Genomic DNA, 71,076 nt, shown 5'->3' on the forward strand with positions numbered 1-71,076 from the left:
CCATAGTAAGTGCTATGTTAGTGTTACCTGTAATTATTTAATCACACCAGACTGAATGTGAACTCCATGAGAGCAGGGGCTTTGTTTACTGCTATATCTGCAGCATGTAGAAGCAGGCCTGGTTTACAATACATGCTCAGGAAGAGGGCCTGGCTTGTAATATGTAGCCATTAATATTTATTGAATTAAAATTAATTTAGTCCTCAGCATATACCTGAAAGTTTGGGATTATAATTCCCCTTTATGGATAAGGAAACTAAGGTTTAGAGACATACAGTGAGTTCCCCAATGTTAAGGAGGTAGCAGATCTGGGATTCAAATCCAGATTTGTTAGGCCCCAAAGGCTTTTCTTCTGAAAACTCAATTCACTTCAACAGCTAAGGTGCTACCTTGGGAGCAAGGAATAAGGAGAGCTCTGGATTTAGAAGAAATTCTCATCCACTTTGATTTTTTAAAGTCCTAATCTGTTCTTGACTTGCTGTGTAACTTTGGGTAAGTCATTTCATCTTTCTGAGGCTGTTTTATGATTTGTCAACTACGTGGTGGTGGGGTTCAAGGAAATCACAAGTTGGTGGAGGCTAGTTCACAGGCCTTTTTTTTTTTTTTTTTTTTTTTTTAAGATTTTAAATTTATTTTTAGAGAGAGAGGGAGACCTAGAGAGAAAAACATTGATGGGCTTGCCTCCTGCACGCCCCCTACCGAGATCAGGCTGGCAACCGGGCATGTGAGCTAACCGGGAATAGAACAGGGAAAATTTCTCCTACATAAGAAGATGCCCAACCAACTGAGCCACACCAGTCAGGGCCACAGAATGCTTTTGATAAACAATCCTTTCCATCCCCCTGCCTTAGAACAACTTTGCAAATAAATGGTCATTTTTCTCCACCCATGAGCCTGCAAGCTCGTCCCTCCACTAGCCCAGGTGTGAATAATTCTCACACCTGGACCTCTAACACCTCTTTAGGTAGAGGCTGAATCTCTCCATGGGGAATCCCTTTCCCTGGCCTTTTACTCCAAGTGCAGCCCAAGTGTTGGTCCATTCTGGGAGTCTGGTCCGTGCCCTCCTTAGAAGGGGTGCGAGTCCAAATCAGTCCAAATCTGGGCCTGCAGCTGGAGAGATTCTGGGAAGACTTGGCTTGAAATGAGGCCCTTTCAAGCACCGGTTGCAAAAAATGCGTATTAAGAAATCACTCTGGGGGCACTGGTTTTTGATGGTGGTGACGGTGTTGGAACTTACCTGGAACTGTATCGCTGAGATCCCCAGGGGATCCCAGTGCTGACTTCCGTAGGGGGGGTGGATTCCTAGGGCCAAGTGAGGAGGGGGCCTCAGGGGTTTGGGGCCCAGGCTCCTTTCAAGCCTCTGCCGGGGTCAGGCCCGGGACTTCTGGTGTGCCTGTAAGTGAGGGGGTACGGGGTGAGAAACAGCAGGGAATCCCCCTGCGGGGAGAAGGAATATGTAGGGTAGCCAGCGCAGGGGGCTGGGGGAAGGCGGCCCGGGGCTGGGGGCGGTGGGGGAAATTGGGGGGTGGTGACAAGGTTTGTGAGGGAGGGGCCAGGAGGGCTTCTTCTAGGAGGGGCATAGAGCAGGCCAGGGGCTCTCGGTGAAGGCGGGGCCAGCGCTCCCCGCACCGCGGGGGCGGGGGTCCCGGCCGGGAATGCCGCGCCGCGGGGGCCGGGGCGGGGCCGCAGAAGCCCCGCCCCTCACGCAGGTAGCCAATGGGCGCGGCGGCGCCGGGTGACGGAGGGAGCCGAAGTGCGAGTGCCGCGGCGGCGGCGGCGCGGACGGCCCTGCCGGAGCGCGAGGGTCTCGGGGGGGGGTCGCGGGAGCGCGGGGGCGCAGGGCCGGGGACCCCGGGACCCCGGAGGCGGCGCAGCCAGGGCCGCCAGAGGAGCGCGAGCGGCCCGGCAGCGGCGCGATGCCGCTCGCTCAGCTCAAGGAGCCCTGGCCGCTCATGGAGCTGGTGCCGCTGGACCCGGAGGTGAGTGAGCAGGGTGGGGAACCGGCGCCGGCCGCCGACGATCCCGGGTCCCCACAGGGGCGGGGCGGCTCGCGGCGCCGCTGCAGTCCGGCGGGCGCCCGCGAGGGCGCGAGTGCCCTCGGATCTCTAGCCTCTTCTTCGGCTCCACCCCCCTCTGCCTTGGTGTGTGTATGCGAGGGACAGTTCCGCCAAGCGCCAGGAACCCTGTTAGTCCGGAGAGGGGATCCTGCGGGGCGCTGAGCTCTGGCCTCCCTCACCCCGCACACCTAGGACCCATGCCGGGAGCTGTCGGGGCTTCCTCCATTAGTGCAGACGGGCAGGGCCGGGGTGCCTGATGTTTGGGATTCTACAGGAGACAAGGATTATGCTGCCCCCCCTTCTCCTTGACGTCTCCTAGCGCCCTACCTCCAAAGCTCCCGGCTTCCCCGATGCTGACCCTAGGACTGTCGTCCCTCTTGACCCTTGGCAGTTGTGAAATGTGGGGTCACACCGCTGGTCTGGAACTGAAACTTTTGGGTTTTTTTGCCCCGAGGCTAGAGCCAGAGGACGCGTGTGTCCCCTGCTCCAGACTGTGGAGAAAAGAGTGGGAAAAAGCTCTTCGACCTTGTGAAGATTATTGCTGGAGAGGAGGACCTTGGTGCCTGCTACCTTCTGGTGCCCCCTCCCATAGGAAGGGCTGGGCCCTTGGGTAGTTTGGCCTATGCCAGCGTAGCCTCTCCCCGAGCAGTTCCTGCCCTTCTCCAGGCCCTAAGCGTGCTGGAGGCCAGCTTTTCCTGTGCCCTTTGACCCCAGGGTCAAGGTCAAGCCCCTGAACCAGCAGGTCAAGAAAACTTTCTCCCCATCCTCAAGCTGGGAAGGAGGCAGGTGATAGTCCCTTTCCAAAGAGGATGTGGGAGATATGCAGGGAGGGTGTGAAGACCTCATTGAGCCTGGTAGCCAAGGCGATTTTCTCCTGGCTTGGGCATCTAGTCCCTGCCTAGGTCCACCTCTCTGCCCTCTCTTACCACCAAGGGCCCTGTGTCTCAGGATCAAAGGTTGTGATCCCCTGGTCCCTACCATCCAGGGTGTGCTGCCCCTTTAAAGGGATGGTCATGGCTGACACTGGCTATTGGAGGGTGGGTGAGGCAGGATTAGGTAAGCAACCTGAAGGCGCAATTTGGAGTAAATTGCTCTGGGATCACTGCCATGGGGTTTATACAGGCCCTGCATGCTCTTGGAGGTTCTCTCTCTCTGACTCACCTTTTGCTGCTCTCTGCATCCCGTATCCCCTCTCCTCCCTGCCCCCAGGACTGGGCCACTAGGGCCTACAGAGGGCGCCCTGAGGTGGATTCCTTTGCCTTTGGCAAGCCCCTACAACCTAGGCCTCTCTAGAGGTAGGTAGATTGGGAGAAGCCAGGGAGGAACTTAACCCTAGGACTTAACTTGGAGATAGGTACGGCAGACACCTAGGAGCCTCATTCCCAGTCCAGGGCACGAACTTCCTGCTTGCTGTTAGGGAGTCCTGGAGCAGGGGCCAGCTTAATCAGGGGCCAGGCTTAAATAGGAAACTCAACTTAGTTTTGAGTAGTACTGCACTTGAACTCTGTGAGACGACTGGCTTAGTTCCTAGGATTGGGGGGGAGCATGATTTCTCCAGGAGCTTTACCTTGGAAATGCTGTGTGACCCTTAGTCATTTCTTAGCTTCTCTGGACCTTTGTTTCTTTTGTGGCCAAAGTTGGGTTCTAGCTTCTGCTTCCTGGGCCTGAGAGGGTGCAGAACCCTGGGTACTGCTGCCCATTCTCCCCCTCCCCCACTCCATGGAGGTGCCAGGCAACTGGGTGTTATTGTTTGGGTAACAGGAGCCATGGGGCAGCCAGGGCATGGGTTGGGCTGTTCTCACTGGAGAACAGGGCCTCGCTGTTCTTAGCCCAGGTGACATGTAAGCGATACAGCAGACTGACCTGCAGGTATAGGCACTGCCTCTGGCTCTTAGCCGGGAAGAAGGCAGACAAGGGGCTGGTGGGGGACATTTGGCAGTTGCCTGGGTTCTGGACTGCCCTGCCCTCCCCATGACGCTGCTGAAAATGGGCTGCTGGGAGGCAAGGCCTGGCTCAGGGTGTGGCCCAGGTGGAGCAAACTTATTGGAAGTGTGGGTGAGGATTCTTCCTGGGCTTTCCCTGGCCTTGCTGAAAGAAGTAACCTTGTCCCCAGGCCCAGCTGTGCCATGTACAGAGCTTTACTGTGTGCCACACACCCTTCTTCATCTGTGTCACTTTATTTAAATAATTTTCATAATAACTTCTCAAGGTAGGGATTATTACCCCCATTTTCATATGAGATAATTGAAGTCTGAGAGAACTGGCCTATGAATTAATATCAGAGTTAGTATTGGAACCCAAGACTCTCAAGGGGGAGGCTGAAGGATGGGGAAGGGTTGGGATCAAACTGGCCCAGGTGGAAGGTTCTCCGAGAGAGGCTCCGGATGTTGGCAGACTCTCCTCGTCCCGAAGGGCCCCTGTCCAGCCTTTGCTGAGGAAGGGTTGTGCCAGCCAGTCCTGGCACCTAGCCCCCAGCCTCCAGCATCCTGCAGGGCTGCCAGTGCTGGGCTCTGAACCCAGCTCCTGGGGCTGCTTCCTGCCTGCGGGGCACATGCTGTCTTTGTCCATCTGCTGCCTGGATTCTCTAGATGCTGCCCTGGGCCCCTCTTCCCAAAACAGAGCTGCTTGGGTGGGAAGGAAGGATGCCTGTTGGAACCTATCTCTGACTTCTGGGGAAGGGGCACAATGGTTGGGGGCCCTGGGCAACTGTCCCCATGAACAGTGTTCTTTGAGAAACAGAGAGGAGAGTGGGTCTCTGTCCTCTTAAGAGGCCAAAGGGCCCTTCCTGTACCAGACTTTTTTTTTAATTCTCACCCCAGAATAATAAAAAAAAATTACTGATTTGAGAGAGAGAGAGAAACATTGATCAGCTGCTCCCCCTCTACCCTGTATGCATCCCAACCAGGGATTGAACCCATAACCTAGCTATGTGCCCTGATTGGGAATCAAACCCGCAACCTCTTAGTATATGGACAATGCTCCAACTAGCTGAGCCACCCAGCCAGGGCAGCTGTACCAGACTTTTTAGACAAGGTCCTTCATTCAGTATTCTGCAAGGTCAGCATCATTGTCCCCTTCCATTCATTCATTCATTTAGCAAATATTTGTTGAGCACTTACCATGACAAGTACTATTGTGACAAGTACTATTCCAAGCAACAGGATATAGCTGTGTATAGGACAGACCTGCTTTCATGGTATAGATGAGAAAACTGTGACCCAGAGAAATGATGTGACAGACCCAAGGTCGGAGTGAATGGCTGGCAGAGCTAGGATTAGCAGCTGTGTCTTCGTGGCTGCAGAGCTCTGTTCTTTCCGCCATCCATGCAGCAGTCAGGTCAGAAGGACAAATGAATTCTGTTTTCCCTATGTGGACCCTGACTTTGAGGGGGAAGCTCGCCTGTGGTCCTTTTTGTACTCCCAGTCTTTTCTCCAGGGCTGCCATTCCCCTCTAGAGACTTTATGCATCAGCTCTTACAGGTGTGGGGTTCCATGAGGATGGCACTCAGGCCAGAGACCCTGGGACTGGAGGCAGCCAAACAGGGCCTGGGCCTGTGAGGTCCCCTGAATCATCCAGGTCACTGTTCTCAGTAAGCCCACACCTCTGGGTACACCCTGCTACTTCCTCCGCTCCCTCATTTGGGATTTAGGCTTGCAACTAAGTGATTTGGGGTTATGGCTGCCCCCACATGCCCCCAACTGGGGATTGAGCCTGCAACCCAGGCATGTGCCCCGACTGGGAATCGAACCGCCATCTCCTGGATCCTAGGTTGATGCTCAACTGCTGAGCCACGCCCAGCCGGGGACTGGGTTGAGCTTTTATTTGACACACTACATTCTGGATCTTGAGCTGGTGCTAAGGATATGATGACAGACTAGCCAGGGCTCCTTCCTGAGTTAACCTGCGGCTTCCTCAGTGCTATGGGCACAGAACAGGGAGGAAAGGACTTGAGGCTGTGTGGACAGAGAGATGACATTTGAAATGAAGTTTGCCAAAGTGACAAGGCAGGAAGGGTTTTCTTGGTAGAAGGAGCAAGCCATCATGCAAATACTTAGGGATATGAAATAAGCTGGGTTCTTCAGGCTCTCAGGTTGTTTAGTTTAGATTCAGAATAGGGCCCAATGATAATAATGGCTATTCTTTGTGGACCCAGTACATGCCTGCCAGGTGTATATATTTATAGACTATTTTGTTTGCTTCTTATAGCCACCTGCTGAGTTACATTACTTTTACCTCCATTTCACAGATGAGGACTGAAGCCCTGTGAAATGAGGTAACCTCAGGGTCATGCAGGTGGTATGGAAGCCAGAATTTGAACCCACAAAGTTAGGTTCCAGAACCCACGTTCTTAATCACTTGTGCTGGGTAGTTGGAAATGATGGCCTTGAATGCCAGGCCAAGGAGCTGGGACTGTATTCTGCGGGCAGTGGGAAGCCATGAAAGGGTTTGGGACCTGATACATAGCAAGTTCTCAATAAGTAGTGAGTGCCCAGCTGGTGTGGCTCAGCGGTTGAGCATCAACCTAAGATCCAGGAGATCATGGTTTGATTCCCGGTCAGGGCACATGCCCGGGTTGCGGGCTCGATCCCCAGTCAGGGGCATGCAGGAGGCAGCTGATCAATAACTCTCTCATCATTGATGTTTCTATCTCTCTCTCTTCCTCTCCCTTCCTCTCTATGAAATCAATAAAGACATATATATTTTTAAAAGTAGGGAGTGAATGACCAAGGAAGGTAATGGCTCAAGTGCAACAATCATAGTTGAGTTTAAGGAAGGAGGAAGGTTTGAATGGGGGAAGACTGGGGCAGGGGGACTGATGAGTAGGCTGATGAGACCATCTGTGGGAATTCTATCAAGAGTCTAGACCCCTGGGTGAAGTGGAGCTCAAGCTACAAATGCATCCTGCCTCCCCTGGGCCCTGATCAACCTGGCCCTTCTCCCCGGCTGCTGAGAGATGACAGCGTGTTTGTGTGTGTGGACGCGCCTGCAGAACACCGGCCCTGGGGAAGATTAGGGGCATTAAAGGGGCTCAGGGGGCAGGATGTCCTGGAAGCATCAGGGGAAGCTGTTCTAGGGGTAGGGAGATTATGTAATGGGTAGAACACAGCTGTGCCTGCTGCTGCCAAGTAAAGCCACAGCTGCCCTGTGGACCCAGCCACTGGATCCAAAGTCCTGATCTGCCCTAGGCTGGGTCTTTGTCACTGTTGGGAGCCTCTGTCTGCCTCACCACACTCTTGCTGTGTGAGGAGGGGTGGGGACAGCTCCTTTTAGCACCCCAAGTCCAATATAAGGTAAGTTAATCATCTCGTATCACACAGGAAAGGGGTGGGCTGGGTTTGGTATACCCTAGGGTGAATAATGCCCACCTGAGTGTGAAGTCTGGGGACTGGAAAAAGCAGGAATGCCCAGAGATGGGCTCAGTATCCACCCCTCTGCAGGTAGTTCCCTTGCCTGGGGTATGGCCTGCGCTGTAACAGACCTTTTTTGAGCATCTTCTGGATGTCAGAGACCAGAATTTTAATCTCCACTTACCAGTTGTGTGACCTTAGTTGTCATTACTAGGCCCCTCAACCTCAGTTTTTTCCTCTGCCAAATGGGGCTAGGGCCTCCCTCCCAGGTCATGAGGATTTAATGATGCCACAGGTGTGAGGCACTGAGCCCAGTGCCTGGCATGTGGCAGGGGCTCGGAAGAGAGCAGCTGTTAGCACGGAGCCCTAATCTCTGCCCTCCTGGGACTCCCCTTTATTCAGGAGGGCAGGCCTGTGTGTAAATAGTCCCTGCAATGTGAAAAGTGAAGGAATGTAGGGGCATAGTGGGCCAGCAGCAATTCTGCCTGGCAGGGCAGGGGTCCCAGAGTGGGTAAGGCCAGGGTAGCCACCATCTCTGGGCTGGAGACTTTCACAGACTTTGTTTCCTTCTACCCTTGCAGCACCTCTGGGATGTGGCTGTAACTACCCCCATGTTACAGATCAGGAAACTGAGGTTGCTTGCAGTTGATTAATTGGCACAAAGTCACACAGTTTGTCTCGGGCAGAGCTGGGAGCCACACATACCCTTTCCTTCTCATTGAGAGGAGATGACATTTGAGCTGAGTCTTCAAAGATAGATGTTTGCCAGTCAGAGAGCTGAGGGAAGGTTTCGGGAAATGCACTTCCTGGCTTGCTACCTGCACTCTTACCATGCAAGTGGAGTTGGGAGACCCATTCAGAACTCCAGCCCTGCCTCTGTGCCTTCCCTAGCTATTGGAAGCAGCTGAGGATGGGGTGCCCCAAGGGGTCTATCTTTGCTCTGTCCCACACTGGTAAACTCTGACAGTCTTTCTAATCTTAGTTCTCTAATCTCTCTTCTCTTTTCCAGAATGGACAGGCCTCAGGGGAAGAAGCTGGACTTCAGCTATCCAAGGTGAGGGCCAGGGATAGCACCTGGGCTAGGAACTGTGAGGAGGGCACTGTTTGCATGGCCATGGAGGGGGAGGGAGGCCTGTCTTCACTCCACCTGGGTGTGAGGATCCTGGCTTCTCCCCACTTTCCCAGCTCAGCCTTTCTTCTCGGGTCCCAGCTAATCTTCAAGGCAACCCTGTGTGTGGAGATCACTTGCTCCAACCTTCCTGTTTCTTAGGTGAGGGGACTGTGTCCCAGACAGTGTCAGAGGCAGAATCCATGCTAGAACTCTGGTTATCCATCACCCAGGCTAGGACTCTTCCTTAGTTCATTTACTCTTGGCATCTGGGCTGGCTGTAAGGAGGGGGCTAAAGGAGTGATGGGAGAGGCTCAGTCAGCTGGGCCTGACAAGGACCTGGAATCATCTGGGCATGTAATGCTAGAGGGGACCTGGTGGGCACACAGGCCATTTCTCAGGGCTCCCAGCTCCCAGCATGAGGCTGTTCCCTCACCCCTGCTGTCTCTGCTTCCCCTGGGTTCTTCCCACACCCAATTGTGCAAGCTCACAGAGCTGCTGGCTATGGAGAGGCTTTGGAAGCCACCTAGGCAGGGCACAGGGTGGGTAAAACAGACCTGGGTTCAAGTCCTGACTCTGCCCTCACCATTTTGCCAGAAGCTTTTCTCCCCCACTTAAAAAAAAAAAGTATTTATTTTAGAGAGAGAGGAAGGGAGAGGGAGAGAGAGAAACATCAATCAGCTGCCTTCTGTGCGCCCCCACTGTGTATCGAGCCCGCAACCTGGGCATGTGCTCTGACCATGGGACAGTGCTCAACCAACTGAGCCACACCGGCCAGGACTCTTTTCCCTTCTGAGTCTCAGTTTCCTCATCTGTAAATTGGGGATAATAGTGCCTACTTCATAGGAGTGATGTGAAAAACATGAGATAGTACACAGTGACTTCAGCACTAGTAGCATGAATGCCCAATTACTTGCTCAGCTCCACATCCTACCAGTGGCCACACCCTCCAGGCCTGAATCTGCCTGGGTACCTGACCTGCCATAAGCTCGACCTTTGAGATGGACCCAGGGCTGATCCCCATGTTTGTCTTGACTCAGTCTCCTAAGATAAGGTTGCTGAGCTGCCTGGGGTAGTGCTGGGTGAGAGAAATAGGCTCTTACCCTCTCTTCTGTTGGCAACTATGGTAACCTTGGGCCACCAGAAGCCAGGTAAGTGGTATGGACAGGGCCCTTTGGTTTGCTCTGCCCATTTCTGCACAATCTCCTCCCACAAAGTAGCTGTCCCCTAGTTGCCTAGAAACAAAATGAAGGGCCTGTAGGTCCCCAATGAAAAACCAGGATGTACATATCTTGGAATGAGGTTCTGGGGTTGCAGCTTTGGGGATGCTGGTGGTAAGGATAGCTTCTCACCCCAAGAGCTAGAGGGGCTGGTTGGGAGAGGGCAGGAGCTTACCCAGTGAGGTAACCTACATCTGATCGCAAGCCTATGATTCCTGCTCTACAGCAGAAAATTCTGGGGTGGGGGAGATGAGGCTGGGTAGAGCCTCAAATGCCACATTAAGGAAGAGAAAGAGCTTAACACACACCTGGCACCACACCAGGAGCTTTCCCTTTAGTTTTCACAACAACCCTGGAAGTAGATATTGTTACTATTCCCATTTTACAGATGAGAAAATTGAGGCCCAAGGTCACATAGCTGGTGGGCAATGGAGTCAGGTCTTGCTTGACCACAGGGCCCACACTCCTCTCAGGGAACACTCATAGCTGAAGAGGAGGAACATTGGGTCCCTATGACCCCCAAGTTCCACCATCCCTAGGAACCTGCTCATCCATCTTCTCTGTTGCTCTATAACCTCACAGTGGGGATACTGTGCCAACTTCTGGGCTCAACACACCAGGGGGCGCTCAGCCCGTGGTCAGGACCTCATCACTTCATGCAGTGGAATGAGCTGGCAGAGAGCTCATTTATCTTTTGCTTCACCAGGTTTTCAGGACACCCTGTTGTGGCACTGGGGAAACCCAAAATGAAATCAACATCTCCACCCTCGGGGCGCTCCCAGGGGGGGCAAGTGGAGACAGGAAAGCTATGTGGTGGGCACTGTGATGGAGAAGAACATGACTGTGGGCATGTAGACTTCATTCTGTGCCAGGCCCCATAATGGGCAGAGGAATACACCACCTTCCAGGTGCCCACATTTCGGTGGGATGATGTGAGCATGTCCTGGGGAACCCTGCCAGTGGCATCTGAGCTTAGGACTGAGCGTGGAACAGATGGACAGTCACTGCCATGTATGGCAGAGCATTGGAGTGGCCTCTGGGGCATGAAGCCATCTTTCCTTTTGCTGGGCCTCAAAAGGCAGGCTTTGAGCACCTGGAGAAAGAAGTGGGTCTTCTAGCTGGAGAAATGGTGGGAGGGGGGCTTGGGAGTCAGGCATTCTGAGTTCAGAATCCTGCCCCTTTGTCCTGTTTGCCTCATAACCTTGGGTGAATGGTTTGCTTCTTGTGAGGCTCAGGTGCTTTTCCTGTAGAAGGAGAATATAATCTATTCTTCAGGGCTAATCAGAGGAGGGCACGGGATGTATACAAATTAAAGAATTTAACAAAGTGTGAGGCACAGTGTTAGTGTTCAATGCTTATTTATTAATTTATTATTATTATTTTTTAATCCTTACCTGAAGATATTTTTCCCATTGCTTTTCAGAGAGAGTGGAAGGGAGAGAGAGAGAGGAACATCGATGTGAGAGAGACACATCGATTGGTTGCCTTCTGTATGCACCCCAACCGGGGCCGGGGATTGACCCTGCAACCGAGACGTGTGCCCTTGGCTGGAATCAAACCAGATCCTTTAGTCTGTGGGCCAACACTTTAACCACTGAGCCAAAGTGGCTAGGGCAGTGCTTATTTATTTTATTAGTTTCAAGCAGAAAGGGAAATTTGGGGTTTAGCAGCCATAGTGTGGACAGCAGTCTAGGGTGAGAGCTCCCTGGATCTTTTCAGTACCCAGAGCACACCTGGTGTCCTCAGGCACACTGGGGTTCCATTCACCTTCCCTTCCTTCCTGGGGGTAGACTGGGCACCCTATGCCCCCTCCCCTGGCTATCTCCGGAGCAGAGCTAGACCCCTTTGAAGTGCCTGTAGGTCTATTTTGAGAGCTGAGCGTCTCCCCCCCTCCCCTCCTCTCTTCCTGTTTATGAAACCCTGATCCCTCCCGGATCCCTCTTGCTCCCCTGGCTGGAGCTCAGGCAGGATGTGACTGTGTGGACTTCAGGGCGCCTTGGGAGCCTCAGGTGTTGCGGGGAACTTCCTTTAGCCTGGGTAGGGCAGGCTAGCCCACCCTCCCAGCACCCAGGACCCACTGGCTAGGCTCTGTCCCTTCTGTCTGCCCAGAGTAGATACTGCAGCAGTAAGACTGCCCACTAATCCAGGGAGAGGTTCTGTTTACTATATTCCTTTGCCTCTGTGGCCCATTTTGCTTCTAGAAACAACATGTTGTGATTGTGTGTGTATGTTTTAAAAAATATGTTTTTATTGATTTTTAGAGAGAGAGGAAGGGGGAGGGAGAGAGAGAGAAACATCGGCCTGCTGCCTCCCACAGGCCCCCTACTGGGTATTGAGCCTGCAACCACAACCAGGCATGTGCCCTGACCGGGAATCGAACCATCGACCTCTTGGTGGGTGGGATGACACTCAACCACTGAGCCACACCGGCTGCGCAACATCTCGTTTTAACCTCTGTTTTATGGAGGAGGAAACTGAGAGTTAGATAGGGAAAGAGTTTGCCTGGGAGAGCTCAGCTAGTGAGTGGGCATTTTTTAACTTCCTTCCCTGCACTTCTGGCCTCAAGCCTGTTGTTCACCTGGGTCTCTCTACATGTGTCTTTTTTCTCTTTCTGTCTGACCAACTCCTGTTCCTCCTCAGGGTCCAGCTAGACTGCCCTGTCTCTGGAAGGTTCTCGGACCTCACCCTAGGCAGATAGTTACTACCTCTGGGCACCCACAACACCTAACTGTAGCTCTGTAGTTGTGTTTTGTTATCATGTATTTATTTTTTGTAGTTACCTGAGGTCAAGGCTGGCATCTGCCTTAACTTGTGTGCTTCCTAATGTCTGGCTCCTGACATGACGACAGAGCAGGGGTCCAGGAGCTGTGGGTGATGTCCAGTTAGGGGGCCGGCTAGCTGGCCTTGCAAGGAGGGTAATAATGAAATGCTTAGGAGTGTAGGCTTTGGAAACAGACAGATTTTGCTCTTAGCTCTCCCCCTTTCTAGCCATGTGGCCTTGGTCAAGTCACTTTCTCTCTCAGTCTAGTTTCCTTATTTCTGAAATGGGACTGAGACACAGGGCTTGGCAGAATCCACACGAGCAACGATTGAAGGAAAGAATGGTCTTATGCAATAAATGCTCAATTTATTGGAGGCACAATTCTCATTGTCACTCCATGCCAGTCCTGGCCTAGTGCCTGATGCCAGCTTCCGCATCAAGGGTGCCTGGAAACTGTGGGCCTCTCCTTACCTGCCCAGAGGCATGCTGGGAGACATGTCTGGGGACATCTGTCCTACCAGAGGGATAGCACCTGGGAGGCCCTGCAGATGCTGCCAGCTGGGGAAGGGGCTGTTGGTATTCGTTAGGGCCAGGGATTGGCAGGTGGGCTTGGGCTGTAGCTGGTGGAGGGAGGCCCAGGGTGAGGACTCTAGGGACCAGGGATCAGGCAGGGGTCTTTGGTCTTCTCTCCCAGCTGCCTTGTGGGAGGAAGTAGATAAGAGGAAGTATCTGTAGGGGGGAATGGGGCAGGGACCAAGGGATGTGGTCTGGTGCCTGTCCTCCCCCTTCTGCCACCAAGAGGCCTCATGGGCCCTGCACATACCCTTCAGCAAAGGCAGTTCTGAGACTTTCTTCCTGTTGCCCCTTCCTGTACCCTGCTAGCCACAGACAATCTTTGCTTCTTAGGGACTCGAGGGTTGGGGAGGCCAAGGACTGTCCTAGCCTCCAAACTCTTGCCTAAAGAAACTGGGGTGCAGTGAGAAGCCTCAGTCTAAGGAGGCATCTTTCACAACCCAGCAGGCCATCATCAGACTGTGTTGTTGGCAGCCCTTTGAGGACTGGAAGGGGAAGTCCATGTGTACGCGGGGACGTGTGTTTCCACATAGGGGATGTCTGTGGAAATGGTTTCCGATCATCAGCCTGTGTGTATTTATGTGTGTATGTGTTAGTTCCTGTGGGTACGCTGGTGTGAGTGATGCGGCAAGGTCACATGGAAGGGGGCTGGTTTGGGTCACCCCCTGCCCCAGGCTACCTCCTCCTCATTTCAGACCTCTGTGGGTTCTTGCCAGGACCTTCGGCCCCCTTGCCCATCCCAGGGCCCAGGGCTGTCAGGCTCATCAGGGCAGGGCTGGGTGTGGTGGTGCCTGCTCTGTGGGCTGTCCGTTTGGGTGGCCTAGCCATGGAACGGTCACTATTGGGAAAGGAGTGTCTGCGCTCTGGGCTGGGCAGTCGGAGCCTGTGGCTTGTTTACTTCTGCCCCTCATTCTCTCAAGGAATGTTTGTAGGTGCTGATGCCCACTGTGTCAGTGCCAGATCACCTGTGACTCTTCCTTCAGGTGATGAGGGAATTAGAGGAGACAAGGCGGGGTGCATCCCTGTCCCCCCTCCCCTTAGTCATGGGTTTGGGGTCTACAGTGTTCCCTCCTCAGCAAGGAAGCCTGACCCATCTTCTGTCCCTCCTCCCTGCGGAGGGGAAGTGAGAAGGAGGGGGTCAGGGACCCTGCCTTGTGGGCTGGGAAGGCTACAAAAGCAGAAGTAAGGGGAGTAATGGGGCCCTCTGGCCACCGGCTCAAGCCCTACCATGCAGACCTCGGCAGATTCCCCCAGAGTTGAGAGAGACTCAGTCTCCTATCCCAGAAAGGTGAGCAGAGGGTTGGCCTGCCTCCAGCATTATCTTTCACCATAGCTCTGGGCAAGAAATGGGTTTGGGAGTAGCTCTGTCCCCTAGGGTTTCCGGTTGACCGCCTCTGCCTTCAGGGAGTGTTCTCAGTCACAGACAGACAGGTGGAGGCTGACCTCAGGGTAGGGTGGGCTGGGGTTGCTGAGCGGCTTTCTGCTTGTCCCATCCAGGGTTACCAGTGGGCTTGACTAGCTTGCAGCTTTTTGTGGCTGTTCAGGGTACCCTGAAGATGAGGCTGTGTCTCTGAGGGTCAAGAATAGGAAGTTCCTGGACTGACCCTAGTACTGAGGGAGGGGGCAGGCTTGAGTGAGAGGACATGGCTCTGGGTGACTTACCTACCCACCCTTTCCTGGCACTTGAGTCTTGCCAACCGCAGGCCCAGCAATAACCAGGGGAATGACTTGGGTTCTGTCACCACTTCAGTTTGAGCCTGGGTGAGTCACTGTCCTCTGGGCCTCAGTTTCCTGTTCCTAAGTGGGCATAATAGCTTTTGGGATATTTGGATCAGTGTCAGAGTCATCAGATTGTACTCAGATGTTCCTCTCGGCCTACTGTCTTAGTCCTTTGCCCCTCCCTCAGAAATGGAGGACATCAGAGATGGGTCTGCCACAAATACTGAACTGTTCTCTCAAGTGCTAGGGGTTTGCAGGTGATATCCTCTCCCCCAGGCAGACCAGCAAGAACCACAGCTCTGCCTTTGAGTCCAGGGTTTGACTTTCTGGGTATCTGGGTATCTTTCCTGCCTGTGTGTCTGCCCTGGTTCCTTGTCCATCTACTTGGGCCTTGCTGACTGGCTGTCTCTGTCTGCTGCCCACCTGCCCCTGTTGTTGGGCTCCTGTCTCTGTCACTGCTTGGTGAGGGGTCTGTCTTTACCTGTTGGGTACATGTCACGTGTTAGATGTCCGTTGGTTCATGTCCCCTTCTGTTTCTACCTGTTGAGTATGTGTCCCCATCTGTCTCTACCTGTTGGATGTAAGTCCCCATCTGTCTCTGCCTGTTGGATTCCCATCTGTCTCTGCCTGTTAGATTTGTGTCCCCATCTATCTTTGCCTGTTGGTTGTGTCTCCACCTGCCTCTGCCTATAAGGTAGGAGTCTCTGTCTACCTCTGCCTGTTAGGTGTGAGTCCCCTCCTGCCTCTGCTTGTTGGATATGTGTTCTTCCTACCTCTGCCTATCAAGTCCGTGTCCCTATCCATCCCTGCCTGTTGAGCATGTGTACCCTCTGGCCTCTGCCTGTTGGATGCCCATATTCATCAGTCTTCACCTATTAGGTGCCTGTCTCTGCTTGTTGGGTGCCCCTCTTTCTCTGCCTCTACATGTTGGGTGCCTGCCTCTGCCTGTTGGATATCCCTCTTTATCTGCCTCTACATGTTGGGTGCCTGCCTCTGCCTGTTGGGTGTCCCTCTTTATCTGCCTCTGCATGTTGGGTACCTGCCTCTGCCTGTTGTGTGTCCTTTATCTGCTTCTACATGTTAGGTGCCTGTCTCTGCCTGTTGGGTACCTATCTGCTCCTCAGCAGTTGGGTTGGCATGGGACTTTCCCTTTGTAGGCCCACAGGGAGGATGGGGGTGGAGGGCCAGAGGGCAGCCCTCAGGCAGTGGGGAGGGGGGGAGAGAGAGGAAGGGAGCGTGGTGAGGGTGTAGGCCTGGAACTAGGAAACCACAGGCCCTGAGTGATTGGCGGCCTGGGCCCAGCCCCCGCCCTCACCCTGCACATCCGCCTTGGGCCTGACCACCTCCGAGGCAGCACTGGAGGCTGCCTGCTCCTGCCATGGTGCCTTGGCCCTGCTGGGCGGATGGAGCAGGATCCAAAGCCGCCCCGTCTGCGGCTCTGGGCCCTGCTCCCCTGGCTGCCCAGGAAGCAGCGGCCCAGGATCAGCCAGACCTCTTTGCCTGCCCCTGGCCCTGGCTCTGGCCCAAGGCGGGACTCGGTGAGTGTGCCCGGATGAGTTGGCCTGGCTGTGGCCCTTGGAGCAGGTGCCTGGGCAACCAGTTTGGCCTCAGTTGGGCTACCCTAGCCTAGGCCTGGCCTTGCTGGGTGACTGGACTCTGTCCAGGCTTGCTTCCTGGGGAAGTGAGGAGGCACTTCAGGGCTCCAGGGTTACACCAAGAGATTGGAGGGAGGGCAGAGGGGTCCTAAAACAACTACAACCTGGCGAGGGGTTTCTAGTAGATTTGTATAAAGGAACTTTTGGAGGGTGGGGCATGGAGTCTCTGGCCTTAGCTCCTGCCTACCCCAAACTGGCACTTACTGGGTTGGTCAGGGAGTCTCTGGTGACTCCCTATGCATCTCAGCCCTGTCCTGGTTAGACAGATCCTGTGATCCATCCCTTCTAGGAACAAAAATCCAGCTCTGCCAACACAATATAAAAACAAACACTACTTCCTATTGTGGCAAAACCAAAACCTTTATAGCAGGGGGAGGGGAGGACCTGAGGCAGGTCTCTGGGCCTCAGCCAGAGCCTGGGGTTGGCTCAGCCTGGCCATGCCTGAGCATCCTTTTGGGCCCAAGCAGGCCAGAGTGTCAGAAGCAATAGGAGCAGTGCCTCACCTCACTGGCACTTTGGTAGTTTGACCCTCCCCGGCCTTTGAAGCCCTGTGGTATTGATGAACCTGGAGGCAGGTCCCGTCAGTGCAGTTGTCTGGTTGGGCCTGCAGGGCCCTGTCTGATGAGGTCTGGTGGGAGTGGACTTGGAAGGGGGGACATGCCCTATGCTGGCCCAGATGGGGCTCCTGTGCCCATCAGCTCTATCTTTCCATCAGGATGAGGGCGTCCTCAAGGAGATCTCCATCACGCACCATGTCAAGGCTGGCTCTGAGAAGGCCGACCCATCCCATTTTGAGCTGCTCAAGGTTCTGGGCCAGGGATCCTTTGGAAAAGTGAGTCCTGAGCCCACACCTGGGAGGGCAGCACTGGTCATGTCAGAGGTGGGGGTGAGAGCTCACCGTAGGGCTTTAAGGATCAGAGGGCAAGGGTGGATGGGTCTGAGGGGAGGATGAGAGGTCACCTTAGTACCCAGGGAGGGCAAAAGGTCAACATGGGGCTCAGGGAAGTTAGAGGTCAGCCTGGGACCTGGAAGATGGGAGCTAACGGACTCAGCCCCCTCCCCAGCTTCTGCTTTTTCCCCAACTGCCTTCTCAGGTCTTCCTGGTGCGGAAGGTCACCCGTCCTGATAGTGGGCACCTGTATGCCATGAAGGTACTAAAGAAGGCAACACTGAAAGGTGAGTGGGGGGCCCTGGCTGGTTAGCTCAGTTGGAACATCACCCCAATGCACCAGTGTTGCGGGTTCGATCCCTGGTCAGGGCACGTGTAGGCGTCAGCCAGTGGGTGCATGAATGGGTGGAGTAGTGGATCAATGTTTCTCTCCCCCCGCTTCCTTTCTCCCTCTCTAAAATCAATAAAAAAAAATTAAAAAAAAAAAAATACCTCCCCACACAGAGCCCAGGCTGGGCACAGGATCAAGGGAGACAGACCAGGTTTCTAGGGCCTTGTGCCTAATGGAGGAGATAGCTCTATCTCCAGGAGCTCCTGGTCTGAAGGTGGAGAAACAAGATTGTTTTCAGCCACCCCTTACCCCTTACCCCACCTTATGGAGAAGACAAGGTCCAATCAGAAGAAAAGATTTCTGGGGTTAACCGCATCCCCACCCCCACCCCACACACCAAGTGCCAAGTGAAGGTGAATGTCTGGAAGGAGGCAGGTGGGGAGTGCAGTGTGTTTGTGGTGGGGGCCTTCAGATATCAGGCGTCAGGTTGCTTGGGCAGAGGCCTTCCATCAGCATAGTTATTTCATGTTAGGAGAGTCTGAGAGGAACTCTCGGACTGGAGAAGAGAGTGGAGAAGGACATGAGGCAACTGGTTGGGTAGGATAGGGTGGGTTAAAGCAAGCCCATGGAGATGGATAGCAGAGAGGTTCAGAAGGGAGCATGAGCCCAGGTCTAGATTTCCAGGACTTAGGAAGGCATGAGGATAGTTGGTAGTGGCCTTTGGGCTGGGCAGTGACTCTTTGACCGGCCTGGGAGCCAATGTAGCCACTGACCAGGTGGAGTGGGCCTGGGGTGAGGTGGGGAAAATTGAGGGTGTTAGCCTTGGAGATGTTACGGCTCATGCAGCCCATGAAGGGCTGTCTGGGGTGATGCAGCTTTGGTGCCCCAAGGCCAGCCTGCTAGGGGTGGGAGTCATTCCCTGGGAGGGATGGTGGGAGCCACAGGGGAAGAGAAAGATGCAAAGATTTGGTCCTTGCTTTGAAGGGCTCCCAGGCTGGGGCTGGAGAGGCTGAGCAGACAGACCCTGCAGTGCAGTGCTGTTGGTGCTCTGACCAGGGGTCCCAGGGGAAGGGGAGGTGCAGCCTTCCAGGGTCAGGGGGGTAGGCTCACATAGAGTAGCCATTTGAGCTGTGCCTTGCAGGATGAATTGGGAATTATCCTGACTGAAAATGGGTAACCCCAGGAAGGAGGAACTATTTGCCTGAGTAAAACTGTAGGGGTGGTTTGAAAATGTAAGGAGTATTTGGGAAACAGTAACTAGAATAGTTAACTCCATCATGGCCCCTGCCATGTCTGGTGAGGGAAACAAAAACATTAAAATAGAGGGTAAGAGGTGGTCTGAGGGGGAAGCAGAGCACTGTAGGGGAAAGGGCCCTAACTCAGCTAGGCAGATTAAGGAAGACTTCCAGGAGGAGGTGAGGCCTAAACTGAGTCAAAGAAGAAACTACTGATGATCAGAATTGCCTAGGGACTTTTATTCTTTTTTTTTTTAAATATATCTTTATTGATTTCAGAGAGAGGAAAGGAGAGGGATAGAAACATCAATGATGAGAGAGTCATTGATCAAGCCCGCATCCCGGGCATGTGCCCGGACCGGGAATCGAACCCCAATCACCTAGATCCTAGGTCAATGCTCAACCGCAGAGCCACGCCCAGCTGGGCGAGACTTTTATTCTTGAGGGGAAAAAAAAAAGTATATGGGAGCTGTCTGCTCAGACCCATGAGTCTGAATTTGAGGCCCCAGGAATCTGCCCTTATAAGTAGCTCCCTAAGTGACTATTCTCACCAGCCCCCAGACTGGAATTGGAGATTTTTATGCCCGATGGAGAGGGGGCTGGTGAACGTATCCCGGGGAGCGCCAGGGGCAAAGCTGAAGGCACTCAGAGGAATGGGTTGCACAAACTGGATGGGTTGAACGGCCCTGATGGAGCATGGTGAGAGATGGGCCACAGGGTTGGGAAGGGCACCAAACGTCCAGCCCTGGGCACTGCCATGAAGTGTGAGGAACAGGTGGAAAAGAGAGCCCTTCTTAGCCAGGGCCTGGGAATGGCTAGGCTCTTGATGATGTCCTTTCTCCTCTGGCCAGTGCGTGACCGCGTTCGGACCAAGATGGAGAGAGACATCCTGGCTGATGTAAACCACCCATTTGTGGTGAAGCTGCACTATGGTGAGACCGCAGACCCTACCTGAGTTCCCACCCTACCTGCCAACCTTTGCCCTTGCCTGTGGGCTGCTGTCTTTCCTGTACGTTGCCCACCTCCCACCTGGCAGGTCAAGGGAGCTGGGGGCAGAGGGGCAGGGCCCAGCTGGCTCCACCATTGCCTTTTTCCCTCTCCCCAGCCTTCCAGACTGAGGGCAAGCTCTATCTTATTCTGGACTTCCTGCGTGGCGGGGACCTCTTCACACGGCTCTCCAAAGAGGTGAGCTGGCACCCCACTACTAGAGGGCCCCAGGATGGAGCTGGAGAGACAACAAGGCTTCCCATCCCAGGGCTCTGTGAAGGACATGTCCACTGTGGCCTGGCCCTGGGACCTGGGACCACCCAGATTTGTGTAGCAGTCTCTGACCCAGGAACCTACCCTGGGACAGAATTTACACTCTCAAAGCCTCTGAGAGTTTCCTCCAAGATGGGCTGAGGAGGATCAGGCCTTGAATCTAATGCCACCGTGATGCTGGGGAGCTAAGTGTGGCTATCACCTCTCTATCTCCATTCTTCCAGAGCTGCCTTGGGCCAGGCAGTGAGGTCAGGGAGAAGCCCAGATCCACCCAGAAAGATACTTTAATTTTATATCCCATGTGTTAATCAAAAGGATTTTTAACTGACCTAAAATAATTTTAGCCAGATATAAAAATGGGACCATTAATACAGCTGTGGAAGAGAAACAAACTTTTCTTTTAATTTTTAAAATGTTATTTTAATGTTTGAATAGGTAATACATTTATATGACTGAAAAAATTATTGAGAAGTCTTCAGTCCACTCCACTCCCCTTTATCCCCACATAGGTAAACATTTTTATTGTTTTTTTGTTTAAGCTTCGCATGTCTCCGGAAATACACACCATTCTGGTATATGTTCTAAATCCCAACCCCCACATTTTTACATAAAAAGTACTATTCTTGCCCTGGCCAGTGTGGCTCAGTTGGTTGGAGCATTGTCCAGTACACTAAAAGGTAGCAAGTTCGGTTACCGGTCAGGGCACATGCCTAGGTTGCTGGTTTGGTCTCCAGTTGGGGTGCGTTTAAGAGGCAACCAATTGATGTTTCTCTTTTACATCGATGTTTCTCTCTCTCTCCTCCCTTTTTCTCTCTAAAATCAATAAACATATCCTCGGGTATTTTTTTTTTAAAAAATGAACTATTCTGTGATACTGTTCTGTACCTTGCTTTTACAAGACAGTGTATCTGAGAGATCGATCTGTATCAGAACATGGAGAAACTTCTTTTTGTATTCTATGGCTGCACAGTACGCGATCATGCAGGGAGAGGCAGTTATTCCTGTCTTCTACTCGACCCTTGGGCTGTTTCCAACCTTTTACTATTTCCAAGCAATGCCGCAATGAGTGATATGTATATTAGTTGTTTCACACCCCAAATCCCTTTATAAACAGCATGGTGGGTGGTACTGGGGTTCCTAAGGGTCCTTCCCAGGGTAGACCCTCAGGACCAGAAAGCTGCTGACTGCCCAGTGCCCAGCTCCTGAAGAAGAGGCGATCCCAGCTGAAACCCCGCCCCGCCTGTTGCAGGTTATGTTCACGGAGGAGGACGTGAAGTTTTACCTGGCTGAGCTCGCCCTGGGCCTGGACCACCTGCACAGCCTGGGCATCATTTACAGAGACCTCAAGCCTGAGAAGTGAGTGAAGCTCCAGCCTCCCCAGGGAGTGCAGAGGCAGGCCCTGGGGCCTCTACTAGGACAGGGCCCCCCCAATGGGGGTGGGTATGACTCTCCCAAAGAAAGTCCCTCCCTTGGGCTGCAAGCTTACCTTGGAGGGCTGCCTAATCACTAGTGTTGACATTACCAAGGGCCAGGCGCCTCCCTGAAGGTGCATTGCCTACTGTTATGCTCATCCAGTATGACATCTGAGATGCTACCATTAAAAGTCGTTCCTCAATACAGCCTCTCTAGAATTTTCCTTAATATCTAAATATCCTCATATGGTATTGGGAGCCAGGGGCAGGTGCTAAGGTAGAATGAGATCTGGCTTTAGAGTTAGGCAGACCCAAATTCAAATCTTGTCTCTACCACCTACTAGCTCTGTGACCATGGGGAATTACTTAACCTCCTTAGGCCTTAGTTTCCCCATTGTTAAAATGGGGCCATAATAGTACCTACCTCACACAGTGTTTCAAGGATTAGCAAAGAAGGTAGACAATACACCTGCACAGCACTGCCACCCCCCACTCCACCCACCCATTCATCAGATGCATCTGGGTGGATCACCTTCTCTGGGTTGGGCCAACCCCCACAGCCCCTGTGGTGTCATCAGAACCCATCAAGGAGCCACAGCTGAGGGGCCCTGACTCCTCTCTCTCCATTACAGCATCCTTCTCGATGAGGAGGGCCACATCAAACTCACTGGTGAGTAGAGGGCACCTGCCCCATCAGGTCCCAGGGGAGGGCAGGATGGGCTCTTAATGGGCCTGGGCTGAGTGCTAAGGGATCTGTTCTTCCTGAGAGGTTGTGCCATGCACTGAGAAGTGGTCAAAAGCCCAGGCTCCAGGCTTGGAATGGCCTGGGTTTGAACCCCAGCTCCCCACATGTAACATTGTGCAAGTCACCTAGGCTCTCTGAGGCTCAGCTTTTTTTTTTTTCCTTTTTAAAATATATTTTTTATTTATTTTAGAGATAGAGGAAGGGAGGGGAAGAGAGAGAGAAGCATTAATTAGTTGCCTCCTGTACACACCTTGACCAGGGGTCAAACCCACAACGCGGGCATCTGCCCTTACCAGGAATTGAACCTGTGACCTTTTGGTGCACAGGACGACACTCAACCAACTGAACCATACTGGCTAGGGCCCTTAGCTTATTCTTGAATATCCTGGGGGTGATGCCCTAAGGCCTCTGGGCAGGGAAGTTGAGTGTTCAGGGGGTGGTGGCACAGAATGCTGGAGTGTCCTGAAGATGTGTCCTTTTGTCCTTGCCACAGACTTCGGCCTGAGCAAGGAAGCCATTGACCATGAGAAGAAGGCCTATTCCTTCTGTGGGACGGTGGAGTACATGGCCCCTGAGGTCGTCAACCGCCAGGGCCACACCCACAGTGCAGATTGGTGGTCCTATGGGGTGTTGATGGTGAGTTCCCAGGCAGTGGTAAAGTATACAACCCAGGCCTCAGGCCTCAGTTTCCTCGGATCTCTACAATCAGGAGATTGAGGGTCTCTAAGGCTCTTTTGTCCTTTCATAGCCAATCTGCCTTACCCTTTATCCAGCTGCAGTTTCCTTCCTTGGAAGGATTCCAGGTTTGTCTCCACCTGGAGTGCCCCCAGCCTAGGACTGGGCCTCTCCCCACCTTTGGCCCCTAATACTGCTCCTGGTGTTCTGACTGACAGAGGGGAAAGGGACAGACACAATTCTTGATCCAGGTGAACCTCCAACAGGCCAGAATCCTGGGAATGGAGCTGAGTAGCCTAGGTGGGAGGAAGTGAGGGGCATGGGAGATGGGGACCAGAGCCTGAATAGACCCTTTTCTTCTGCAGTTTGAGATGCTGACAGGCTCCCTGCCCTTCCAGGGGAAGGACCGGAAGGAGACCATGACACTGATTCTGAAGTAAGTACCAGCTCCTTCCTGACACCTCAGGGTCCCCTCGTGCCTGGCCCCATTTTGGGGGCCAGAATACCCTATACCTGCCTCAGATTCCCCCATTAATGAGACACTCCTCTGGGTGAAGCATTATGCTTTCCAGGGCCCCTTGTTCATCCACCAGGGCTTGTGGGAGGGGAATCCCAGAAGTCTTTGGGAGGTGAGTTAGTGGATGGCTTGTCTGGCATGAGCTGGAAACTAGATCTGGACAGAAGTGGGAGGGGAGATGGGCCTCTGGGGTGGGGCTCAGCCCTGATGAGACCCGGGGGCTGTTTCAGGGCGAAGCTAGGCATGCCCCAGTTTCTGAGCACGGAAGCCCAGAGCCTCCTGCGGGCCCTGTTCAAGCGGAATCCTGCCAACCGGCTCGGTAAGCAACCCCAGCTCGGGAGGGGAGCGGGGTACAGCTGCGGCCTAGGCCACGGTGCCACATCTGGGGCTGAAAGGGACCGTTGTCCTTTGTGTGGGCAGACAATGCCGCCGGCCACCCTGCTTTTTGGCTCCATGTGTGGTATTTGGGGCAGCGGGGTGACCTGTGTGTAGGGGGAAGGCAGGAACTGAGTCATCCCCACTCTCCCTGGGGACAAGGACAGAGGCCCCTACACAGCTCCTCCGCCAAGGCTGCTGGCACAAGAGGAAGAACACGAGCTCAGGCATCAGACGGCTCAGGTCCCAATCCCAGCTCCATGTCAGGTCCCCACTGCCTGGTATGCAGTGGTCCCTCCATAAATATTTGTTCTTTTGTTTGTTTGTTTTTGTTTTAATATATCTTTATTGATTTCAGAGAGAGGAAGGGAGAGGGAGAGAGAGAGCTGAAACATCAATGATGAGTCATCATTGATTGGCTGCCTCCTGCACACCTCCAACTGGGAATGGAGCCCACAACCCAGGCGTGTGCCCTGACCAGGAATCAAACCTGGATCTCCTGGATCCTAGTTCAGTGCTCCACCGCTGAGCCATATGGCTGGGCCTCCATAAATATTTGTTGAATGCATGAGTGCCATTTATGAGCTAAGTGACCCAAGGCAGTTGACTTTACCTTCCAGTGCCCCAAGTCCTCATCTTCATGGGAGAGGATGATCTCAAGCTCAGTTGATTAAATGAAGTCACGTGAATGTGTCTAGTGTGTGCTAGTTGCTCAGTATGTCTTGGCTCCTGGCTTCACTTGAACCATGAACCAGGTCCTTGGAGTTGAATGGAATGAGAGCCAGTTTGATGACTGACAAGGCAATGGGATAAGAACAACAGAGATGAGGCCTGGCACAGGAGGGAGGTAGAGGCCTTCTGCAGATCTTGGAACAAGTCCAGCCTCTGTCCTGTGTGGTCTTGGACAAGTTGCTTAACCTCTCTGGGCCTTCTTTCTTTTATCAGTACATTGGAGCTTGATCATAAGGGGCCCCAGAAGTGGAAAGTGCTGAGTGGGCAATAGTCCTTGGGGTGATGGCTGGGTGGATTTGGGGCAGGGTGAGCCCATCCTCCCCCATGCTCCCAGTGGACTGTTCCAGCTGCTGGTCCCAGACCAGTGAGGCTGCTCAGTGGTGTCTGGAGGCTGAACCATCCGCAGACCCCTCATCTGGACTCTTTCAGGCTCCGGCCCTGATGGGGCAGAGGAAATCAAGCGACATGTCTTCTACTCCACCATCGACTGGAATGTGAGTGTGTCTATACCCCCATCAGGGCTTCAACTGTGGTGGGAGGGGTTTCTACTGAGGAAAGCCTTAAGTGTGGAGCAGAGGGTGACAGCATGGCCTGGGAGGCAAGGGCTGACCATCTACGGGCAAGCAGTTATGCCCTTGTCTGTGTAACCTGTGGCCCAGGCCTATCACCTCCTCCTGCATGGGGCTTTCAGCAGGCTGTGGGGGTGCTTTGGTAACGAGAATGCCCACCCCACTTTGTAGAAGCTGTACCGTCGTGAAATCAAGCCACCCTTCAAGCCGGCCGTGGCACAACCCGATGACACCTTGTACTTTGACACTGAGTTCACATCCCGTACACCAAAGGGTGCGTCCCTTGTCTAATTTGTCTTGGACTGGTACAGCAGGGAAGCAGGGAGTTGGGGGCACCTTGGTAGGCAGGGGTGGCCAGGACTCTGGCAGGCCCAGGTGTATGGGCAGGCACGGATGGGCCTCTGACTTTGTCCCCATCTTGTTCTGCCTAACTCTCCCACTCCAGGGCTCTATGGGTTCTTTGTGTCTGGGTGAGGGGGTGGGGGTGAGTGGGCGGTTAAGGCCACAATAGAAAAGTCAGGACCCCTGCCCTGGGCATCTACCAACTCCCCAATGTGTGGGAAGACTACACACATTAGACTCACACTCACGTCAGGGATAAAGAATCTGACCCAGCAAAAACAAGGTGGAGATAGTCTAGCAGAGCAGAGGTGTCAGCGCCCACAGGTCAGGGTCAAGTGTGGGAATCTGCTTTGGCTACTCTGATTCCAGGCCTCAGTGTATTCATCTGGAACATGTGCTTAGCCATAGGTCCACTCAGTCCCTTCTTTCCTTGTAAGAAGCCAAGAAAGGGGCTTCTGGGAGGGAGATTGGTAAATCCTAACATTTTGGCCAGTTATTGAGGAGGAGTGTTAGCCTGGAGGAGTAGGTTTTAGCAGAAGGGATGCTTTTCTCACTGTGACTTGTACATCTCTGATGATAGGGAGCTTAGCGCTTCTCTGAGTATTTTGTCCCATCTTCATTTATTTGACAAATATGTCCCTGGTCCCTACTATGTGCCAGCCATGGGAGGATTGATGGTGAACAAGACAGACTCAGACCTTGCCTTTATATGGTCCAGGCTACAGTGGGGGGAGAGACATGAAAACAGCTACCCAGCAGTGTGATAAGTACAGCTTAATAGGGACGAGGGGCGGGAGGAGCAACCTCAAGCAAGGCTGCTCAGAGAATGGAGAGCTGAGCCTTGAAGGATAGACAAGGAGTGAATTATCTAGTGAGAGGGAACAGCATATGCAGGGGCTCAGAGTCTCCTTTAAGGATCTGAAAAGTCCAAACTGCTGAGCTGTGGAGTGAGGGAGGAAAGACTAAGATCACAAGGATCTCAGTTGTCAGGCTGAGGAGTTGGACTTTTTCCTGCAGGCAGAGGGGAACATTTGAAGGGTACAGGGATAGATTTGTGGCTGGAACCGTCTTTCTGGCTGCTGCATAGAAGATGGACCTGAGGGAGGGAGGCATCCAGGAAGGGATGAAGTGTCTTGGCCTGAGCTGCACATCAGATGTAGGGGTCTTCTATCCTTTCGTATCAGGGCTGGTCTGGTCTAAACACACATAAACAAATGGGCTAGCTAAGGGCTGGGATGAGGAGTCCTGCCCAAGCTCCCATCGTGGCCAGCTGCTGAGGCAGCCTGGAAGCCTCGTAGTCACCCTTTGCTGGGCTGCCTCAGGTCAAGGGCATCTCCTCAGGCTCACATTCCCTTCCTGCCCCTGTAGACTCCCCGGGCATTCCCCCCAGTGCTGGCGCCCATCAGCTGTTCCGTGGCTTCAGCTTCGTGGCTACCGGCCTGATGGAGGATGACGGCAAGACGCGGGCCACCCAGGCGCCACTGCACTCAGTGGTACAGGTGAGGAGGCCAGGAGGTTGCTGCCCAGTTGTCCTTTTCTACCTAGAAGCCACAGGCAGAATGAGAACACAGGCTCTGGAATCAGACAGAACTGGGTTCAAACCTTGATTACCACTATGTAGCCATTGGGGCCTCCAAACCTCCCTGGGCCTCAGTTTCCCCATTTGTAAACCAAGGATGACAATGTGGATATAAATTCCCTGGCATACCCAGGGACATAGTAGAACCTAGATAAGTGCAAGGGGGTGCCCAGGGTGGTGGTGCTGGGAGGTAGCTGTGGAGTCCCCAACAGGGATGGGTCGTAGGGGCTCGTGTCTCCTCACACTTGTCCCACATTTGCACACTTTCCCAGCTCCATGGAAAATTTAGAATTGAGAGGCAAAAATGTAGACTCTGGAGCTCATTGCCTGGGTTCAGAACTTCCACAGTGAGGGACTTTGAGAACGTACCCTCCTGGTGCCTCAGTTTCCTCATCTGTAAATGAAGGTGATGATAAAAACTTTTCATAGGGTTGTGAGGATTATATAAATTAATATGTATAAAGTTAACATGACTATGTAATTTATTATCCAACTGGGACATCTTTGTCCAGGACAAATGGTAAACCAGACTGGATATGAGAACAACAGGCACAAATCAGGGTTGTCCATGGGACATGTGGTCACCTGATAGTGCTTAGAATAGTGCCTGCCACACGCTAGGCATTATAGAAGCAGTTGCTATTATTAATGTCTTGCCATCTTGAGACACCTTATGAGGTGGGCTGTGACACCCCAGAAAGGGAATACAGCTCACCCAAGGCCACAGTAAGTAGCAGAGCTGGGACCCAGCTCAGGGCTCCTGTGCACCTCTCAAGCCTGCCCACTAAACTGCCCTCTGACTGCAGGATGGGAGCCAGTGAGTGTGCCCATCATATAGGTCAAATTCTTGCCCAAGGTCACATGGCCAACGTTCTACCCAAGGCCTCCTGGCTCCTGTGTGGTGCAGTCTCCACTGAGCCAAGGCCTTGGGTGCTGGGGAACTTCCCCTGCGTTCTAAAGCAGAAGGTCAGCCCCACCTCTTGGTCTCCTGCAGCAACTGCATGGGAAGAACCTGGTTTTTAGTGACGGCTACGTGGTGAAGGAGACAATTGGTGTGGGCTCCTACTCCGTGTGCAAGCGCTGTGTCCACAAGGCCACCAACATGGAGTATGCTGTCAAGGTGGGCCTCCAATTTTGTATCTGCTGTGGCTGCTGGGCTGGGGGGAGGCCAGTATAGTCTTTGCCCTTCGCAAGGAGGGTTGGGGCCTGCGGCTCTGGGTGGGTGAAAGGTGTGCGGCTGGATTCTGGGCCCTGCAGTGTGGGCTCGGTGGCTGAGAGGGACTCCGGAGACTGTCTCCCTGACACTGTCACATGCACCCTTTTTCCTCAGGTCATTGACAAGAGCAAGCGGGATCCCTCGGAAGAAATTGAGATTCTTCTGCGGTATGGGCAGCACCCCAATATCATCACTCTAAAAGATGTGAGTGGGGGTCCTTGAAACGGGTGAGGACTGAGGCCCTTGACTCTAGGATTTATCTCGGGTCTGCCATTTTTTTGACTTCTGATCCTCCTCTGCTCATGGGAGAGGGAGGACCCTTGATGCTTCTGGTCTGGCTGCACGCCAGGAGCCCTCCACTTCAGACTTGGGCATTCTTCGAGAGCTTTCCTGCCCATCAGAGGACAAGTGCCAGCATCCTCCTGTCCAAGGAGGACAGAGGCCCAAACATGTAAAGGCCCTGCCTGCTAGGGCCACTAAAGCACAGAGCAGAACACATGCCCCCGGCTCATGTCATTCTTTTCTGGTGAACTGGTGACCAAGGGTCCAGGCCTGGCATTGAGGGAAGGGGCCTGATGGCAAGGTTTTGGCAGGTGTATGATGACGGCAAACACGTGTACCTGGTGACAGAGCTGATGCGGGGTGGGGAGCTGCTGGACAAGATCCTACGGCAGAAATTCTTCTCGGAGCGGGAGGCCAGCTTCGTCCTGCACACAATCAGCAAAACCGTGGAGTATCTGCACTCCCAGGGGGTAAGTCTGGGGTAGGAGGCACTGAGTGGCGGGCCATACCATCAGCAGAGTGCATGAGCTATGGACTGGCCGAGGCAGTAGCAATCTTCAGCAGCCAGACGGGGGAGACTAGGGTTGGGAGGGGTGAGGGGATAAATGGAAGGAAAGAAGGGAGGGAGGGAGAGACAAGGCCAAATTGTGAAAAGGAACATTTATTCAGTGCCTACTATGTGCCAGGCACCTGCTACATTCTTTCATTACATTATCTCAATTGATTTTCACAAAACCCTATGGTGCTCTTATTGGCCCATTTGACAGGTAAGAAGAATGAGGCTCAGAGATGTGAGGTTACTTACCTAAGGTGACACAGCCAGGGAAGAATGGAGCCAGGATGTCTGGCTGAGGAATTTGGGTGGGGAGCTACAGACAGGGAGTGGGTTTTTGAGTTAGGAAGCAGCACGGTTACTGTGAGGCGCTCAAGGCTTCAGGGAGGTGAATCTGGCTGTGGGTTTGGCTGCTAGGACAGAGGAAGTGGATGCAGGAGGAAATGCTGCTGGAAACAGCAGGAGCTACAGAAGAGGTGGATGTCCAAACAGTAGAACTTGGCCTTTATCATTGCACAAGGCGGAGATAGAAAAGTTCCTTATAGTGTATTGAAGCCAAAACAGAATTAGCATGAGTTTCTGGAGGAGATGATGTTTTAGGGGCTTCCAGTCAGACATTGTTGGGTTAAGAATGCAGGCTCTGGAATCCGACTGTGTTGAAGTCCTGTGTGTGAGGTTGGGAAAGTCATACCTCTCTGATCCTCTCTCACCACTCATCTGCAAATTTCCATTAACAACTTCCGATAACAACATAGGGTGGAGGTGGAATGAAGTGAGGTGCTGCACTGGGAAAGCACTGGGTCCAGTGCAGGCCAGTGGGAGATGCCACGTAAACATTAGGGGGAAATAGGACAAGATTGTTGCTATCCCTTTTTTTAAATTCTGATTATGAAAATTTTCAAAGTTATATAAAACTAGAAGAATAGATAATGAACCTCAGATACCCATCACTTGGATTCAAGAATTATTGAGATTTTTCTTGCCTTCCATTCCTTTCTTTCCTCCTCTTTTCCTCCCCTCCCTTTTCTTTCTTTCATTCTTCCTTTCTTTTTTGTTGTTGCTGATGTATTTTTCCCAGTTTTTTATTGAGGAAAAAGCTCAAGCCTATTGAAAAATTGAAAGAATAGTATAATGAAAACCATTTCCCTTCTAGACTCACCACGTCTTAACAGTCTGCTACATTTGCTTTATTTCTCCCTCTGTCTCTAGCTTTCTATATGAATACATTTTTTTTAATGGGTGCATTTGAAAGGAAATTGCAAACTTTATGACACTTGACCCATAAATACCTATAATTAAAGTATTTTAAAGCATATCTCAGTCCTGGCTGGTGTGGCTCAGTGGATAGAGCGTTGTTCCATGCACTGAAGGGTCATGGATTCGATCCCCAGTCGGGGTGGATAAGGGAGATAACCGATTGATGTTTCTCTCTCCCTCTCTCTCTCTCTCTCTCTCTCTCTCTCTCTCTCTCTCTCTCTCCCCTCCCAAATCAATGGGGAAAAGATATCCTCAGGTGAGGATTTAAAAAAAATAAAGTATATCTTAGACCTCACATCATCTTTGTTATATATCTATAACTCTAAAAAAAGGCAAACATTTTCTTTCATAACAGCTAACAAAATTGATGGTTACTTGTTTTCGCATAGTACCCCATCCATAGACACATTTCCCCTATTGATTGTCTTTTCAGAAATGCATTTTTGCAGTTGGTTTATTGGAATTAGTCTCTGCAAGGTCCACACTTTTTATTCATTTATTATATCCCTTAAGTGTCTTTTTTTAAATTGCAATAAAATTTGTATATAGTAGATCTTTAATTTTTTTAAATTTATTGATTTTAGAGAGAGGAATCGGGGGGGAGGGGAGAAACATCGAGCTGTTGTTCCACTTATTTATGCATTCATTTGTTGATTCTTGTTTATGCCCTGACTGGGGATTGAACCTGCAACTTTGGCTTATCGAGATGGCACTCTAACCAACTGAGCTACCAGGCCAGGGCCTGCACACAGTAGATCTTAAATGTGCAATTTGATAAGTTTTGTTAAATGTGAACATCCATGTAACCTCCACAGTAAAAACCTCCCTTTCGTATACCACTCTCTTGTGAAGAGATCAGTTCTTATGTGGAATGTGTCTGTTTGCTTCCCCATGGCATCATTTTAATTGTCTCTCTGTTGCCTGAATTTTCTATAAAATTCAAATGCTCTAATATCTTACTTAGATTCAGCTTCAGCTTCTTTTTTGGGAGCGAGAACCTAAAAATCACCGTATGGGAGGTGTAGTATACTTCATATGGCATCACATCCTGTGACAGCACTGTGTCACGTTGCCCCCAATAGTCATCAATCATGTCAGGTGGTAACAGTCTAGGGATGAGTGAACAGCAGTGGGTGGGACTGATGATAAAAATCCTCAACAACCTCTCACAGAACAGTTCCATCTTTTCAGCGTCTCTGTCTGAATCAATTACTAGGGTTTGCAAAAACGGCAGTGTCTGATTCTGCCTAAGTTTTGTAAAAAAGAACTTTACCACATAACCAGAGCTTCAGTTTGGTTTCCATGTGTACTGTTATGGTCATGTTTGAAGTGGTTTTGGTTTTGAAATGGCCAGTTTCAACAGACTAATATTTAAATATGTCAGGTCTGACAGTAAATGTGTTTCCTTTTCCTATTTTGTTCTCAGGTGCGTACTAGTTAAAGCTACTCCTAAGAAGATTTAAAAGGGCTGAAGCATTGAGTTTCCAGTGGGTCAGAACAAGGACAGACTTTCTAGAGTGAGAGCTATTTCCAAAGTAGTGAGCCCCTCCACTAGCTCCAAGTATAGACCACTACTTGGTGCGGGCGTTATGGGAGAAAATTGTCTTTCCCAAAGCCAGGAACCTATGTCTCTCCAAAGCTTCTAGCCCTTTTCGAAAACCTGAGACAGATGATGAGGAAATGGGAAGCTCTTGTTGAGTCCAAAAATGGAGGGAGATTCTCTTGGCTGATTACACATTGGCAGTATCTGTGGTCTAGAAGCTGGGAATCCCATGCGAACCAAAGGATGGAGAGAGGGTAACAGAGCAGAGTCCAGTGGGATCTCCTATAGTTCTCCCTCTTTTTTTTAAATCCTCACCCATGGATATTTTTCCCACTGCTTTTCAGAGAGAGTGGAAGGAAGGGGCGGGGGGGAGGGGGGGAGAGAGAGAGAGAGAGAGAAACATCGATGTAAGAGAGACCCACCAATTGGTTGCCTCTGGCATGCACTCATCGGGAATCAAGCCTGCAACCAAGGTACTTGCCTTGGCTGGAATCAAACCTGGGACTCCTCAGTCCGAGGGCTGACGCTCCAACCACTGAGCCAAACCAGCTAGGGTTCCTATATTGAAGTATCATGTAAGCATAAATCATCATGTATAAGTCAATAAATTTTCAAAAAGTGAATACACCCATCTTATCAGCACCCAGATCAAGGCACAAAGTATTTCCAGTTCCCCCAAGCCCCCTCGTGCCCCTTCCAGTTCCTGCCCCCTCCCCAAGGATAAGCATTCTAAGCTAACTTCTAACAGCTTAGATTAGTTTTGCCCGTCTTTGAATTTTAGACAGACATGCTCTTTCATATCTATCTGGCTTCTGCCACTCAACAGTCTCTCTGAGGTTCATCCACATTGCTGTGAGGCTGCAGTTTACTCATTCTCGATTCTGTGTAGTTTCTACTGGATGAACAGACCACGATTTAATTGTCCATTCTGCTGTTAGTGGACATAGGGTTGTTACCTACCAGTTTTTGACTATGATAAATAATGGTGCTGTGATATTCTATTACTTGTCTTTTGGTGACCAAATGTTCGTTTTAACGCTGGGTGTATACCTAGCATTGGAGATTCTGGGTCGTAGTATATGTGTATGTTCATCTTCAGTAGATGTTGCCAGTTTTCTAAAGTTTTACCAATTTACACTTCCACCAGAAACATGAGAGTTCTGGTACTTGCCGATATTTGGTATTTTTCATCTTTTTAATCATAACCATTCTGGTAGATGTGGGGTGGTATCTCATAGTGGTTTTAATTTGCATTTCCCTGATGACTAATGAAGTTGAGCACCTCTTTGCATGTTTATTGCCTTTTGGACAGCCTCTTTTATGAAATGCCTGTTCATGTCTTTTATTCATCTTTAAAAATGGGATTGTCTGCCTTTTCATCCTCTTTTGCAAGAGCTCTTTGTTTAATACATGGATCCCTGTTAAATCTCTAGCTTCCCTCATATTGTTTCTGTAAGGACCCCAGCGTGCCACAGACAGCCTGTTTGAGAACTCAATAGGAAGTCACACTTTGGCTTCTCTGTTTAACAGGTGATTTACATAAAAGAATGTCACTTTTTATTTCTGGCTGGTCATGGGCATCTAAATACACATCCTTCAATGATGCTGATGATGACAGAGATGCTATTGCTGTTAATGACAGCTGGCACTACATAGCACTTTCCACAGGCCAGACAGAGTTCTAAGCACTTACGTACAAACTCATTTAATTCTTCCAATGAACCTATGAAGCAGGTATCATCAGGTCCATTTTATAAGTGAGGGTACTGAGGCTCTGGGAGCTTAAGTAAAAGTCACATAGCTAATCTGGCTCCAGAGTCTATGTCCTAACTGTGTGTGATCAGATGCAGCTGTGATCCATCATGATGATGGGGTTCAGGCCTAGGGAGTGCTGGGGTTACTATGACAGCAGCTGCCATTTCCCAAGTCCTATGCTAAATATTCCTGGTAAACAACTCATGTGTTCCTTCCTGCAGCCCTGGGGGCTAAGCACTATTACCAGCCCCGTTTTACAGGTGAGAAAACAAAAGGCTAGAGAAGTTAAGTGACATGCCCGAGATCATACAGCTACATTTACTAAAGCCAGAACTCACACCCTGGACTGCCTGATTCTTGACTGAAATCATAACTCTGCCTATTGATTCAGTGGCTACATTTGGTCTACACACATTTAGTTTGGCCTACAAGATGTGGGATGTGTTTTTGTTTGGGGTTTCTTTGGCTTGGTAATTTGGCTGCTTTTGGAACCTGGGCCTGAGTTTCATCATGGTGACTGTCAGCCGGAGTAAGTAGCCAATGCCCCTTTAGACTGGTTGGCATAGCTCCCACTCAGCATGGCTTCGCTCATTGCTTGCCCAGCCTATTGTGCTTTTCAGTGTAGTGAGATGTGAGAATATACTCCACCCTTTCCACACATATAACCTGGGGGAAAGGCATCAGAATTACTTAAGGGGCAACTGGCCATGGTGAGCCACAGTTCCCTATAGGAGTTTGTTGTTTCTCTATGTTGTGTTAGGGTGCAATAAAGATTGAGAACTTTCATATCCCTGTTTCTCAAAAGTGTCATCTGTGCTACACTAAACTAGAAAGACTGGAATTAGGGTCAGAACTGGGATCAAATCTTCTCTCTGCTTCTTACTTAGATGAGCAAGTTGATTGTCCTCTCATTGCCTTGGTTTCCTTCTGCGTAAAGCAGAGCCTACAGTCCCTGCCCTACACACTTACCAAGGTAAAATGGGCCCCAAGGAGAGCATGGCTGAGAAAGTACTTTGTAAACCAGGAAGATTACTTGTCCAGCATAGTTGAAGTCTTCAACCAAGCTGAGATTCCCTGACATCTGAGAAGCTTGGCTGGACCCTCTGCATGGAAAAGAGAAGAGTCTACATTCCGAGGGCCTGGGCTTGTCCTTTTGGCCATATGATTGTATTAGGAAGGAGAGAGCCCCAGGCGCTGGGCAGGGACTGCCAAGCAGGGAGCTTCCTTGTGGCATGGATACAATTCACAGTGTTGCTGGGACCACCCTGCCACTGTAGCCCTTTCCTTGTCTACTTGACACCCTTTCCTCTATGGAGGTAGACTATCCTGGGTCATGTCTACCCTCTAACCTGCCCGCCTCATGGCACCTGCTAGAGGTTTCAGGGCTCACTTGGGACTATGAAAGGACCATCTCATAAAGCCAACTAATCTATGAGACTCAGTGAATCTAACCTACAAGGTCTTAGGTGTTTCAGAGGTGTGATTTGTTCATTCACTGAACAGTTCACTTAGCACTTGCTCCGTGCTAGGCCCTGTGCTAGGTGCTTGAGGTGAGCAGACATTCCAAAGACAGATAGGGCTGTTTATGACCAAAGGAGCCCCACTGCCTGAGCTCAGGGTGCTTGAGGGATGCAGTGGACGGTGAGCCTAGAATGGATAGCTGAGCCTCCCACACCAGGATGGGGACTTTGGGCTTTATCTTGTAGGTAGTAGAGAGCCATCAAAGATGTTTGACAATGCTCACGGAAGTACCATTAGCTCATAGGAGGAGGAGCAGGAGGGTGAGAATGAATTTAGTCTGGGTTGTGTTGGGTGTGAGGGTCTGTGGAATATTCAGTGGTTGCCACCTGGTAAGCAGCTATGAGAGCCTCTATTCAGGAAAGTTCCAGGCTAGGATCAGAGATCTGAGTTGTCAATAATTGGGTAAGAATTAGAGGAGCGACTGTAAATAGAACTGTACAGAGGGATTGGGGAGTATGAAAATTGGAGTGGTTCAGCCCCCTCAGGTTACAGATGAGCAATTAGGGGTCAGAGGAAAGTCAGTAGCTTAAGGCCTCAGTAGTGTTACTCATCCATTCATTCAACAGATATTTACTGAATACCTACTATGTGCTAGAACTTTTTTAAAGGCTGGGATATAGCAGTGAGCAAAACACTCATGGAGCTTACATTCCAGTAAGTGGGTTCAGAAAACAACTAAGTAAATATTATGTCAAATGGTGGTCAGTGCTATGGGTGAAAGTAAAGCAGGGGAAGGAAACCAAGGAGCACTTCTCAGTGATTGCTATTTTATATGGAATAGTCCAGGCCTCACTGATAAGGTGACATGTGAGCTGAGACCTAAAAGAAACAGAGAATGAGCCAGAGAATGTTGCCTGAGGAAAGAGTGTTCCAGAAAGAGGGAACAGCAAAGCAAAGGCAAGAGGCAGGAGTATGTTTGGCATGTGGAAGGATGAGCAAAGAAGCTGGTGTGGCTAGAAACCCAGAGAGTGCAAGAGATGTGGGTGAGGGAGCAGAGGAGAGATCAGGTGGGGCCACATAGGCCTTTGTAAGGCCTTTTCCTTTTAAGGTGGGAAGGCTTAAAAGGTTTCTGGCTGGGATGACATGATCTGACTTACACTGAACAGAATTCCTCTGGCTGTTGTGCTTAGAACAGACTGTAGGAGGTGAGGCCAGTTACGAGGTGGTTGCCGTACCCAGGGGTTGGATGATAGTGGCTGGAATCAGAGTGCCGCCAGTAGAGGGGCTGAGAACTGGGGGGGCTCTGGATGTATTTTAATGGTAGCACCCATGAAGCTTGCTGATAGATTGGTTGAGGAACGTGAGAAAACAAGAATGTCTCTTAAGATTTTGACCCAAGCAATTGGAAGGGTGGAGTTGTCATTAGGTAAGATTATGTGATGAGCAGATCTGAGAGGAGAAATGAGGATTGAGTGTGGATAGGTGAAGTTAGAGCTGCCCTGTAATCACTGACGTAGAGATTTCAAATGGGCAGTACCAGCAGCATTAAAGGCCTCATTTCGGCCCCTTCCCCTCCTTTCAGATTGTGCTTCCTTCTGTCCCTCTCTCTGGGCCCATCTTCCTAACTCTCGCATCCTTGGCAGTTGATCTGAGCCATAGCAGTCTGCCCACACTGAAAACTGACCAGCCCTCTGCCCCTAGGTTGTACATAGGGACCTCAAACCCAGCAATATCCTCTATGTGGACGAGTCTGGGAACCCCGAGTGCCTGCGCATCTGTGACTTTGGCTTCGCCAAGCAGCTGCGGGCTGAGAATGGGCTCCTCATGACACCTTGCTACACTGCCAACTTCGTGGCACCTGAGGTGAGTGTCCCAGCCTCCTCAGCTGCGAGTGAGGACGTGCAGTCTGTGTGGCCTTGGCCTGGGTACCAAGGGAGGATCCAGCCCATGGCTAGAACCCATGTCCTACCCTTTGGGGAGTAACAGGCAAGCATATGGGAACACTCGCCCCTGCCCCTCAGACTGACCACACTCCCTGCCTTCCTTCCTGCCAGGTGCTGAAGCGCCAGGGCTACGATGAAGGCTGTGACATCTGGAGCCTGGGCATTCTGCTGTATACCATGCTGGCGGGGTGAGTGCCCCATTGGCCTGGGCGCCCTCCCAATATCCCTGCCCCTCTGCCAGCCCTAGTGTACAGACTGGGGTGGTACTTGTCTGATGGCAGAAACTCAGCCCTGCCTTAGGAGGGTCTGAAGATAGGGACATGGCCCTATCTTCTGAACGCTTCACCTTGAGGAGGAAGATGCCCCCTTGGGAACACCCAGTCTGAAGGGGGAGACACAGCGGCCCACCCCTGGCCCCAGGATGGAGTCCAGAGGCTATACCCAGATTGAATGCACTTTTCTCCAGATACACTCCATTTGCCAACGGACCCAATGACACACCAGAGGAAATCCTGACCCGGATAGGCAGTGGGAAGTTCACCCTCAGTGGAGGAAATTGGAACACAGTTTCAGAGACAGCCAAGGTGAGTCTGTGAGGCCTGGACCCAACTCATTTGGGGTGGGGAGGCAGGGTACCATTCCAGGGCTTTTCAGCAGGTCATGAACAGGTGACCTAAAGCCTCGTTTCTCTTAAGTGGAAGATTCCCAGGCAGGCTGCCCCCACCCCCACCCACAAACCTTGTTTGGGCAACTGGGTAATCATTCACTGGCCCTTCCTGTGTTCTGGGCCCGCAGGGGACAGAGAGCTGTGATTATGCCTTATGGGAACTTACTGTGGGGGGAGATACAGGCTTGCATATAAGGAATAGAGATGCCATGCAGCAGAAAGAGGTGGGTCTTCCTGGCCAGGGGTATGGGTCATGGAGGCATGGAGCAGAGCTACTGACCATGCCAAGCAGAGAGGCCTTCTCAGAGCAGGAAACATTTGTACTTCCAATATGAGCAAGTTTCCAGTTATGGGAGCCTCTGTGCTGGACACTAGGTTGAGCCCTTAATGAACAGTACCACCTCACAGCCTTACAAGGCAGGTATTATTGTTATTTCTGTTTCTCAGAGGGGAAACTGAGGCCCAAAGAGTTGAAGTAAATTGCCTAGGATACTCAGTTGATGAGCAGAAGAGTCAAGTTTTAAACCTGAGTATGCCTAACCCCAACCTTAGGTTCTTCCCACCTTCCTGCATGGCTTCTAGGAGGTGAAAGAGAAAGGAAAAGGTGTTTTAGGAAGAAATCGCAAAGAAGGGCCTGTGCTCAGAGACGCCCTGGAACAGTATGGGGAATAGATCGCAGGGAGAATTACTGCTAGGTTTAGGTAGGAGGTGATGGGAAATGGTTGCCTTGCCCATTCCCCATCAGTGGGACATAGCTGTCTGCTCCCCCGCTGGCCCCTCCCACCAACCCTCTTGTCTGCTGTGTCCCCAGGACCTGGTATCCAAGATGCTGCACGTGGACCCCCACCAGCGCCTCACAGCTAAGCAGGTCCTGCAGCACCCATGGATTACTCAGAAAGACAAGCTTCCTCAGAGCCAGCTATCCCACCAGGACCTACAACTAGTGAAGGTATAGCCATCCCAGGCTGCTAGGCATCTGGGGGCCCGGGCCAGGTTTCCATAGCAAGGACTTGGGGTGGCAGAGCCAGGAGATGTCATGTCTGTCTCTCCTGAAGCCCAGGTCTAACATGCAGAGGTGTCAACAGTACACTCACAAGCCTCCAGGCTTCTAGGGGACACAGCTCCTTACCTCTGAAGCCTTCATTTTGATGTAGGAGGCAGGACTAAATACCATGAAGGACCACCAAGGTTGGATTAACAGGGCTGGGTGGGCTGTGGAACACTGGTAGGAGCTGGCCTGGCCCTGGAACACCTGTCCCCCCTCCCACCTGTATGTCCCATTATCGTGAACTGACCTACTACTTTCTCTCCCAGGGAGCCATGGCAGCTACATACTCTGCACTCAACAGCTCCAAGCCCACCCCTCAGCTGAAGCCCATCGAGTCATCTATCCTCGCACAGCGGCGGGTGAGGAAGCTGCCGTCCACCACCCTGTGAGGGGCCAGGGCATCCAGGCTGCAGGGCGGTGCGAGCTCAGTGGAGGCGGCATACTTCCCGGAGAGAGCGGCCTGAGTCACCGGGCCAGAGGAAGCAGAGCCCTGAGGGGCCCAGGAAGCAGCCGGCCCAGATCACCCCAGCGAGGGTGTGAGAAGTGCCTTCTCCTTCCCAAGGACAGACTCTTCTCGGCTCAGGCTCTGCTGGTTGAAATCGATTCACTGTACAAACTCTTTATCTTTTTTTAAGGAAAAATGACATCAACCACCATGGATTTTTATAAGATCCATTTGCCTTTCTCAGAGCGGAAATAGCCAGTGCAGCCCCAGGAGGAACACTGAGTCACACTAGGGCTCACTGCGGTTGAGACTCCTTAGAGCAATTTTGCGGTCCTGCCCTGGAGACCCCACAATTGGCCTTCTGTAGCCATCTGTACCCACCTCCGAGGCAGTCCAGCATCAACTTCCAGAGCCCTTGGCTATTTATCAGAACTTGCTCTCTCCTTGGTCAGCTCATTTTCCATACTGTTCTGCTGGGGGGTCTGGAACCACTTCCTGCTAGAGAAGACCAAGGCCCTGTGGCTCCCAGTTCCAGGCACCAGCATCCACATCAGCCCTTCCAGTGGGTCCCCTGCAGTTAGGTTGGGTTGCTCCCAGAGGAGGATCCAGAATGCACTTTTTGACTGAATTCTAGTGGAATCTGCCACGGGACAGAGTACACAGGAGGCCTGTGGGGTGGGCCAGGGGGGCAGGGGCTTTTTTTCATTTCTTCCTCAGCTGGTAACTCAGGGTTCATCTGTCCATGGCCTTTCTAATAAACTTACAGTTGAATTGAAACACGCTTGCCTCTACTTTTCATCCCTGAATTTGCCCTCTCTGCTGTCAGATGGTGAGGACTTTGGCAGGGACAGACAAGTAATGGACCAGAGCTGATTAGCCCAGCTGCTTGGAGCTCAGGTCATCTGGGGAGCATGTGGGAGTCCCGCCAGTCCTGCCCTCACATTCCTGCCAGGGGATTCCATTATGTATTGATAACAGTATTATTAGCTACCAGTGACCAAGTGCCAGGCACTGTACCTGGGCCTTACATGTATATCTCATTTAATCTCTTTTTAAAAAATGTTTTTATTGATTTCAGAGAGAGGAAGGGAGAGGGGGAGAGACAGAGAAAAACATCGATGTGAAAACAAAATATCGATCGGCTGCCATCTGCACACCCCCTACTGGGGATCAAGCCCAGAACCCGGGCATATGCCCTGACCTGGAATCGAACTGTGACCTCCTGGTTCATGGGTTGATGTTCAACCACTGGAGCCACACTGGCCGGGCTATCTCATTTAATCTTAAAGCCAGGAGGTAGGTGCTATTATTATCCTGTTTTAGAGGGGGGAAAACTGAGGCTCAAAGAGGGAATGACATTGCCTTGCACGATAAAATTTTTCTGAGTACCTGTTCTGGCCCTGCTTCAGATGGTGGTGAAACAAGTAGAAAACAAAGTCATTGCTTTCATGGGTCTTACCTCCTAGTGGAGAAACTTACCTCCTAGTGGGAAAATGGACAATTAATAAACTAAGATCAACTACTATTAAGACATATGTAGCGTTAAATAGGCTGAGAGATGGGGTGATCAGGAAAGGCCTCTGGGGACATAACCCAGAAGCTAAGATCTGAATGATGAAAAGAGGCCAGCCAAGACCAGGAGGCAGAGGGCAGAGTCAGGACAAAGGCCTCAAGGGGGAAACAGGCTGGGCATGCTCAGGAAACAGAGAAGCTGATGTGGTTATGATGTCAGCGTCAGGGGCCAGTCATGTTGTGCTTTTCAGGCCAGGGTAAGGAGATAGGGTTTAATTTTAATTGAGATGCAAGCCCTAAAATAATTAAGCAGGAGAGTGAAATGATTTGATTTACAATTTGTGAGAGATTGCTTTTTCTGGCCAGTGTGGCTCAGCAGTTGAGCATCGACCTATGATCCAGGAGATCGAGGTTTGATTCCCAGTCAAGGGCAGGTACCTGGGTTGCAGGTTTGATCCCCAGCTCCGTTTGAGGCGCATGCTGAAGGCAACCAATTGGTGTGTCTCTCTCACATTGATGTTTCTCTCTCCCCCTCCCCCTCTCTCTAAAAATCAATGAGAAAAATAGGTGAAGATTAACAAAAGCAAAACAAACAAACAAAAACAAAAGACAGCACCCCAGGGGCCCTGGCTGGGTAACTATGTTGGTTGGAGCATTATTCCTATATACCAAGGTTGCGGGTTCAATCCCCGGTCAGGGCACATATAAGATTCAACCAATGAATGCATAAATAAGTGGAACAACAAATCCATGACTCTATCTATCATCCATCTATCTATCTGTCTGTCTATCTATCTATCTCTAAAATCAATTTTAAAAAATAAAAATAAAGATAGTACTCCAGGAGGGAGAGCCAGCAGGAGACTATAATATAATAGTGGGGAGCCAGTCTGGGAAGATTCAAAACCTTATGAGCCAGGTCTTTTTGTTCCTGTTATTTCTCAACCTCTGCACTTTACAGATTAGAAAGTCAGGGCCTGAGAGATAAATAAGTCCTGTTATAAGGGAAGGAAATTCTGACACTAGCATATGAAGATTCTGAGCTAGTGGCCTCCCCACAGGGTCAGGGAAGGCTGTACTGTATCCCCAAGGGCTGAACACCCACTGATACACATGGTACTAAACCCCTCACGGGTGTATTCCACTTCTCTGAGACTGGGCAGTGAAACCCATCTGCACAGTTTCATCTGCAGTGAAATCAACATTTCTTGTCCCACCCACTACCCAAAGGTTGTCCGCTCTGGACCCCATTATCCCAGCTGGAATCCTGAGCATCATCCCTGACACTTTCCCACGCTTCCCACATTCAATGCGTTTGATCCTGGCCCCATCAATTTTTGTCTCCTAAATATTTTTGGCACCCATCCCCTCCTCTCCTTTCTTGCTGTCCTATTTGGGTTTTTTTTTGCTACAGCCTACTGATTCCCTCCAGTCTTTTGTGTCCCCAACATCCTCCATTTAGAATCACAAGTCTGACCCAACATCTGCCTTCAGTGGCTCCTCACTGTCCACAAGGTAGAGCCCAGGCATCCTAGCCTGACAATCAGTGTCCTATGTGTGATCTGGGCCCTGCTGAGCCCCAGTATCAGCTCTCATAGCTTGTCCCCAGACTGCTCACAGACCTGAACTTGCCATGCTCCTCCCTTCACTGGATTCTGCTGCTTCATGTCCTGGCTAACGTCTCATCCTTTAGAGAAGCTCAAATGGCACCTTCAGGAAGCCAACCAGGACACCCCAGACAGGGTTTGGCAGCCCTTCGTTGGAATCCCCAGACACTCTCATTTTCCATCTCTTTGTACATCACACTGTTTTAGAAACAGCTGATGAAGTGTTTTCTCCCCATCAATCTGTGAACTGAAGGGTGTGGGCTGTGTTTTGTTCATTTCTGGACCCCAACACCTAGCACCAGGCCTGGCACACACTATTTTGGTCCTCAGCTAGTGTTTATTGAATGGATAAGTGAGAGAGAATGCAGGACCCATGGACTTGATGGTGCTGGGGGAAGCATAGGAACTACATCTCAGAGTTGTAGGAGCCTGGAAAGGCATCTGGGGAGTTAGGAAGGGAAGATGGTGCTCTGAGACACAGAGCAGTTAATGTCTTGCCCCAGGCACCAGAGGGAAGATTCAAGAACCAGGAAATGGTGACGGGTGGAGTGGGAGTCCACAGGTGCTTTCTTAGCAACTAAACCTGAAAACCCAAATACTTCACCTCTCTGAGCCTCCGTTTTCCCATTTGCTAAATGGGATCATAATTCACACCCACCTCACAGTGTCAGCTGAAGATCAAATGAACAAGTGAATATGAACAAGTTTAGGAAGCTAAGTGCTGCTTGTACAGTTAAGCTTGTTCTAATTTTTACAATGTCAAGACAGTCCCCTAAGAACTCAGTAGACTCCAGAAACAGTTCCCAGCTGCCAGCATGTCAGACAGGAACTTCCCTCTCTGTGGACCGACTCCCTGGGCAAAATCCACTAACAGAAGTAACCCAGCTTAGGGAAACAAATTGCCAATCCAGATGTCCCTAAATCCCAGAGTCACTGTTCCCCTTATTGCTCAAATAATAATCCCTGAGCTCCCACCCTGTAGGTTGTCCCTTCCCAAGGAATACTGCCTCCAGTCTATTACACAAGTACTATGTGGAGATGCTAGACATCAAATGTTTTCCATGCTTTATTTCATTTGTTCCTTATATAATTAGCTCCATTTCATACATGAGAAAATTGAGACTTGAAGATTAAGTGATTTGTCCAAGGACACCACTAAATGGCAGAGCAAACTCAGAATAACATCTGTGTGATTCTGAAATTCACTCTTAACCAGTGTGCTGCCCCACCTCTCTGCTTCTGAGCATGCCCAAGGTCTACTTCAATGTTTCACAGACCTGTCTGGTTATCACTCTTCCCTTCAGTCAGCCATGTGGTCATAAATGTTCCTATAATATTGGGGTCTGGTCTCATTTAGGGGTTGAATTGTTAGAAAGTTACATTCCCCAGCTGGCAAACAGTAGAGAACAAGCTAGGAAGTTGGGGAGTTTCCTACAGACAGTCTCAGAAGGTAGTGAGTTCTCCATCATCTGGGCTATACACACAGAGAACTAATGAGACTTGTCAAGATCTTGGAGACTCCTATTCCCAGTCTGGGACTGTTTAGATGACCTTACATGTCCCCTCTGAGTCAAAGACTCAAATTCTCAATTGTTAGCACAGGCATTTAAATCCCTCAGCGTTTCTTGCATTTTATCCCCTTATGTATTGTGTTTTCCATGATTATTTCGGAGACAGGCACTCTCAGAGAAAAAGCTGATTTCCTACATATGTTAAGTATACAAACATTTGGTACTTTGGTTAACACATGGATTTAATTCTCACCCAAACCTATAATAAAAGGCCACCATTCATTTAATGGCTATAATAGTAGGCATAATATTGAGTTCCTGCTTTACACTGGGCACAATATATATATCATCCCCCATACTCAAAACAATCTCATGAGGTAGATACTATAATTTCCATCTTATCAGAAGGAAATTGAGCCCAGCTGGCGTGGCTCAGTGGGTGAGCATTGATCTATGATCCAGGAGATCTCGGTTTGACTTTCTGGTCAGGGCACATGCTGGGGCTATGGGCTCGGTCCCCTAGGGGATGTGCAGGAAGCAGCTGATCAATAACTCTCATCAATGATGTTTCTCTCTCTTCCCCTTTCCCTTCTTCTCTCTGAAATCAATAAAAATATATTTAAAAAAAAAAAAAAGGAAATTGAGGCTAAGAAAGGAATCCTGCCCACAGTCTCCCAGCAAGAAGGTGGCTGAGCTAAGTTTTGAACCCGAGTCTATGTGGCCCCAAAGCTCATACTCTACCGCCCAGATGCATGGGCTAAATTTTATCCCACAATGACTCATAAAATCTCACAGTCAGAAGGGCCGTAAAGGCTGATCTCCACCCAGTACAGGAATCTCCCATATATGGTTATCCGATTTCTGCTCAAGTACTGCCCACAACGGAGACTCCACCACATCACAAAACAGTCCCCCGCATGGTTGGAAAGTTCCTCTACTTTGAACTGAGGTCTTCTGAGCAGCTTCCATTTCTTGGGGGGTTCCCACTAACTCCAAAGAACTCAATGGAGAAATGACTCAACAGTAGCAGGAGGGAAATCTAAATGAGCACTCCCACCCGCACTCCGCCCCCCCCCCCCCACCTCCATGGAGATAGTTGCAGGCAGGCAAAGGTGCTAAGGCTGTGCTGACAAGAGAGAAAACTCTGCAAGGTGAGCAGGAGGGTGTCCTGGGCCATTCCTTTTCCCCAGGAACGTGCAGGGGGCCTCCACTTGTTCCCTCCAGCCTCAACTCCTGCCCAACTCATCTGTGAAGGCAGCAGTGAGTGGGTAGTGGGAACAGAGCTGGACATGGAGTCAGACAGACCTGCAACACATCTCAATACTGACCTTCTGTGTGACCTTGGGCAAGTCATTTCACTGCTTTGAGGTTTTTCTCAACTGTCAGACAGGGCTACTGTGAACATTGAAGGAGAGGGTGTGTGAAGCTTCTATAGAGCTGCTTAGTTATAAGCAAAGAGCAACCAGGATGTAGGAAGCTATTTAGAGTTGTGGTTAAGTGCAGACTCTGGGGTTAGGCTGTCCTGGTTTTGTTGTTTAACTTTTTTTTGAAGTATAAGCAGTCCTGGGTTAGAATCCAATTTTGACCACTTGCCTGTGTGACCTTGGGCAAGTCATTGAACTTCTCTGCCTCAATTCCCCCATCTTTAAAATAGGATTGATAATATTATCTGCTCTTTGGTGAAGGTGAAGCAAGGTAATGCATAGGAGACACAGTTTCTCCCTCTCTCTCTCCCTCTCTCTCTTCTGTTTTAGTAGAGGGACCCATATCCAGAGCCTGGAGAGACATTAACTCATCTGAGCATCTTCACCCCATGGGGAGAGGAGGGACCCCTCTCATAAGGACCTTCTTTCTTTTTTCCCCTCCTACCCCAGAGCCTTTCTCTGAGTTATAACTCATGTTTATGACTCAATCTGAAATGTCTTCTTGTAAGTAATTTCCTCTGTTTCTCTTCCCTCTTCCACTCCACACTCACCCCACACCCCACCCCAGGCTGTGGGATGAATTGAGAAATTGAGGGGCAGATGACACATGTTTGAATTGGGCATGAGGCCTGTACCCGAGATGAGCCTTGATGTAGTCACTCACCCACTGCAGAACGTTCTTACCAAGCTGGATTTGGGCAACGTCATTTCTGCTGTCACTATAGAGTTTTATAGTTACCAGCCCCTTTGCATAGGATTCCAAAAGCACCTGAAGGGAACTAAATTCTTACCTGAAGGAATAAGTAGAGGGTTTGAATCAGAAGGTATGAGATTGAAGTCAAATCTCAATGACAGCCATGACTAGCTGTGTGATCTTGGACAAGTCACTTGGCCTCTCTGAGCCTCATTTTCCTCATCTGCAAGCCATTCTCAGACGGTTATGAGAGTAAAGGCTCTGGCAGAGATTAGGTGCAGAACAAATGGTAGCTGAGTTGCAAGAATGCTTGATAAAACCTTTAGAGTTGAGTAAGACCCTCCAGAACCAGGGGATCTTAATGTGGGAACCATGGGCTTTCTAGGAATGTAAAAATTATATGTAAAATGATGTGTATATGTGTATTTTTCTGGGAAAAGAGGATATAGGGTTTTCATCAGATTCTTAATGGGTTTTGTGATTCTCCAAAATGTTAAGAACCATTGCTCCAGGGGACGAGATAAACTAAAACTTTTACTCTACAAGTATGTAGAACAGCCTTCCTGTCCCAGCACTGCGCAGTTCATTCAGTAGACATGCATGTTCCAGGCCCTGGGGATACAAGGCGAATACTCTGTGCCCTTCTGTAGGACTGAGCTTCAGAGAGGTGTGATTTCGCCAAGGTCTCATACTCCTGAAGGAAGCTGACTGCTGGGATTGGAACTCCAGGTCTCTGACTGCAAAGCTGGCCGCTTTGTATCTCAGTAGAGGGGCCCTCCAAGGTCCATGGATTGCCCAAGTTCCCCCCGGTTGGCGGAAGACCAACAGGATGAGCATTCCTTCCAGAAGAAAGGCCCTGAGGTCACGCTGAGGGAGCCAGATTGGAGCTGTCAGCACACCACCTGGGTGTGCTGATGAATTGCCTGCAGGTGGCAGGTCATTGTTTATGACTAGTCCTATTCTGAGTTTACTCAGGGAAGAGGTTCCCCTTCCTAAACTCTAACACAGGCCACAGACCATGAGGGAATTCTACATGTATATTTATATCGACTATATTGAGGTTTCATTTACATACAATAAAATGCATAGATTTTTAAGACTGGATGAGTTTTCACAAACTCATACTCCTGTGAAACCCATACCACTCTCAAAATATAAAACATTTTCATTACCCAGAGAATTCCCTCATGTCCCTTTCTCAATCTCCCCCAATGTCAGAGGCAGCCACTTTTCACTATTCTGATTTTTATCACCATAAATTAGTGTTGTCTGTTTTAGAACTCACATAAATGGAATCATACCGTATGTTCTCTTTTCTGTCTGACTTCTTTTGTTCAACATAATGTCTGTGAAGCTTCTTCCATGCTATTGCATGCTCATCCCTTTTTGTTGCTGAGTAGCATTTATTGGGTAAATATGCCACAATTTGTTTAATCTATTTATATGTTAATAAACATTTTTCCACGGTTTTGAATATTCATGTAGGATATTTGTGTAGACATATGTTTTTTTGTTTGTTTTTTTAAATATGTCTTTATTGACTTCAGAGAGAGGAAGGTAGACAGAGAGAGAGAGATAGAAACATCAATGATGAGAGTCATTGATCGGCTGCCTCCTGCACGCCCCCGACTGGGGATCGAGCCCGCAACCCGGGCATGTGCCCTGACCAGGAATGGAACCTCAACCCCCTGGATCCTAGGTCAATGCTCAACTGCTGAGTCACGCCCGGCCGGGCTGATCTTAGTCTTTTTAACTAGTCATTCTAGTGGGTATGAAGTGGTTCCCTTTGTGGTTTTAATTTGCATTTCTTTAATGATTAATAATGCTGAACATCTTTTCATGTGCTTGTTGGCTATTCCTATATATTTTTCTGTCTGTTCAAACCTTTTGCCCCACTTAAAAATTGGATTATTCATCTTATAAATCATAAAGAATTCTTTGTATATTCTGGATACAAGATCTGTCAGGTTTATGTATTGTATTTTCTTCCAATCTGTGACTTGTCATTTCATTTAAAGAGAAGTTTAAATTTTTTTTTTTTTAATATATAAATTTTTAAAAAAAATATGTTTTTATTGATTTCAGAGAGAGGAAGGGAGGGAAGGAGGGAGGGAGAGAGAGAGAAACATTGATGTGAGAGACAAACATTGATCAGTTGCCTCCCATATGCACCCCAACCCGGGATCAAACTGGCAACCTGGTATGTGCCCTTCCTGGGAATCGAACCTGTCATCCCTTGGTGTACAGGATGACATTCCAACCAACTGAGCCACACTGGTCAGGGCTGTTTATTGATTTTTAATTTTTTTTTAGAGGGGAAAGGAGAGAAAGAAAAGGAGAGAGGAGAAGAGAGAGAAGAGAGAGAAGAGGGAGAGAGAAACATTGATAATTTCTACTCAAAATCTGCAAGGTTTATCCTGGCTCCTCCATGGGAAACTGACTAAAATACCAGTTCTCCAGGCCTCATTCTCATAAGTTGCTAGTAGAGGTGCCTGGAAAGCAATGTGATGATAACAAAATATTTTAAATGTATATAAAATACACATACTCTATGTTTCCAAACACTGCTTTGAGTGGTATGCTGGAAAATGTTTAACAACTGGCAGGGCAGGGAGAGGGACCCCTGATTTGTAGCCTTTACTGATTTTGTGCTGCAATTTTTCCTAGAATGGCCAATTTCAAGCTACTAACATGAATATTTAGTCGGGAAGAGATGCCCACAGTTGGCTCTCATGAGCCAGTACAAATAGGCTCCAGCATACCACTGAATTTATGTTAAGAATTAAGAATGAATATAAAAAATTATGAACAAGTGTACCTACAGTGTGTTTTAAAAAATGTTTTAATCTTCACCCAAGGACATGCTCTTTCTTTATCGAGAGAGAAAAGGGAGAGGGAGAGAGAGAAAGGAACACTGATGGGAGAAACATCGATTGGCTGCCTCCCACATGCACCCCGACTGAGAATCGAATGTGCAACCTGGGCATGTGCCCTAACTGAGAATTGAACCCACAACCCCTGGTGCACAGAAAGAAGAAACTCCAACCAACCGAGCCACACTGGCCAGGGCACCCCACAGGGTGTTCTTTGGTGGGAAATTGGTCAAACTTAAATTATATCAATGAGGTAACAAACGCATATGGTACAATATATGATGGTATAATATGGTACAATATATTATTATATATATTATACTATAATATGTGATGATATATAGACATGAATACAATCTCATTTGGGAAAATTATTAAGAACATGGGGAAGTATTCATAATATAGTGTCTTTTTTAAAGGCAAGTGTTTAAGTACAGTATAAGATCAATTTATTTTTTAAATGTTATATGTGTAGAAAAAACCCAAAATGATAGAAACAAAATAGTTACAATGATTCTTTGCTTTGTGCTTTTACAATATGTGACAAACTTTCTAAAATGAAACTATGATAGATGCAGAGACATAGAAGCATAGAACAGACTGACGAATCTCAGAGGGAAGGTGGGTGGGTGGGTGGGAAGAGATTAACCAAAAATTTATATGCATAACCTTTGGACACAGACGATAGTGAGGTGAAGGCCTGGGGTGGGGGGAAGAAAGAGGACATCTATAATTCTTTCAACAATAAAGAATAAAATATAAAATAAAATAATAAAATAAAATAAAATAAAAAAATAAAGCTATTAATTCGGGGGGGAAGAGCCACAAATTCATACATTAAAAAAAAAAAAGTGTGTGTGTGTTCTCACAGCTCAGTCCTGCCCCAAGCATGTGTCCTAAGAATTGAAGAGGTGGGAAAATTCAAAAATAGCTGGCTGTACCCTTGACCATAGCCTTATATAGCCACTTTCCTGCCTTCAAGATCTCAAAGGAAAGCCTTAACTAATCCCCAGGGATTTTGCAGGGATGCTAGAAACTAGAAAGCCTGAGTAGGGACAGGTGAGTATTTTGATTGCCTAAAAAGCAACGTGTTTTAGAAAGATTAAATTTATTTATTACACTATACATCACAGTGTTGGCATCTGCTCATTTGTCAGTCAACAAATATTTCCTGGGTACCCACCCAGCATCTAATTTTTTGGAGGATAAAAGTATGACTTTGGTTTGTTAAAAGACAATCCCTATTCCTTCCTCCCATTTACCACACACTTGGCACTTTACTAGGGCCTTAACTGCTTTAGTTCATTTAATTATCAAAATTCCAGCAAAAGAGATATGTCCATTTACACATGAAAAAATGAAATGTCAGAGAATTTATATCAAATGTATTATCAAAGAACTTAAATCCCTTAATCAATGGTTCATGTTTTTTGAGTGCTTACCTGGCACCAACCACTGTACCAAGTGCTTTATAGGTATCATTGCCTTTACTTACTTACCCATGGAGTGAAGCTTTGATTATATTCATTTTACTTATGAGTTTGAGGTTAAATTACCTACCTAAGGTCATCCTCTTAGAAAGTGGTAAAACTGGTACTAGCACCAACTGGACTTGGCATTGGAAGACCTGTGATGAAATCTTCTTTTTACAATGTGATTTTGGGCAAGTCACTTGAGTAGCTCTGAGCTTTAGTTTAGTTTGTTTGTTTAGCTTTAAGTATTTTAATGAGGATTGTTTGTATACCTTTAAAGCACATGTATCGTTACTTAATCAAAAACCATTATTGGCTCTGGCCAGTGTGGTTAAGTTGGTTGAAGTGTCACCCCGTGCACTGAAATGTTGTGGGTTCAGTTCCCGACCCAGGCACATATCCAGGCTGCAGGTTCCATTCCCAGTCTGGGCAGGTACAGGAGGCAACCAATAGATGCTTCACTTTCACATCGATGTTTCTCCCTCTTTCTTTCTCCCTCTCCCTTCCTCTCTCTCTAAAATCAATAAAAGCGTGTCCTCACGTGAGGATTTAAAAAAAAACTCAACACTTTTTTTTTTTTTTTTTTTTAAGGGAAAGCAAAAGTTTATTGAAGGAGAGGAGAGACAAAAGCTCCCACCGCAGCGAGAGGGGTCCGGAACAGGTAGCCCAAAACCCAGCACATTATTGATCACCAGTTATGTGCACAGCATATACTGGGAGGCAATGGGAAGGTGCATAAATGAATAATTTGTTGCTCTGTAGTGGTTCATAAAAAGGAGATCATATACAAATATAAATAAGGACCCCAGATACAAAGGAATTCTCACAATTAGATTGAACTCTGCAATCAGATTGAAGTTTGAAACCTTGGCTCCACCACCCACTAATTGTATGGCTTTGTGCAAATTATCCAGCCTTTCTGAACCTCAGTTATTTCCTCTATCAGCTTCTGTGCAATATACCTACTTTGCAGAGGTGTTTTGGAGATCTGAGTTAATTAAGTAAATTACCCAGCACCGTATTTGATACAAAGCAAATGTTCTATCAGTGGATCATAAGTTAAGTGTATATTTAATTTTATAAGAAACTACTAAACTGTTCTCTAAAATGCTTGTATATACCATTTACAATCCTACCAGTGGCATATAAGTGTTCTAGTTTAAATTATAGCTATTCAGTCTGTTTAAATTATAGCTATTCAGGTGGATGTATACAGATGTCTCATTGTGGTTTAATTTGTATTTCCCTGATGCCTAATGATGTTGAGCATCTTCGTATGCTTATTGGTTGTTCATATGTCTTCTTTGGAAAAGAGTCTGTACAAACATTTTGCCTATTTCTCATTGGGGTTTCTTATTATTAAGTTGATGAATTTTTTACATATTCTGGATACAGGTCTTTTACAAATATTTTCCCTGGTCTGCAACTTGCCTTTTAATTTTTAAATGGTATCTTTAGAAGCATAGAAGATTGTAATATTGATGAAGTTCAACTTATCAAGATTTTTATGTTTTTCTTTTTTTTGTTGTTGTTCTAAGAAAAGCTTTTTATATCCTAAATTCTCAAAGATTTTCTTCTGTTCTCTTGAGAAAGTTTGAGGTTTTATGATTAGGTCTATGATCCATTTCAAATCAATTTTTTAATATGGTATGAGGCAAGGGTTAATATCTGTTTTTCCTTATGGATATCCAGTTGTTTCTGTACCATGTTTTGAAAAGACTATCCTTTTTTATCACTTTTGTTGAAAATCAATTGACCATTATGTGTGGCTCTGTTCATGAACACTCAATAGAATTATTGATTACATGTCTTCATAATACCATACTGTTTTGACCACCATAGCTTTATAGTATTTATAGTAAGTCTTGATATTGAAAAGTTTTAAGTCCTCTCATATATTTTTGTATTTTCTCTTCCTTGCTTTTGTGCAGTTTCATTACGATGGGATTCTTCTTTTTTAATAGTGGCCCAGGAGCAGAATTACTGGGACATAGGATATAGCCAAAATTAATTTGATTATGTACTGGAAAATTGCTCTCAAGAAAGGCTGCACTAATCTACATTCTCACTAGAGTCCCAATGTCTCCCCATTTTGGCTAACAACATTACCCGGCTTTCTAATTTTTGCCAGTCTAATGTTTTAAGTCTGATATCTCCATGTTATTTAAAAAATAGCTTTATTGAGATAAAACTGACATACAATAAACTGCACAGGCTACAATTTGATGAGTTTTGACATTTGTGTACACCTTTGAAACCATCTTCACCAAGAGATAATAACAATATTCTTCACCTGCAAAAGCTTCCTTGTGCCTCTTTGAGTCTGAGCTTTTTAATCTGCAAAATGCAACTCAGTTGTAAGGATGTGTGGTATGAACTTAACTTGGGGTCTGGCACATAGAAAGTGCTAGGGAAACAGCTAATATTACTGCAACTATACAGCAGGGTAATTCAGTATACAGGCCGTGGAGCCAACTGTCTGGGTTTAAACCCATCTCTGCTATTTGCTTCCTTAGGCAAGTTATTCAGCATCTCTCTGAATCAACTTCTCCATCTGTAAAATGGGAATGATAATGTGGTACCTACCTCAAAGGATTGTTATGAGGATTAAAAGGATTAATATGCTTGAAAAAATTTTTTTTCTGTCATAGGTAATTGAATGATTTTAGCTAGACTTTTTAAATTTTTGAAAATATTCATTAACACCTTCTCTGACATGCAGGGGTTTGGGACTACAGCTTGGTAACCCTTGAACTAAATGTGGCCTCTCAGCAGTCTCTAAGAACTTTTCCAAATTCAGTCCTGTAAGGTCTGTGATGTAAGTGGTAATGGTAATTCTAGGAGTTACCACAAGAGGGAATAAGAATGTGGACTATGAAAACAATTCAAAAGTATTTTTTATCTATCCACTTGAAAATAACAATATTGATATCTGAGCTACCAGCTCCCTCTTAGTATGTTACATCCAGGGCTTATATGAGTGACTCTTCGTTAGTGTCTTGTTCATCCTGAGTCTCTGTGGTTAAGCACTGGAATGCACATATGAACGACAGGACTTACAGCCTTTTGGAGGATAACCTGTTTAATAAGTAGCAGTAATAATAATAGTAAACATTTCTTTAGTGTACACTTTGTGTCAGACACTATTCTAAGAGTTATTAGCCTATCCTATAAGGTATTCTTATTATCTTATTTTCCCACTTTAAAGATAAGAAAATTGAGGTCCAGAGAGGTTAGAAAACTTGCCAAAGGTCACGTAGTCATTAGAGTAATTTATGGCTAAACTAGGGGAATCCTGTAGTAGGACAAAAAAAGAAAGAGCCTGTTTTGATGAAGACCTTTTTGTCTTACCTGCTTTTACCACTCAATCTGACATTATTACTAAACATTTACAAATTGGCAAATGAGTCAACCTGATATGTAGATAAACATCAAAAATAAGAGTTCCTACCAAATGACTTTACCTTGCTCAGCCTATCATACAGTCTTCACAAAGAGAAAAACACTGAATTTAGAGTTAGAAGAGTCATCAAGACATAGTGGAAAGGACACCTCTTTGGAGAGAAATGACTAGGTTCAAACTGTTGACTCTTTCAACTGCTGTGTGACCTTGGATAAATTACCCAGCCTCTCTGAGCCTGTTTATTCAGGTGTAATAAAATTTAAATATATATATACTTTATTTATAGAGAGTTTGTGAGAGGTAAATAAACTAGCTTTTGTAAAAGCACCCAATGGGTTCTAACATATAGTAGGAACTGAGGATATGTTTAGTGGATGCCTGGGGAATCTCAGAAGCAGACCCCAAAACAAGGATTCCTGGGTAAGAAATTTATTGAGGAAGTGCTCCAAGAAGTCAGTAAGGGCATAGAGGAAGCAGGTCAGGGAAGGGAAAGAAGCCAAGCAAAAACGAGACTTCAGGCAGTCCCAGAGAGGGTAGCTTAATCCTTCAGGGAACACAGGAGTATAAGTTCCACTAGAGACAGGTAAACTGAGCTTTCAGACTCCCAAATCCAAGTCATTTGCTAGAGACCAAGGAAGAGGGAAGGAAGGATCAAAGCCACTCTGGTAACCTGAGGACCACCACCCTCAGAAGAGCCTCAGATACTGGTTATTGGAAGCAAAAGCAAACAGCAGCCAAGGGAAGGATGGGAGGAACTGGTAAGAGATCTGAGAAGATCTGGATGAGCAAGAATAGTATCTGCTACAGGGTTGGTTTGTTTTTCTTCTTTTAGAAAAGTTGGGCTCAAGTCCTTGCTTTGCTAGTCACCAGGATCAAATGGAACAATATAATGAAAGCCTTCTGGAAATTAAAATGTTAGATGAATTCTTTCTTTTTTATTTAACAAGCATTTACTGAACTTCAACTATAAACCAGGCAACAGCACTAGGTGCTGCAGTATATACCTCAATATAAAATTCATAAACTGTTAAGGAGCTTTTAATCTAGTGAGGGAGTCATAAGAAAATAGAAAATAACCTGACTGTCATAAAGTGATGTTATTAAAAGTATGGTGGGGCGAGGGGAGCCAGTGGTACAGGGCAGGATGTCAGGGAAGGTTTCAAGTGGAGCTGATACCTAAACTAAGTCCCAAAAGATGAGGAGAGGTTTGTCAGGCAGACGGTCAGAAAGGGCATGCCTGGCACAAACAAAATCAGAGAGGTATGAAACAGCCTGGCATATCAGGAGACTTGAAAGTTCAACACAGAGGCCTTGGATGCCAGGCCTAGCAGTTTGAACTTAATCCCGTAAGGCAGTGGGAGCCATTGGCAAATTCTAAGCTGGGGAATGGCTTGACCAACTTTGTATTTTAGAATGATCACTCTGGCAGCAGTAGTGTAAGCAAAGCGGTGGAGGAAGAGAGACCAGACAGGGAGATCAGATGGGAGACGATTAGAGTGGACAAATCAAGAGCTCAAGGGAAGCACTCATACTACTTGGATTACTGAGTGGAGAGTGGTACCTTTTAACCAAGATTAGAAATTATTATTTTCAAGGGTGAGGGATTGATCCCAGGCAGGAAACCAGGGATATGGATAAGATTGGGGAGAACCTGTAGGCAAAATAAATTATTAATAATAAATCATATGGAATTCTTCATAGTACTTTCACAGCCATTATGGGGTTGATCTTGGAACAACCCTGGGAGAGGAGGGAAGCAATTAACAGATGAAAAGTTTGCGCTTCAGAGAGGCAGTTTGTTGCCCATAGTCATGCAGGATTTGTTTCTTTGGTGTAGTTTAGTAAAATATGGAATTAGAACCCAGGCATCTTTTAGGGGAAATAAGTTTTTCCTCTATTACACAAATTAATATGTGCTCATTAAAGACAATATGGAAAACACTAAAAAGTAGGAAAAAATATTTAGGCCCTTATGGCCTCACAAAGAACTACAGTAGTATTTTGGTGTGGCTTTTTCCCCCCCAAAAATATTTTCTATGCTTAGATTTTAATCTGCTCTTTTAACCTGTTTTATTTTCATGTTGCATTATAAAATAAACGCTTCACCATATAGTCTCACTTTTTAATATAATTTGTTTAATAGCTTCAGAACACTTCACCAAGTTTTAACCATTTGCTAATTGGTAGACATTTGGGTTGCTCCTTAAAGGTTTTATTCTCAATATAAAATGATCATTGTGATAAACATATTTTTACACATGGCTTTCTCTGAATTTTGGATTCATCCATTAGGACAGGTTTCCAGAGTAGAATGACCACATCAAGGTAAAGAATATTCTACCACTCTCGATGTCAATTGTTTTCAAAAAGGATTGTACCCACACTTTTTTGACCCTCCATCAGCGCTCTTGCTATTAATCACATTTTCTCTCCCTAAAAATAATAAAAATAGAAAGTGATACCCTTAAAAGAAGAAAGATTTTAACTGTACCAAAACCTTATCTCAGCCATCCTGTTTCTCTTGCTGTTGTTTCTCTTTTGAACAGCAGATGGCAGGATAATCCCACAACAGGTGGTCATGACTTAATTTAATTTCAATGAGAAGAAATTGCTTCTTTTCCCACATGTATTTCTTTCCTGAGATAAACAGCATGCAGGTCATCTGCCTCTTTATTGAAAGTCAGATATGTAAGAAAGTGGATTTTCAGCAAGGAATATCAAGGTAGCCAACAGAAACTCTGGGTTTTAGGTTACTATAGTCCATGCAAAAACAAAAACAAATTTCTCAGAAAGAAGCAAATGGAGGTTGAAAGCCGATTGTTAAAATTCCACATATTCTAGATTTCCCCAGTTAATAATCATAAAAAGTTTATAGCCAGAAAGTCACAGAGGCCCTTCTGTTGTAATTGTTAGATTTTAGAGTCAATGGGAACACCCTTCTCACCCGGGGGATTTTAAAAGCCAATCCCACCCCCTCCCCACAACTCTCTTCCCTAGCACTCATTTCCCATCCCTTCACAAAATTGCCAAGGTAATTGACTCTTAGATGAGATGCGTTTGACTTTCTACCCTGATTTTGTAACAGAAGTTCTTTTGGTGAAGTCCTTTGTTTGAAAATGCACAATAAAAATGGCTTTAGAATGACTTCAGAGGACTCTTTTTCTGGTGCCAACAACAGATTCCAAAGCAGCTATTATTCGAGGTGGGTGATAGGATCCCTTGAGACTGTTTGAGTATCAGTTTTCAAAGTGCTTAGGAACCTGAAATGTCCTGTATGGTATATTTGCAGGTGCATAATTGGCCAAGTGCTCCAGGGGTTATAAAGACTGCCTTCCTGTAGTCGGAATAGACAGATTTAGCCTCTTACTGAAATTGAAGGCTGCAATGTCGATAACAAATCTGATTCTGACTCTCCCGTGTCACTGCAGCCCAAAGGTGCCTTTGTCTCCCAGGAGAAAGAGGCTGAGGTAAGTGAATGGCCCTTAACCAGACTCATGTAGAAAACATTGCTAAGAAAAACTTTTGTCCTGAGAGTGTAAGTTTAGGGCTGTTGCATGTGAAGCAAATTTGCTTTGTTCACAGCCAACCTGCCTAAATGCAAGTATGGTGAGGTGACTGGAGCTGTGGAGCAGCAAACTGCTTTAAAAGCAGGCTTTCAGTGGGAAACTTTTAAGCATACAATGGCTTTATTTTTGTTAGACATAATTCTCCAATCTGGCTTTTTTATTGCACTAACCAAAATAAATCTGGATAAACTTAAAAGGCTGCCTGATGTTAGAAGAAAATGGATATTGTCTCTCCTGAACATGTTTGAGTGGTCGTACATAATCCTAGCTACATCCAGGTAAGACTACACCTCCTCCCATAGAAAGCTTTCCTGGATCGTAATATCACCAAGAGTATTCACTTTGGGGCTTGATGGTTCCAGGCTGTCTTACTAAAAACTTGTAAAGAAATAGTTTGCCCGTTCTTTCACTCTTCCATTTGTAGTTAATACTTATGTGTACTTAGTGGTGTTCTGTACTCCTTTTATTTCTCAAGGCCTCTGGCATTTGATGATACATGTGCAGCAGGAGCTTGCATCATACCAAATATTAGGGGTGGTGTTTAGTGGAGAAGGGTCCAGGAGGGAGGGAAGAAAAACCTATGCTCTTTCCTAAATCACTTGATTTAGGAAACCAGTGGGCTCCTTTTAAGATTAAATGTGTCTTTAAATATTAGGATCTCCAGTTATGAAGGTATGGGTGGGACTCCTTCCCTCAGACAAACCTGAGGTAGAGGATGTAGGTGTCACATTCAAATCAAAGAGGTGCCTCTCAACAGGAAAGATTTAATCAGCTTTCCTTCCCAGGATCAGCTGCCAGGTTTGAACATTTACTTGTCTGTGTTCCAGGCAGGAGACACTGCTAATTATGAGAGCAATTCCCATGGATACAGAGAAGAATTGTCTGAGCTGCAGAGTCAAGGCTCTGACCAAGAGGAAGCTGAGAAGAAAAATGCCCCCAACATTCTCAGAGGAAATTCCAGAGTTGGCAAGGACCTGCCTTTTCTGCAGGAATACCCCTATAACTGGCATTTGAAGATCTGGAAATATCCTCTTCTTTACCTTCCTAACTCACGTATGTGCCCCACCCCCCCTTTTTTTTAGAAATGAAACTTTAAAAGTGGTTTCTTTTATTAAAAAATTATCTCATAAGGTTATCAAAAAAAACAACAACAAAAAACTGGCTTTACCAAGAGTGATTCTCAGAAATGACAATACCTGAAAAGAAGCAGACTTGGCCATCAGGCCAGCCAAAATGGCACAAACATTTGGAACTTGTTGCCTTCTCCTTGGCAAAGACACTGAGTCCTTTCTGCTGTGTGTAAAGTAAGCTGTGACAAAACTTACCTTTTATGTGGTACTAAATCTAGGCTCGTAAGTGAGCTTCTACATCAGTTTGCATCTATATTCTGTCCCCTTCTTTCTCCAGTATGCAGAGCACCTGCTCCCTGTCCCTCCCCCACTCCTCCAGCTGTCTGTCTGTCTCATTTGTGTCAATTAAGAATTCAATACTGCTTGATTTAATTGAATGACTTTCCCTGTATAGAATCCCAACCACAGAAAGGGCACCAACCATCTCTCCCATTGCCCAGAATAAAAACTCTCAAAAGCCAAATGCATGCAAGGGTGCCTTAGAAAAAAGAAGAGATCCTTGCTGGCTTTGCCAATGAACTGGAGAAGACAAGGAGGGTAAGACTGAGTTCCCAGTTATGTACTTGGTGGCCTACCAAGAGTCAGCACTGCACAAACCAAGATCATTTGGGTCGACTCAATTTAGCTAAGGTTTTTCAGAAGTGGTTCTTAGGCTTAGAAACCAAAGAACCAATTGGAAGAAATAAACCTCTATACCACTTCCTAGTTTACCAAGTGCTTTCCCATCCTCAGAGTGACTTTGTCTTTCTGTTCATTCAGTCATTGAAAAAATAGAGTCTGTTTTTTAGTCACCTGCCTCCATTCATTGAGCACTTACTATGTACCAGGCAGTGTTCTAGTAGCTGAACGTTGTGTTCTAAGAACAGAAAATAAAATAAAGTTCCTGTCCTCTTGGAATTTACATTCTAAAAGGGGTGTGTGTGTGGGGGGGGCAAACAAACATATAGGTAAACATATAGTATACCAAATGGTAATAAGGGTTATAGAGAATCAAAGAGCAGGATTAAGGGAGATAGGGGTTATGTTTTGGGCAGAGTTTTTTAGTTTATAGAAGATGGTCAAAGGACTTCCTGAACTGAGACAAAAGGGGCTAGGGAGTAAGCCAAATACGAGGGGGAGGAGCATTCCAGATACAGGGTATAGCAAAGACAAAGGCCCTGAGACAGGAGTTTCCTTTTCGAAAGAGACCAGTGTAGCTGAACAGAGTGAGCCAAGAGAGAGATTCAGAGATAGGTCAGGGCAGTGGAAGTGCAGGGGGCAGACTTTGTAAGGCCTTGTAAGCTTTTATTCTGAGTGAGATGGGGAGCCACTGGAGAAATGACTTGTGTTTTATGTTATGATTTTATGTTTTAAAAGATTTATTTTGGCTCCTGTGTAGAAAACAGAAGAAAGGATTACAAAGGCAAAAGCAGGGAGAACAGTTAGGAGGCAATTGCAGGACTCTAGGCAAGAAAAATGGTGGCTTAGGTCCAGGTAGCAGCAGTGGAGGTGGTAACAGTAGTTAGATTTTGAAGGTAAAGCTCCCAGAATTTGCTGCTGGACATGATGGGGAGTGTATGAGGAAGAGAGAGGAGTCAAGGGTATTGTGGATGTTTGGGCCTGAGCAACTATTAGATAATCCAGTAAAATGAACAGAGGCCTTGAATCAGAGGTGAGACTAAATATCAAATTCATGGCTTCTGGGTTGGGTAATCTTGGGCAAGTCACTGAAGCTCTCTGAGCATCAGTTTCTTCATCAGTAAGAAAGTGATAATGATGATATTAATACCCCTCTCACAGGTCAATGCTGAGAACTGAATGGGATGTGAAAATGCTTAGAAGAGTACCTGGCACAGAGATACTCAATAATTGGCCATTGAATCTGGGAACCAGTGAGTGGTACCTTCTCATTCTGCAACTTTATTTCCTCAGAGTGGACTTTCCTGACCATTAATCTTAAAATTGTTTCCCACCATTATTCTTTCTTTCAGGGTTTTTTCTTTTCATTCAGAAAAGTTAATCACAATATATAAATCTGTTTACCCATTTATTGTCTGTCTCTTCCACTAGACTGTAAGTTCCATGAAGACAGAGACCACTAAGGTGTATATAAAATGCCTGGCACAATGCTTGGCTCATAGTCGCCTCTCAAATATTTGTTGAAAGGTTGAGCAACCTATAAGGCTCTTACTAGTATTCTAATGTCATTCTTTCTCTTAAAAAAAAAAATCTTATTTTCTCTACATTTTGCACAGCTCTGTATTGCATTTCACTGCTGAGTGGAAACACCTCTCTGTTGAATCAGAAAAGCCCCTGACTCTTCTTTTGTGAACACTATTTGGGCTTAATGTCTATGTATAGTACTAACACTGGTTTGTTCTTTTTTTTGTGTGTGCACTTGTCAAGGCTGTATTTGTTTTTAGAGGCAGGTAACAAAAGAATAAAACCTAAGCTTCGATTCATCTAAGAATCCTCACTCTTATCCACCCAAGTTACTTATAGAGGCAAAGGGAGTGGGAGGACATTCCAAGAAAGGGGAAAAGTGTCAGCAACAACGGTATGCAGCATGCTGTGTGTGGAATAGTTAGAAAACGCTGCTCATTTTTGGTGGTTGGGGCAGAAGTGACAAAGGTCAGGTTGGCTCTATAAGGTCTAATGAGTTGAAAATGTTCCCTCCTATTTTCTGAAAGAATTCATGTAAGATCGGCGTTACTTCCTTAAAAGAATTTACCAGTGAAACCATCTGGGCCTAGAGCTTTCTTTAGGGAAGATTGTTTGTAACAAATTCAATTTATTTAACAGATACAAGACAATTCGGATTTTCTGTTGCATTTTGTGTCAGTTTTAGTAAGTTATATTAGATAAGGTTTGACTGCTAAACTAAATCATACTTTCTTGAACTATATTTGGGGGTCATTAAAGTTTTTTATGTAAAAGAATGACAGCACTTCAGGAAGGTTAATCTGGAAAATGTACAATAAGAGTTTGGGAAAGAGGTCAGGGAAGGGGGAGAAACAGAGGCACGAGAGGCAGATAGTAGACTTTTATAGAAATATGAGGAGTAAGTGACAAGGGCCTTGACTACAGTGGTATTGGAAATAGCTAAGAACCAAATTCCAGAAATATAACCACTTCTTTATCTATATCTCCTTTTGCCTGAACTAGGGTATTGATAAATTTTAGTACTTAATGGAACATTGTGCTGCTTCTCAGCATCTACTCTGCCCAAGGTGGAAAGCATTCCTTGTACCAGAGCCCAGTGGTGGAAAGGTATAATATTTCTGCTGTGATTTAGACTTCCAGCCTTTAAGACTCGGGCCTTAGGAACTGGTGCCAGTTGTCTGTCCTTTTAGTTTTAACTTCACAACTAGCTTTTCCAATATACTGTTGATATTTCTCTTTTATATGACAGATGTGGTTTCACAGGGCACCTAGAGGTTGCTTTAATTCTGTAAGTAAATACTGTGGTAAAGCTGTATTCCTAATTTGGGAACTAAAATAGCAGCTCTGACAGAGAGTAGAAATGGGATTTAGAGTCAAAAGACCTAAGTTTTAACACTGGCTCAACTACTTATTAGCTGTGTGACCTAGAGCAAGGCACTTAATCTCTCTGAGCCTTAGCACTCTCATGTGTAAACTGTGTATAGTACTAGTCTTGCAGGTTTCACATTTTTGAGAACCAAATGGAAGGAGCTATTTTTCTTTTTTTTAAACAAATAATCCATTTAAAAACCATGGGGTCAAATGTACCCTGACTGGGGACTGAACCCACAACCTTGGCATATCAGAATGACCCTCTAACCAACTGAGCTACTCAGCCAGGGCTAATAAATTTAATTTAAAAAAATAAAATAAAATATAGCTTCTAGAATTGTGAGAAAATGAATATCTGTTGTTTAAAAAAATAAAATAAATCCTCTAATAGTGGCTAGGCTGGTAAGTGCTCAGTAAGTAGGAAGCATGATTATTACTATCATATTAAAAATATTTAATAATAATAATAAAATTAAAATAAAATCCAACATCTATTTTTGTGAATACATTTTTAGTTAAAGTAATTGATTAACATAAATTAGAATATTTTAACTGAAAAAAACGAAAGAAATTTTGTTTGTTTGTTTTTGGGGTAGACTTCCATTAGTACTATTTGGCTTTCAGAGAAAAAAATAATGTACTCCTTAATATGAAATTTTCGACTAAGCTTTAGAAGACTGTAGTTTTGAGGACTGAGTAACTTGCAAAGGGGAGGTTATTGTGTATTTAGCAAAGGCCCTAGAGTTAGGTTAGAATTTGCAAGTCCTTACTCTTAATCTATTATCTGAGAGATTGTCAGGAATTCTCTTTTCCCAGGTATCTACATGGCTTGCTTCCTCACTCCTTCAGGTCTTTACTCTAGTGACACCTTCTCAGTGAGAGCCTCCCTGCCCATTCAGTTTAAAATTTAAACCTTCGCCAACATTCATCTATTCTCTGCTTATTTTTTCTCCCCAGCATTTATCATTTAATATATTATGTAATTATTTATTTTGTTTATATCTTGCCCCTTCACCACCCCAGTCCTCCACTATAATGTAACCTCCATGAATTTTATCTGTCCATTGTTGTATCTCTAGAAATAAGACTGTACTTGGGACATAATAAGCACTCAGTAAATACCTGTGAAACGAATAAAAGAACACATTATGGGTTTTCTCTTTGAATTTAATAGTGTAAGAATATGAAAAATCTAGAATGTGGCATTTCAACAAAGCAGTGATGGGACTCAGGGTACCCAGATGCTTCTTCTAACACCAGTCATAGCAGACAAACATGTTCACACTTAAACTGAAAATGTCCCATTCTCTGAACTCTGAGATTGATGACTGGAAATTTTTATGGTCACTGTTTACCTTATTGAGGATGGTAGAGTACAGGAAGAAGCAGAATGATTTCCAGGGGGTCATCTTCTTAAGAGAATGCTCTCCCAAATCTTGGGTTCTGGCAGTTGCCTGTCAAATAAAGTTGGGAGACATTAAGATAATCGTCTCCTCTCACAGAGGAGTCTCTGAAACACAAGTACATAGTTTAATCCTTCAACATTTAACACTTGAGTTGGATTTAGGATAAAGGGTGAGCACTGGGCAGGAAGATTCATTTTAATAATTTTACAGTTGTGCCTGGGGCAGAATATGACCAGCTTTTTTCACACACCAAATTCCCCTTGCCCTTAAGTATCACTCCATAAACACTATGGATCACAACTGATCAAGGAGGATCTGTGTTTCTAACCAGCTACAATTCGATCAATTCTACCAACATGATCTTTCTCTGCAATTGTAATTTCAGAGAGTTCTTAAAGAAGAAGAGGAGATTTGGATTCCTAACATACCAAACTGGTATCACAGAATGTAAGCCAGGTTATCTGCCTCCCAATTTGTGCCTGGAAGAGTAGATTTGGCAGTGGGCGTGTCCATTGATTAGGTCATAATGTGATACACATATATTGTAGTTTACACCCAAATGTTTATACTCAAGTTGAGTGACTCTTATGCCAGGAGCTGTGAGCAGTGATTCTTCAGCTTCTATCAGGGGACTGGCTACACCTGGAGCAAAAAATACAGATTCCTGGGTCCCATCTTAGAGCTAACAAAACAGAATCTCAGGGAGGGTACAACCTGATAATCTGTGTTTTTAAGTAAGGACCTGATGATTATCATGAATGGCCAGGTTGGGGAACCCCTGTGAGGAATAACAACAAAGTACTGTATATGATATGGACCCTGACTTTAGAAACTTTATAGTTATTTGGAAAGTTAGAGCTGAGATAAGAAATAACTGAATATGGTTTCATCACAGTGGTCAACACATGGCACATTATACAAATGTTACCAATGCGAAGACAGAAGAGGGAAAGTGGTGGGGAAGACTAAATGGAGTAAACAAGACCTTGGTGGGCCTTGAGGTTCAAATAGGATTTGAATAAAGGACAGAGGAGCATGTAGGGGAAGAATTAGTAGGGAAATGAACAAATGTTCAGAGGCAGGAACACAGAAGCATGTTCTCAGAATATTGAGTCGATTCAAATTAGGTTATACACTTTGATGAAAAATAAGAAATAGGGGTTGAGCCCTGGCCAATGTAGCTCAGTTCATTGGAAAGTCGTCCCATACACCAAAAGGTTGCAGGTTCGGTTCCCGGTCAGGACACCTATGGAAGGCAACCGATTGATGTTCTCGTTCACATGGACGTGTGTCTCTCTCTCCCTCTCCCCGCCGCTCTGGAATCAATGAGCATATTCTGGGGTGAAGATTAAAAATAATAAATATATAAAAAGAAATAGGGGTCGATAGGTAGGGTTGGGCCAGATTATAGACTTTCTTGGAAGTCAGGCAGAAGAGTTTAATTTGCCTGAGATGGGAAAATAGGGAGTAAAATTAAACCATGTTACCAATTGAGCAAAATCCTCTCTGAGTGGCAGAAAGGTGATGGGTTCTGGTGCATATATGAAGGTTAAGCCCATCCCTTCCTCTTAATTCTGAAACTCTCCAGCAAGGGAAAGCTAGCAGAGGGACCTGTGGGAAGACACCTTTGTTTTCTTCTCATCCAACTCTCTAGTACAAATCTTTTCAATCTCTAATATAAATTCCCCTTGTCTCTTCCTTTTGAAATCAGCAGAAAAGTTCTCAGGGAACCTGAAAGCTACTTTGCAACTTAGAGCAATGCTTACTTCTAATGCTAGAAACCCATCTGGCTCCACCTGTAATCCTAACGTAGTTTTCTAAATTCTGAACACATATTGGTCTGGAAATGCCCCATAACTCAGGAATCAGTTTACCTACAGTATGAATGTGTTGCTCTGAATTCTCCTGGTAAAAAAACTTGTGAATTGTGATCCTATAGAAAACCATTCTGAGGACAAAAGGGCACAGGAGGTATGGTATTTACCTAGGTAGGTGGTAAGCTTTCTCCCTCCCTTTTGCTTCTTTGCTCGCTACTGAACAAGAAGTTTTGGAAACCAATGCTCCAGCCAGAAAGCGAAGCTCCTGGGTGATTGAGGATTTTCTGGTTTCAAATTAAACAGAAAACCAAATTAGCAAATTAATTGTTGGGTGTATTTTCCTGGGTCCTTCATCAGCTGCTGCAGGACCAGTAGCCAATCAAAGAAGACTTTTGGCTGCCCTAGAGAGGGGGCAGGGTTCAGAATCAGGTTCTGCTAGCTACCAAGTGTCAGACATGTTAATTTTAAATTACTTTTGTACAGCTTGGTGTCAAAATGATTAAAGCATGAAGAGGAAAACAGGACCAAAGGAGAGAGAAGGGAAATCATTTACCTTGCATTTGGAGCAAGGGCACTTGCAACTCCATTTCAGCTGGCTTTCTCCTGTAAGTTATGAAGTTCTAAGCCTTAGGCCCTTTAGTGACCAAAGACGGGAGGGTTGTGTGATGGTCTTGGCTCTCCATTCTCTTTGTATAATGTCACTATGTCTATATGGCAGAATCTATATCATAAACACGATACAGCCACACTTTCTTCCCCTTTCTCCAATAAAAGTTTTTTGTTTTTTTTAATCCTCACCCAAAGATACTTTTTCGTTGCTTTTCAGAGAGAGTGGAAGGGAGAGAGAGAGAGAAAAAAACACATTGATGTAAGCAACACATCAATTGGGTGCCTCCCACACTCGCCCTGAACAGGGCCAGAGATCAAACCTGCAACCGAGGTAAGTGCCCTTGGCCGCAACCAAACCCTGGACCCTTCAGTCCAAGGGCCGATGCTCTAACCACTGAGCAAAACTGGCTAGGGCTCCCCAATAAAACTTGATTCTGGTATTAGGCACTGTCCTAAGTATTTTTTACATGTAATATATCATATAATCCTCACAACAATGCTATGAGGTGTTAGTTCCATTCCACAGATGAAAACATTTTCGCTAACAGAGGCAGAGCTGGGATTCTAGTCCCAGGTTTGTTCTATTCCCCAGCCATACAGCCTCCTCTACATCTTCCCTTTTGGGTTGGAAGAACCAAGCAAGACTGTTAAGACAGCTTCACTGTCCCTTTTAACAGTCGTGCATGCTTTCTTTTTATTTCAAGATGCTGCTGAGGTCAGCCTTATTCCCCATGAAATAGCAAAATCTTTATAGAACTAGTTTCCCAGGGTGAACAGGTAGCTAGCTCACTGGCTGGCTTGTCTTTGTCTGCACCCAACTTTACCTGGTTGGTTTTTATGGGCTTCATGACAACTTTTACTTAAGATGAGCCATCTCATCTAAATATTATATGTGAAATATAAGGCTGACCTCCTCTGCTATTGCTCTTTAAACTTCAACACTAAGCTGTACTGCTTGAGTTCTCTCAGGGTGCCAGATTTTATTATTTTCTCTACCCTTCCTATAGTCACCCCATATTATCTTACCATGATGTTTGCTTCTGGAATTGCAACATGGTGCTACAGTTTAAAGACCCTAGTAGTACAGAACTCACAATATTGCTCTCTGGATGCCACTAAGTAAGTTTTAGTTACACTAGGATATCCTAAGGGTGTCAAGTGATACCCAAGCCACCATTCAGGATGATATTGATAATGACAAAAAAGTTATCTATAAATACAAGGCTTAAAGAATGGCTCACTATAAATTTAGAAATACTGAATCTTAGAACTTCAGGATGTTATTATCAGCTGACTTTTAGTGAGTGCTTTTCAACAACCTAATGAGGTAGGTTATATTGTTTTCCCCCTTTTCACAATGTCCAAACGAATGGCAGAACAAGGATGAAAGGTACCTTAAACATTATATAGTCCATCCGCTATATGCATTTTGAATGCTTCTAGTGATGGACGTGGAGCTTGTTACATTTAAGACAGTATTTCATATTTGCATGACTTTTTCCATGTTCTAAGCAAAAATGTCTATCTCTGAAGCTCCTAACCATCAGTTTTGGGGAGCCCCTTAAGACAAATCTAATTCTCTTTTTACACAATAACCTTTCAGGTATTTCAAGAGGGCCCTTCGATCACTCATGACTTCTGTAATTCTTTCTTATAAGCCAGGGTTTCAAGTTTCCTCACTATCTTGGTTGGTTGCTCTTAATTACATCCCTCTTAAAATGAACATGTTACTTCTATGTGGTCTAACAGAATGAAGTGGAACTCTTTCTTTCCTTGTTCCAGGTGCTGTATTTCTATTAATCCAGCCTAAAGTCATATTTATCTAAAGCTCCATATGGGTGAAAAAAAACACCTGATTCCCCACCACTCCCCTTGCCATAGTTTTCATGTTTCTAGTCCTGTCATAACATGCCCACACGCTTTTCTGCATGACCTTGTCATTTTTTGCGTAGTACTGCTCTATGGGGACATATACTACACTTATTCTCTCTTGGTTTCCATTCACTTTACTTCTTCCCACTTCAACTCCTGGTTTCTACCTAGTTCAGTGTCAGAGAATCCAAATCGCAAATCATCTTGCTTCTTTATAGTGTAAGGTAGGTGTGTTCTGAATCTGGTGAGGTTGGATGTGTCTGTCCTGGTTAGCATTTACAACGCACATGCTGACAGTTTGAGGCTGGCTTCCAAGAGAGTAATCTGATTTGGGTATGCTTTTCCTTCCTAAGCACCTCTCAACAAATTTCACTTTACTGAAGTTAGAGAGGAAAAAACATGGCCCAGGACTTGGTCATATAGGGGACATCCTAAATGTAAAAGGTGGTGAATTAATGGTGACTCTTCATTGTATGACAGTTAAACTGATAACCAGCTTGAATAATGATAAGAAAAATGGAAGCAGCCTGGATTCAAAATCCTAGTCCTGTAGGTTCCAGCCTGGATGATCTTATGCTAGTTACTTAACTCCTCTATTGCCTCATTTTCCTCATTTATAAAACAGTGGCAACAACTGTACCACATCGTAGGCTAGTCAAAGGGAGTTAATTCATATAAAGAACTTAGAATAGTGCCTGACTCACACATAGTAAAGGACAGATATTATTCCTGCATGTTGGAAGAGAATTTAAAGGTAGAACAGAAAAGAAATTATTTCTCCAAGGCACTTAGGTTTTCTGCCTGCATTTTACAAGCCTTAATTCAATGAGCCAGAGTACTGAGGTTTTGGCTTTATAAGGAAGCAAACATTCTGGAGGCTCAAGAGTGATTTGTGAATGAATGCCCCTCAATCTCGGGCTAGTAAGAAGCGGGGTAGAATTGTTCAATTTACAGGGAGAGTAAAGGTTAGAAGAATTAGAATCTATCAGGGGATGAGATCTTTTTCTCCCTATTGAAAAAAAAAGAAAGCTTTTGGATGGACAAAAATGAGTAAATGTGGTTCCTAGTGAGGGCTGTAAAGTTACAAATCCTATCAAAAGAATTAAGTGGTCTACAAATGGCCAATCTTATAAAATCTCTGGATTAAAAAAAATGAAAATGTGACTTCCTCCACCCCCCACTCCCCAAAAAACCCCCAAACCACTTCTTTAGTCTTGTTCAAAAAGCAGTTTAGTACAGAATTCTATAAAATGTCAGATTCCACAGAAACTTGCTTGGTTGTGTTGTATGGTCTACAGTGCAGACCCTACACTAACAGAAGAAATTAGTTTAGGTTGTGTCAAATTGTGTTAAAATACAACATTAAATAAATGCAAAGAGCCCAGAACAAAGAAAATGATTAAGCTGGTTTAACTGCATTCAACCCACTATGCTAAATCCCTGTAGGGGGCTTGAATTAAACAATGAATTTGTTTTCTTGGCCTAAATCCTTTTCTTCAAAGGAGAAATTTTACTTGTAATTCTGATAAATTTGTTTTCATCTCCTTCATTTCTTAGTCCCTAGAGAAGCTGGGGTGAAAATAACCTCAACGATTGGGTTGCATTTTAGGAAGGGATGGCCTGTGAACACTGGAATAGAGGGCACCGCTTGTACAGCTAAACAGGCGTTGGACGGCCTGAGGCAGGGGAGGTGCGATTGTTCGGTCCCAGAAAAAGGCCAGCTAGTGACACCCGGGATGAAGATTTTATCCGACAGTGAATCAAATATGCTGCAAGGGAGATAAGGTGTAATTATAACAGTGATGTTAGTGCCTGTTTATGGGGTCTGGCAGCAACTTGGTTGAACACCCCTCTCATTTTGAGAAATTTATAATTTTGGCAGTAAGAATTCTTGCCTTAAAATTTGGCACGAACCCTCACAGTTTAATATTGCAAAATCTGGGAAATGTTGAAATGTGGCTGCTATTCTAATTGAACTTTTTCAGGCTCTTTCGAATTGGTTTTTTTCCTGTTGAATTCAGAAACAAACGCCTCTTCTTTTTAAAAGTTCACGAAGGCTTTTTTAAGCCACGAACTCGTCAGCTTATAAGCAGATGAACTGCTGTAATAAACTGTCATGACTTAAATCTTTGTGTACATAAGGGGAGGAAAAAAGCCTTAACTTGAAAAACCCGAGTTCCTTCTGTAAGTAGCCCTTTAAAATTCCTCACAATCAGTATTTTGTTTAATTTCCTTTGAGTCAGGGCGGTACAACGTGGCGTTGCTCTTGGTTTTATCAACCGACTGCTTCCCCCAAGATTATTCCCCGTTGTTTTAAAGTAGAAGGGAGGTCACCAGGCTGTGGTGAAATGTGGCCAACTCCGGCTGCGACCAAGTTGGCCCAACGGGCTCCTCTAAAGTAACTGGAAGTTTTCTGACAGGAAACCAGTCAGTTGTTATAAGTTTCGGCTCCGGTTCCCACGGCCCCAGCGGCTGCGGCTCCCCCGACGCCCCTCTCGAGGATGGGCCGGGGCACTGGGGACTGTGGGCGGCAGGGGGCAGCAGCGGGAACCCGTTGTTCTCTAAGCGGGGGGTGGGGCGGGAAGCCGCCCCCCCAACCCCCCCCCGTTTCCGCGCCCGTTCCTTCCCTCCCCCTCTCACGCCTAACCTCCCTGCTCACCGGGAGGAGGGCGGGGGCGCGGGGCCGTCCCCCGGGACAGGGGGCGTGTGCGTCCCCTTCGCTCCCCTCCCCCCGGCCGGGCTCTCCTGGCTCCCCTAGGCGGGAGTTTCCAGGAAGAGCTCAGAGCGCGGCCGCACCACCGAGCGCACGGAGACATCAAGTAGTCCCTCAGAGCGACCTTATTAGATAAGTCTAGCTGCCAGTGGCTGTCGAAGTTGGATTCCCGAAAAGACAGGGAGTGGTGGCCTGGCCCGAGGAGCTCAGGGAAAGAGGTCCCAGCTCCCACTTTCCATTCCTGGGGAAAGAAGTTGGGGGGCGGGGGAGGTGGAACGAGTTCCGGCGGAGGGCTCGGGCGCGCCCGGTGGAGTGAAGCGCCGCGCGGTCGAAGTGCTTACAGAGTTAAAGTGGGCGGGAAAACCCGGAGCGGACTCTCTCTGACACGCCCAGGACCTCCCACCCATTCTTCGTGGGGGAGGGGAACGAAAAGAGCAAGGGAGAGAAACCTGTTCCCGGTTCCTGCTGCCTAAATCCCCACAGAAGTAACAAGTGACGACCCGCCACCTCTAAATACTTGCGGCGGGACTCAGGTCCCAGCGGGGTGGGGAGGAGCCGCATGGCTCCTCCTCCTCTAACGTGCGCACCGTCGGTGCTGGGTGCTTGCTCGGATGCCAAGGCCTGCAAGCTGGAAGAGCACGGTGCGCGCATGCGTGCGGTGGGCGCGCGCTTCCCGCCCCTT

The 71,076-nt window shown here is 47.1% G+C and overlaps 1 protein-coding gene across 1 annotated transcript; it reads left to right on the top strand.

Moving 5' to 3' along the window:
• The first annotated feature begins 1,897 nt into the window (after nt 1-1,897).
• Nucleotides 1,898-39,968, top strand: RPS6KA1 (ribosomal protein S6 kinase A1). The gene is made up of 22 exons (XM_087820234.1): nt 1,898-1,979; nt 8,415-8,459; nt 17,157-17,273; nt 17,536-17,617; nt 19,748-19,828; nt 20,002-20,081; nt 21,406-21,512; nt 22,201-22,238; nt 22,807-22,949; nt 23,354-23,424; nt 23,736-23,824; nt 25,042-25,106; nt 25,353-25,455; nt 26,892-27,022; nt 28,097-28,222; nt 28,433-28,522; nt 28,912-29,070; nt 36,871-37,032; nt 37,224-37,300; nt 37,579-37,696; nt 38,591-38,728; nt 39,094-39,968. The coding sequence occupies exons 1-22, from the start codon at nt 1,917-1,919 to the stop codon at nt 39,214-39,216; spliced, it is 2,208 nt and encodes a 735-aa protein (XP_087676360.1). The 5' UTR covers nt 1,898-1,916; the 3' UTR covers nt 39,217-39,968.
• The last annotated feature ends 31,108 nt before the right edge of the window (nt 39,969-71,076 follow it).

This window comes from Miniopterus natalensis, chromosome 9 (genome assembly GCF_054644295.1).
Source record: "Miniopterus natalensis isolate mMinNat1 chromosome 9, mMinNat1.hap1, whole genome shotgun sequence".
NCBI lineage: Eukaryota > Metazoa > Chordata > Mammalia > Chiroptera > Miniopteridae > Miniopterus > Miniopterus natalensis.

Coding starts and splice junctions, on each gene's coding strand:
- RPS6KA1 (XM_087820234.1), top strand. CDS start 1,917: ATGCCGCTCGCTCAGCTCAAGGAGCCCTGGCCGCTCATGGAGCTGGTG. Junction 20,082..21,405: donor TCACACGGCTCTCCAAAGAG/GTGAGCTGGCAC, acceptor CGCCTGTTGCAG/GTTATGTTCACGGAGGAGGA. Junction 22,239..22,806: donor GGGCCACATCAAACTCACTG/GTGAGTAGAGGG, acceptor TCCTTGCCACAG/ACTTCGGCCTGAGCAAGGAA.